General features: G+C 40.6%; 1 protein-coding gene across 3 annotated transcripts; it reads right to left on the reverse strand.

The window, feature by feature from the left end:
• Nucleotides 1–32725: 32725 nt before the first annotated feature.
• tspan7 (tetraspanin 7) lies at nt 32726–59662 on the reverse strand. Of its 3 annotated transcripts, none has more exons than XM_088353246.1 (8): nt 59494–59662; nt 38329–38517; nt 37331–37405; nt 37153–37248; nt 34475–34630; nt 34310–34393; nt 33110–33191; nt 32726–33026 (listed from the first exon to the last, which is right to left on the reverse strand). In XM_088353246.1, the coding sequence occupies exons 1-7, from the start codon at nt 59557–59559 to the stop codon at nt 33123–33125; spliced, it is 735 nt and encodes a 244-aa protein (XP_088209372.1). In that variant the 5' UTR covers nt 59560–59662; the 3' UTR covers nt 32726–33026; nt 33110–33122. The 3 variants fall into 3 exon arrangements, with proteins under 3 accessions (XP_088209372.1, XP_088209373.1, XP_088209371.1); XM_088353247.1 differs by having other exon boundaries at nt 33106–33191; XM_088353245.1 differs by having other exon boundaries at nt 32726–33191.
• Nucleotides 59663–63547: the final 3885 nt, after the last annotated feature.

Consider the following 63547-nt stretch of genomic DNA (forward strand, 5'->3'; position numbering starts at 1 on the left):
TTGATTACTTTTACATTTCAAGACAACATATGCATACAGTAGTAGAGTGTGGTATAGAGAATATTACTATAAGTGACCATTCTCCAATTACTTTGAAATTAAGTTTAGACAATGAACCCCATTTTAGGTATTGGAGGGTGAATGTATCTCTCCTCTCAGATAAAAACGTAGTACAGGAAATAAAACGGTGTATAAAAGAATATTTCCAAATCAATGACAACAATGAGGTTTCTCCAACAATATTATGGGAAGGAGGGAAAGCTGTAATAAGGGGGAAATTAATAGAAATATCGTCCCGGCTGAAACGAATACGCTTAAAGAATCAGAAGGAATTGGAGGATAAGATTAAGGAACTAGAAGAAGAACATAAAAAAACACCAAATGAATCCAGATTACAGGTATTAAAAACAACCAGAAGCAAATTAGATGAACTTTTGACAAATAAAGCAGAAGGGGCTCTGCGCGTTGTGAACCAGAGATACTATGAAATGGGCAATAGAGCCAGTCGACTGCTAGCCTTCCAACTTAAAAAGGCCCAAACAGATAGAATTATATCACAAATAAAACATCCTATCTCTAAACAATGTTTAGTAAAACCCAAAGGTATAGCAGAAGCATTTGCAGATTATTATAAAGAATTATACAAGGACTCAGAAAATGACTTAGATAACTACACGGCACAAAACTTTTTAGGAAAACTACATTTACCAACACTAACAGGGGGGGATACATTAGAAATTATTCGCCCCATTACAAAACAGGAAATACAAGATACAATAAATAACTTAAAAATAAATAAATCACCAGGAACGGATGGATTCCCGGGGGTGTTCTACAAAAGCTTTAAGGAAGAATTAACACCAGTACTGCAGAAAGTATTTAACTATGCTCTAACAAAAGGAGATCCCCCCAAATCATGGTCGGAAGCCATCATAACAGTCCTGCACAAAGAAGGAAAAGACCCAATATTGTGTGAAAGCTATAGACCAGTTAGTTTACTTTGTAATGATCTAAAAATTCTTACAAGCATACTGGCAAAAAGAATGCAGAAATTTATAGCGAAATTAATTAGAAATGATCAAACAGGGTTTATTCCGGGAAGGCAGGGTGCAAACAATATTAGGAGGATACTAAACATAATTACGAGCACAAAATCTAAGACCCAACCCTCGATGTTACTGAGCTTGGATGCACAAAAAGCTTTCGATAGGGTGAAATGGAGCTTCTTACATCAATCACTTATAGCTTTTGGCTTCCCTCCAATATTTGTTGAATGGGTGAAAATAATCTATAAAAATCCGAAATCTCGTCTTAGAGTAAATGGTCACTGTTCAGATTTCTTTGAAATCAAAAGAGGAGTCCGGCAAGGGGATTGCTTAAGCCCACTCTTGTTTGCAATAAGCATAGAACCACTCGCAGAATCAATTAGACAAAATGAGCAAATAAGGGGGATATTGGATGAAGGAGGAACAGAACATAAAATATCATTGTTTGCAGACGACCTGTTGGTAATGCTGAAGGAACCTTCGTTATCAATACCACCACTGTTGGAGAGCCTTAAAATATATGGAGAAGTAGCTGGATATTCAAATAATGAGAGCAAATCAATAGCAATGATGATATCAGGAAAATGTCCAACAGATGTGATTGAAAGGTTTGATTTTAAATGGACAAATAAAGGGTTTAAATATTTGGGGGTGACCATTACACCACATTCCACACAGCTGTTTGATGCAAATTATGGAATGTTGATAAAAGAAATAAGGAAAGATTTGGAAAAATGGGAAATTTTGCCCTTAAGTCTTATCGGCAGGATAGAAACAATCAGAATGAACATATTACCAAGACTATTATTTCTGTTTCAATCCCTTCCAATTCTGATCCCGGCATCCACATTTAAAATGTTAAATAAGTTAATAGCAAAATTCCTTTGGCAAAACAAGAAACCTAGAATAAAATACAAAACCCTGTTAGCTCCTAAAGAAAAGGGGGGCCTAGACCTACCCAATATTAAATATTACTATTGGGCAGCTCAAATTAAAGCACTCATCTTGTGGATTACTACAGACAAAGATGCGATATGGGTGGACATGGAGCAACGATCTTGTCCAAATATGCTGGTGGAATCGTTACCATACATATCAGTCACGAGGTGGAAGAAATTAAAAATCCAGAATGAATGGATTAAGGGAACTATTAAAACTTGGTCAACAATACAAAAAAAATTAAAAATATCAAGATCTGTGAATAGGGCTACCAAAATAGCGAAAAATCCAGACTTTAAACCTGGGGGTATGGAGGTAGGGTTTCAAAAATGGGCCCAAAAAGGACTGATGTTGATTACCCAAGTATTGGAAGCACAGGCAATGAAATCATTCGAACAACTCCAACAAGAGTTTGACCTACCCAGAAATGATTTTTACAAATATTTGCAACTAAGGCATTACCTCCAGAAACACGAGGAATGGGGGAAAATATGTAAGGAGCCAACTAAGGTAGAGGAATTATTAATATCGTATACAAAAGGACAATCAACAAAGGGGGTTATATCAAAACTATATAAAGCCCTGAGAATGGATCTCAGTAATGAGGACATGGCAGTTAAGGAAAAATGGGAACAAGAAACTAATGTAGCGATAAAAGACAACGAATGGGAAAAAACATTGAAAGAGGGACACAAAATAACCAACAGCCCGACATGGAGGGAGTTTGAATGGAAAGTAAAAATGCGATTCTTCTATACACCCTCTATCACTTCAAAATATAAAAATACCTCAAATCTATGCTGGCGTAACTGTGGGGGGGTCGGTGACTTTACGCATATTTTCTGGAATTGCCCTGTAATATTAAATTTTTGGAGAAGTATCCAGAGAGAAATAAAATTAATCACGGGCTGGGAGTTGCGGTTGGACCCAAAGGCTTACGTAATAGGAATTTTGCCAGAAGAATTACTATCTGGTCAACAGAAATATATACTAAGGGTAATGCTTCTGGTAGCAAAGAAAATGATCACAGTGTCCTGGCTGAAACCACAACCTCCTGACATAAAACAATGGAGAGACAAATTAAAGCAAATGTACATTATGGAAAAAATCACTGCAAGACTTCAACTGAAACTTGACCAATTTGAGAAAAGATGGAAGCCTATCACACAAATTTTACTTGATGTCTAAACACCTCCCCCTATTTATTATGTGCGTTGTTTTTTTTTTTTTTTTTTTTTTTTTTTTGGGTGTATATTTTGATTTATTATTTTATATATATGTATTTATATATATATATATATATATATATATATATTTCTTTTTGTATGGATGTATTGTATGAACGTTTATTCTTCCTTTCTATTAATAGTATTTTTTTCTTCTTTGTTGTTTCTTCTGTTATTTATGAGTGTGTCAAGTGTATATATTATGTGTTGATGTATGATGGAGGAATCAAACCTCTGTCAAAATTGGTGTGAGAAATAAAAAGTAAAAAAAAAAAAAAAGCAAGTGAGCTGTTTGAGAGCCGGCTCTCTTTAATGAGGTGAGCCGAAAAAGCCGGTTCTCTAAAAGAGACGGACTTACTTTCAATACATCAAACCACTTGCTTCGTTTGCAATGAAAAAAACCATACTGAGATAGAGGCTACCGCGGCGAACTCTAACTTGATTGATTTGCCGTTTCGTGATAGTCGGTGTATACCGGATGGTACCCATAATTGACAAATTCGCGCTTTTCGTACAGATTTTGTCGTACGTCGTACACGTCTTAAAATGCATCATAAACGTACTTTGTTCGGCAAAACTGTACAGGTTGACAGGTATGCTACGGGCACAGAAAGACACTCACTCATTCACACCTAGGGACATTTCGGACCGGCCAATTAATCTGAAATACATATTTTTGGAATGTGTAGTAAACCGGAGTGCCCGGAGAAAACCCAAGCAAGCACGGGGAGAACATGCAGACTCCGCACAGATAAGCCAGTAGCTGGGTTTGAACCATGACCTCAGAACTGTGCCGCAGACACGCTTACCACTCAACTGCCATGCTGCTCACCAACCTTTTTGTTACTGATTAAAAATACCTGTCATCGAAAGGTAAATTTGGCCCTAAAAAATTACTCCTGACCCAGCCCACAGGTGTAGAAGCCCGAAAAAGCCCAAACCCGGCCCAAAGTAAACCCGAAGCTTTACTTCGGCGTCGTGCATTCTTTAGCACCAAAGTGCGTATTTCGGCACCCAAAAGTCCCTCAAATCAAGTGTGCATTTTGGAGTGCAGTGCCGAAACACAGTTTATAACCAGCGTGCGCATTTTGGCAAAAGTGCAGCAAAATGAAACTGTACAAAATGGCACCAAAAAGAAAATCATATAGGGAAATATTTGGCTGAAAAGCACATAGAGAGCTTGTAAAATTTGTAAGCTATTGGCAGGAAGCGGAAATGTAGTCTGACGTAAGCCACGTAAAGTAGAGGTGGTAGGAGGAAGCGGCGCATCTTCCACTGTCCTATATCTACTATGACACAAAGGATGAAAATGTATTTCGATATCATGATTAAACTGATAGTTTGGAAAGCATGTTCTTTATGACAGAGTTATCTGAATAAGTCAGAAGCAGATGCTTATTTTCCCTACCCCTTTATCTTCCCTATTAAATACATTTTACAAATCCTCCTTTCCTCTTTAGTCTAATGAAACAAAATCTCATAGATATACTTATTACATAGGTCGGATATCAATAATTATAATAATTACAATAATCACATATTTTATACACTAATCTTCGTAATACCCATCCCTCAACGTCATAATGCGCCTAGTTACCAAATGTCACTGCGGCACCAGTGATAATAACAACAATAAAAATAAACAAAATATTTATAATAACAGTTCTAATATAATAATAGCAACAATAACAACAAGTTATCCATAGTTTTAAACGCAGTATTTCCAATCTCCCTCATATCCCATTTTCTTCATCCCTGTATTTCGCCAGTAATGCTTTTTTTGTATATAACAATAGCCTTCCCACTAAATGATAGTTCTCATATTGATCAATAAGGCCTTCAAAACTTGTGATATCACGAAGGGATTTACTGGGCCGATTGAGGGTAGGCAACATATGAAGTGTGGACCTGTGCAAGAACCTGGATGGTTCTTTATTTGAAGTGGCTCATGGATGAGAAAACCACAACTCTTTTTACAAGCTCACGTGTATGGCTCGCTTTAAAACACTGACAGTTAATATTTGCAATTTGACTGATTCGCAGGAACGTCAACTCATATTCCTGGTGATGATTGAACCATGAGGTACCTTATAACTAAGTTGATGATAGTGTCTGTGTGCTAATGATACATTTACACACAAAAAAAGCCTTGTATACAAAAAGGGATTTTGTTTTCTTTACCTGAAGTCAACCGCATAAACATTCCCGCAGCTAAACCTGCAGAACTGCTATATAGTGCCAAGCCTATAACTTTTGTCAATGTCTGCTTTTTATCTGAACTATCAACTGAATAGCTCTTCGTAAATGCTATACAGTAAGACCTCGGTTATCGCGGTTAATGGGGACCAAAACCACCTGCGATAAGTAAAAATACGAGAAGTAGAGGCGCCCCTTAAAAAAAAGAAAAAAAAAAAAAAAGAAAAAAAATGTTTTAATTATTTTTTAGACCCGGTTAATGGGAAACAAAACCACCCGCAAAAAGTGAAAATCTGCGAAGTAGCGACGACCCTTCAAAGAGAATAAATAAAAAAATAAATTAAATCTCATCTCATCTCATCTCATTATCTGCACCGCTTATCCTTGTTAGGGTCGCGAGGGGGCTGGAGCCCATCCCAGCCATCTCCGGGCAGTGGGCAGGGGACACCCTGAACTGGTTGCCAGGCAATCGCAGCTGCAAATCACATAAGTTCTCGCAGCGCTGCTGTGTTCTTCATCGACGCACGAGCCGAGTGATCCACCGCTAAGAGTCGTACAGCTGGGCGATTTTACGTCCGTCCGGGACGATCTGAGACAAATTCACGACAGGGTTTATACTTGCGCCGCATCGCAAGTGACGTTCGGTCGCTCCTGCGAGCGAGCCCCTAACCCGCGGCGCGGGTACTTTCGGGCGCGATACGCACGACCGCGACACAGTTACGGGGGTCCCGCGCATGTCCGCCGCCTTTTGCCCGCCGCGCACGGACGGCCACCTGTCTCGCGCCGCGCTACTGGGGTCGTTGGACGAGCGGGCTCCACCCAGTTACGGGGGTAGCCCGATCACGCCCGCCGCCTTTTCTCGCGTCGCGCCGTGTGACGCCGCGTCCGCCGAACTCGCCGAAATTTATTTATTTATTTATTTTTATTTTTTTTAACCATTACAGACCGCGAAGCTCTGAAGCCGCGAACGTCGAACCGCGAAGTAGCGAGGTCCCACTGTAGTACATATTTGGCTTGTAAAAATTAGACAAAAAATATTTGACGTACAGAAGAAAATACTGGATATGTTCGCCGGGTGTGAGCGATGCTATTGGGGTGGGGGATACTAAGTGTCAAGATCAGAATGGAGACAGGACCCACTTCTCACAAGTTTTATTGGAAGAAAGAGAAAGGGTTGCGCCCACGAGCCGGTGATTGCCGGACACGGGAAGCAGGTCGCTCTGAACGCGGAAAAAATCATATAATTTTTTGTAGTAGTCTTCGACTAATTTGGTTATTTCACTACTTTCCTTTGTTATTAGCCCGCCAGGTGCCAGCTTCACCACCACCTCGCCGAAGGGCGTCGCAATGTTTGTCCTTGTGCGTCTAGCCTTCTCCCGTCAGCACTCACAGGAATTCTGTTATCAAAATACGTCTGATGCATTCCAGTCGGCCTAACCTTCTAATGTACCTTGAAGAAAAACAGTCAGTGAATCTCTCTACTGCATCAAACTAAGTACATGTACTTACTTTGTAGTTTTATAGTTTGTTTTAATTGTAATATACAATTGCTAAACTTGGGGATTTTTTATGCAATATAACACAAATTGTGATTTCTAGATACAGTGATACCTTTTCATACAAGATTAATTCGTTCCCAGACCCTGCTCGTATTTAGAATAGCTCTTATATTGAGCGCAATTTCCTCATATGAAATATATGAAAACTAATTAATCCGTTCCTAGCCACCAAAAAGCATGCAAGTTAACCATAAGTAATTATAAAACACATTTTCCTGGGTACTAAAACACTTTCAAATAGTTATTGAACATAACGAAACTTTAAGACGATTTCAATGAATTAAAATGAGCATTCACCATGGAGGCGGTAAACAGTTGCTAACATAACAGAGGTATGGGTGATGAGTGAGGAGTGATGGAGCGCGGGACTATTGATGATATTTAAGCACTTACTGTACACTTAAAATTAAAGTTAGTGTAACCTTTAATGAAAGTACACACAAACATTTATTACATCATAATTTTTAATTTTCTTTTTTCATTTTATGAATCGAAGCTCTGCGTAAACTGTTCCGCGGCTTCGTTATCCGGTTCCTTCACCATGCTGTACAACAGAGAGTGTGCTAGTCCTCTTCTTGATCTTCTCACATCGGCCACTGCTGTCCTTGAAATCCATTCTAGTTGTACCTGACGATGACTCCTCCTCTGTTGGCGCTGCCTTGAGCTGTAGCACCTTCTTGGAGGTGATGCTCTCTACGTAGGTATCTTCCGCTCTCTCCTTGTCACGCATCCATTACAACAGAACTCTATTGATCTAGTCATAAATATCGACTCTCAATTTGTAAAAAATTGTCATGGCCCTGGTCAGTTTTGTTGCTTTGAAGCATCTTTCTGGTTCAGTATCATAGAATACCGATAATGCTGCTTAACTAGCTAAGTCACACAAACATCACACTCTCGGCTATTATTTCCTGCTTCATTTCAATAATCCTCATCCACTTTTTTCTCAGAAAACACCTAACCACTTCCTTTTCCAGAACTCTTGGCGAGGGTCACAAAAACCCATAAAAAAGTCAAGTCAAGTCATGTTTATTTGCCCTCAATCCTAAGAAATTTCAAAGGGCTTTACAGACTACAGATTACTATTATACCTACCACTGATCTAAACCCTACAGGAGAGCAAGGAAAAATCCAAAAACTTCAGCGTGAGGAAATGAAGAAACCTGGAGAAAGGGATGCACATAAGGATGGAATAGAGAATAGAGAGCGCCAAACCACGGCCACAATATTTATGATGTCCATGTATCACACGCAGAGAAAATAGGGCAGCCGGAAAAACAGCAAGCGACTCTTTAGTCACCATTCCTGATAGCAAAGCCGTATTATTTCTTCCTTATTATGCAAACTTATCCCAAAAGACATTAGAAAAGGGTTTCAATTATTATATGCAGAGTTATATTCATAGCATTAAGGTGTCCAAAGATGCTAATAACCTTGTAGTGTTGGTGATCTATGAGGAAGTCATCAGCCTCGTACCAACTTCACATAGAAATTGATTCAGATTTTTCAGCTCTGATGGACTCACTGCGAATGTAAAGCAGGGTATGGACACTTTATTATTTTCCCTTCTAAAAGACCTCAATGAGTTTTGGTTATGTTACCTCACTCTTACTTATTGGTGCATCTAATGTTATAAAAGAAGCAGAGTTTTCTTTAGATTGTCTTTCCAGATAACTATAGATTCATAACCTATGACAGAACGAGCCCGCTCCGGAATTTTTTCTAAGCATTACCAGGTTTTCAATTTTATGATAATATACCAAGGTAACCAAGCAGGGAGGAGTTATACGTCATGCTGAGTGGCTGATAGGGTGCTGTGTTATAACCAACCTAACAGCAGCATACACTTCTATTTAATAAAAATAAAACACTTACTACAGAACAAATACGTTTGTTCCAGTTCCCATCAATCATCTTTACGTTGAGCTGAATGTGAGGGCGCCTGCATACCTTTATCCACTTTAAACACTTCTCAAAATAAGTTTTTGCTTGAGGACAGGGGAAAAGTCTCATCCCTACCAATCTTTCCGGATATCTCTGATCAACGTTACAAGTGCCCCAGACACACCGTCGAACCATTTTTCATGCAAAACACTCTACTTACAAATACTTCAGGTTACAAAGCTACTCCCAAAACAAAATGAATTAGAAATGTTTAGAAATGTTTGGATCACATGTGATGTAAAGATGGCCGACCTGAATCGGTAGCCACCAGCCGTCGTCATCCTCGCGTTATGATTGGCTTAGAACAAGCGCTGTCGGATCTATTAATTCCACCTCCAGGATGACCAGGCTGCAATAAATTATGCAAGGGTATCAACAGACATATACATGAAATATACGTAATAACATAATGTTCGGTTGACGGCTTCCTGAGGTGAACATAGTTCATAAGCTATTGAATATAACTGTGCTTTTAGCCTAAATTTAAACTCTTCCCGAACAGTCACAAAGCTAATAGCAGTATGGATAGCACAAACGCCAATTTCTTCAAGCGAAACATAGCGATATGCACATGCCACACGACGAGATTAAAGGTGGCGTACCTATGATGAGACTGGAATTTATGGACATTCTTGATGACACACGGTTGATGGAGTGACTAATTTTGGTATGCATTTCTGGAACTGTACATTCAGTACTTACAGCACCACCTCTGGCGGTCAGTAGGGACGAAACTGTTTTTCATTAATTTTCTACAGAGCAGAGATCATTATTTGTCGTAAAAGTATCGGTATGTGTTATCAGAATAAATAACTACTCAGCATTTGAGTTTCAGTGTCAGTTTCGGTCTGAAAATATGTAGTATTGAACTTCCCTACTTAACAGGTTATGTTTCAAACAATCAATCAAATTAAATTAACGAATAATTAGTTTTGATGTCATAGCAATTACATGAAATACCATTTGTGGAGTCCCAAGCTCTGGTTTACTGCAACGTGAAAGTAAGAACACTGGATGTTTCCCTTGATACCTAGCCTTAACCAAGGATTTATGAGTTGATACTTATAGTATGAAGTCTTGGCTATTCCAAGATAGAATGACATTTGTGGCAACACATGTCACCTGAAATCTGATTTGACCACCGATAAATATGTATACTCGTCCTGGAAGTAGCGCGTGAGCCAAAACAGAAAAAATATGAGGTTTTAAGTTGCAAATTGTAGCACGGTGTCCCCTTGATTGCCTTGATGGATGTGACGTGTCTGCACTGACTGTACCACAGTTAACTAAAGTAGTTTCTAGCCAGCCAGAGGTTGCTTAACCAGAAACAGGACACAATTAGCAGAAGCACCAAAATCAAAAGCCCATTTGAAATCTGAGCTGTTGGCACGGCACCAAATCATGTATTTTGGCTGTGCGTGAGCGTGAAAGGGGTCTCGGGTAGGACATCTGCTTGTGAATGGAGTCTAAAATAGCAGCGGTTACATAAACGCCAAACGGGGAGGGTCTGACCGGAGCCAAGCAGACGGCGTGGTCGATACGACGATCCCGCCGCAGGGAGATGGGCACAGAGTGTTCCAGATACTCGCGTGTGAATCAGCTCAACAAAATTGTTGCTGAGCGAGAAAAGGGAGTGTGCGAAGACTAAAACTCGCTGGGTGAGTTCCTCCTCGGATTCCAAGTACTTTCTCAGAGGTCTAGTCTCAGGAGTTCTCGCTTATCTCATGTCCCGTCAAAGCAGGCATTTGTTGAAGGTCAAAGAGGTTGCAGTATTGATCGCAGTGTGTTTTGGTTGAGTTTGATATTTTCGAGGCATTTTCGCATCAATTAATAGTCAACCATGAGAAATGGAATGCTTGGAAACCAAGTTAATTGTTTTGTGTGTATTAATAACGTTAATAAGAGTCAACAAGGTTACTGCAACCTGGAAATTGCGAGAAAAATGGCTACGCTCCAAATAGGTGACTAAAACCAAAATCATCTAATGATTGTAATAAAAAGACGTACAGAAGCCAACATTCCCACATAATGGGGGGGAGGGACTCCAAAAGTTTTGAAAAATTCCCCGAAATAAGTAATTCTGGCAACCCTATTTACTTTTAAAAGTTGATTCAATTTTACCATTTAAATAGAAAGTTTTTTTGTGTGTAACAACATCTTAAATAATTATTTGAAAATGTATTCATTTTTTCAATAATGAGAATAATACTTCATAATAGTGTACTTGGGAACACACACGTTTGTTTTGCTTCATTGGGTCATCTCACCGGCATGCATTTCCTAGATTAGTCATTAAAAAAGGTCTGACTCAAGACAATCAAATTTTCCCTACCATGGCATTTAAAAACTGTAGTTGGTCCTTGTAGGAAGCCAGGTAGGTAGGTAGGTAAAAATAAATAGATAAAACACAACAATAATGTAATAACTGAATTAAACATTACTCAATATTTCTTACACATGATTTAAAGTTAGTAGCATTTGACTGGTTGTTGGAAAAGAGCCAAAATGAGCCCGTAATAGCCACTAAAAACAAAATGACAGACTTCCTCTGTTGATTTCTTAGAAGGTTTGGTGAGTCTCTACATGCGTGTAAAATTTCGCATTCTAAAGGTAGCTGGCTTGGTGCTGATATTTTTTTTATTCAATTGATGGTTGAGGATGATCAATCTTCTGCTGTCTGGTCAATAAAAGGACAAAAAGCCCCCCCACCCCATGCCACCTCCCACCCCCAAAAAAAGTTAAATAATGATTCAAAGTAAAAAAACTGTTCTGCTGCCAGATGATTAGGTCATATTAACCATTATTTTTTGTTACACTACAATTTATTTTATAGCCGTCTTTAAATGTTTTTTAAAAAATGAACAGTATTATTTGCTGATAAATGATTCAGCTAGCTTTTCATCAAGAATTCTCTTTGGTAAAATAAGATTTTCAAAAAGACTTATAATGTGACATATCATATACATTTTCTCAGTAGTCGTATAAAAGTTTTTTTTATTCAAACAAAAAAAACAACAATGTACAAAACTTTAGAGGAAAAATGCAATACATATTTTTAGATACCAAAAACAGTACTCGAAAAGGGAAAAATCTGCAAAGTCAGCAGTACTCATTGTCATGATTACTCATTACACTCACCCGTGCCCGCCCGTTTAGGGCCAGCTGCTGCTGCTTACCTGATTGGTTCCCCGTCCTATTTTAAGCTCAGTCCTTTCACTTGCCTGTTGTCAGTCCGTCAGCGAACCTCTGTTAATACAAGGCAAGCATTTTGACTCTGACTCCCGTCGGTCCCGTTTTGTCACGGGTTTTCCACTCGTCTGTTCCTTATTTCCCCGTTTTGTCTCCGGCTACGACCCGTTTTTTGACACCGACCACGTTCTGATCTCCCGTCCCGGCTAAAAATCTGTTTTTACGTCTAACTATGCTACGATATCCCGCATTCGGAACATGCTCCGATCCCGTGGGCGGCTTGCTTCCCACGTCCAGCTAGCACCGGATCCTCTATATCTGAATAAACTTGTTAGTAACATTACGCATCTGGGTCCTACTTCTGTTCTGGTCGTAACACTCATAAGCTTAACATGATAAAATTTGCCCCGAAAGAGAAAAAAAAAATCACAACATAAAAGAGTTGCTCTATGACGTATAGTTACTTCTTACAACATTATCGTGAATAAAAACGTTTACTATGTTGGTGACCAATGCACCCTGTAACATTTTAGAAACAGGCCAAAAATAATATAATTTGATTGGATTGCTCTAACAAATATTGTTTGATAATTGTTATTATCGATCCAGAATTATTGTATGTTTTTGTGCAGAAAAAAATAAAAAAGAGATTAAATGAGTGACACCTTGACGCCAAAACATTCAATCTAAATATATGTGATTGAGCCAAATCCTTCTCAGAATTAGTATATAATCACATTCAAGTCTAGTCACATTTATTTGTATAGCCCTTAATCACACAAGAGGTTATCCCCTTCCAGTGTCACAGTTGCCAGGGCGCCCAATTGGCCCCGCCCGTGTGGCGCCAGCTGCGGCACATTGACAGATTGGCTTTCCGTCTACTTAAGCTCAGTGCTCTCATTTTTCCTTAGTCAGTCCGTCAACGAACCTCACTCCCGCAAGACTTGGGTTTTGACCCGGTCCTGTTTCCTGTTGGTGTTCCCTGTCCGGTATTGTTCCTGTTTATTTTTGTTCTGTTTACTATCAGTTTCCAGTTTTGTTCCCGTCTATTTTTGTCCTGTTTATTATTCTCTTCAGTTTTCGTTCCCGTCTTGTTTGTCCTGTTTATTTTCGATATCCTGTTTCATCATCTATCCTTTCTGTCCCGTCTTGTCCGGTATCGACCCCATTTGTCCGATATCAACTCGGGCAATTGGAATCGATCTCGTCGGCCCCTGGCTTCCTATCATTTCACGCCAGACTGCTGCCTAACGTGCATGACTCCCCATTTTCCATAAAATAAAAGGCTTGTGTGAGAATGTCACGCGTTTGTGTCCTGATCCTGTTCTGGTTCATGACATCCCGAATGACCAGACTGCAATAGATGTTGCAGTGGGTATCAATACACACAATGTTCAACATCAACAATAAAAATATGTAATATTAAAAATTGTTCAAGAAGTCAAGAGAGGGACGATGTGGCTTCCCATCTCAGCCAGGTGGTCGATGCAAATGATGTTATGCTTTAGGTCAGGGGTCGGGAACCTATGGCTCGCGAGCCATATATGGCTCTTTCTACGAGTATCTGTGGCTCAGAGACAGATTTGATTGCATGCAAAATTTCTCCATCTTGTCCAAAACTTGATTCGTCTATCCTATTAAGTTACACGCAAAGCCAAACCGAAACTTACTGACAATTGATTACTTCGCAGTATATATATGGCACGTTTTTCACTACAATTTACAGTCAAGGTGTCACACAAAAAAATGGGGGAAAAAAAACTCGTTTTAGCTGTACAACGCTAAAGAATCCTTTATATAAAAGTTCACTATGTAATCTGTGTTCAGTGTTCAGATACCTTATGATGAATCCACAGAACTGTAAATACGCCAAAACACCGGAAGAGAACTTAGTCATTTGATTGGGTGAGTGGGAGGGATGGGTGGAGCTATGCAAAAAGTACAAGCACTCCTTCCCATCTCTCGCCAAAGGTAAGCACATAAGGCTCCCTATTCTCAGAATGTTGTGACGTTTTTACAAAATAAATGCTTGCATCTGGTTTTGAAACCAATATGTATGATAAAAAAGGGTCAAAAGGAGTTTAACCGATCTTGAGTCATTGCAAGAAAGAGACAAGTTTAAAGTGGTATGTTTGTTGATTTTGGGACAGGGGCTCTGGCATTATTCTCTTTTCATAATTTTTTATCAAATCATCAAAAATAAATGTGCTGAAGACTAAGCTTTTGTCTGGGGCGCGGGTTTAGCAATTTAGTAAATTTGTCTCATAATATATGGTGTGGCTCTTTCCCAAAATAAAATTAATATTTTTTGCTTTTATGGCTCTTTGAGTCAAAAAGGTTCCCGAACCCTGCTTTAGGTCCAGGTGCTGGCAGCTGACTCATCACAACTCGTCTTTCTCCCTTGGTTTGCCACCAGCCAGGCAGCCGGAACGGACAGGAATTGAATGTTATGAGTTCAGCATCAATCATAAGCGATAGAATAGAAGTGTGTCTTAAGTGTAGATATAAACACCTCCGCTGAGGTTGCATATTTTATCTCAGGGGGCAGAGCATCCCACAGCACCGGGGCCCGGATGGAGACTGCTTTCGAGCGTGCAGATTTCTTCTTGGCTTCTTGTTGTCATGAGTCTACCAGCACTTTCTGAGCGGAGGCTCCTAGCAGGAACATTAATCAAATCAGAGAGATAAGATAGGGAAAGTCCATGTAAACCTTTGTATGCTGGTAATTATAATTGTCTTTATTGTCATAGATAACAATGTAGTAAACATAAACAACAGGATTAGACAGGGCACTCCAGGATAAACATGCAATAAAAATGCAAAAGAGAAAAAAAACAATACAAATATTTTCGGAAAAAAATGTTTTCAAGGAATTGCTTTGAGACTGGCTTATGTTGTAACTGTCAGAAAAATAGTGCAAAGACATTTAGCAGCAACACAAATCAAGTCGATAAGTTAAATAGGAATACCCATTTTTTTGTACAATACACATTTTTCAATACAACTGGCAGCGTAAAAAACAAAGGCTCATTGCTTTGTGGATTGTCAGAAGGTTAGAAATCTATACATCATACAGTGTAGTATTATTTCTACTGTAGTGAACAGCAGGGTTGAACAATTAATCCAATTCAAACTGACATGGCAATGCATTATAGAGCAATTTTCAAATTTCCGTCTCAGCTAATGAGCCACATGCTGCTTCACCGGGACACCATTGTCATGACGTGTAGCAGCCCGCTGTGTTAAATTTCCATTACAGCCGGGAAACGTCGTCTAGGTGCGCCGCATTCGATCTGCTGGTCTTGAACTGCACCTGAGCCGAGATCTCATCAACACGCGTGCCGTGCTCTCCTGTCAACACGACTGTCAATCAAAGCCTCACCTCTCTGACATCCTCCCCCTCCTGACCCCGCTGCCCCCTTTTCCCCTAAGCCTTTGCGCTTGTCACAGGGGACGCAGCCGCGGAAGCCACCGTGCACCTTCCCGAAAGCTTTCTGACATGCGCACCGTGATTGCGCGGGGTGTCATCATCATCAAAGGATGGACGGGCGCTGAGGATGAGGTATAGATGGCGCAGATGAGCAACCGAGGAGCTGTGTTCCAGCCAAAGCAGCCATATCTAACATATGGCCCGCGGGCTGGAGCAGGCCCGTTGGATGATTTCATTTGACACACCATGAATTTCTGAGAACATTAATCCATCGCTACTTCGTGCTTTGCTTATCTCTGGTTCACCACTTTGAGAATTTTGAATTGAATTATCTTTATTGTCATTGATTATCGTGCATTGTGTCCTAAGAAGATAGCACACATCAAATGGGTTAGGGAGGGCTTAGTGCAGGGGTCAGGAACCTTTTTGACCCAAAGAGCCATAAAAGCAAAAAATGTTTTAAAAAGAAATTGAGAGAGCCACATCATATATTTTCAGACAAAATTGAAAAAACTGCCAAACACGCTCTCTAGACAAAAGCTAATTCTTTAGCACATTTTATTTCACTTTGTGTCATATCATCTCATCAGCCGTACCGCTTATCCTTATTAGGGTCGCGGGGGGGGCTGGAGCCCATCCCAGCCATCTCCGGGCAGTGGGCAGGGGACACCCTGAACTGGTTGCCAGCCAATCGCAGGGCACACGGGGAAAGACAACTCACTCGCTCAGTCACACCTAGGGACAATTTGGACCGGCCAATTCACCTGAAATGCATGTCTTTGGGATGTGGGAGGAAACCGGAGTGCCCGGAGGAAACCCACGCAAGCACGGGGAGAACATACAAACTCCGCACAGTAAGGCCGGTAGATGGATTTGAACCCACGACCTCAGAACTGTGCCGCATACGCGCTAACCACTGTTCTGCCGTGCTGCCTTCACTGTGTGTCATTTGATGATTTAATGAAATGTATGAAATGATAGTAATTCCAAATCCTGTCTCCCAAATCAATGTAAATATGCCGTTTACAATTTGTCTTCCACCTTAAGTTAAGAGTGTTGAGGCATTTTTTTTCCATAAAATTTGTCCTCAATAACGGTTTCAAAACAATGTGCATGCAAAGTTCTTTTGTAAAAATGTCACATATGACTGCAAATGATAAGCATATCGTCATATTCACTTTCGGTGTAGACTTCACTGAGCGAGAGAGAGAGAAGGAAATGCCTTGCGCTGTGTGCAGGGATCCGCCCACCTGTACTGCTCACCCAATCAAAGACGTTTTCCAGCGTTTTTTATTCATCAGTTTAAATGGTTTCTTATCGAACTTTTGTATTAAGTGGCTTCGGCTTTATATGGACCAAAATCGGGATAAAATCACTTGACCACAGAGAGATGTGCAATAGTTACATTTTATTTCGGAGCCATATGTACTCATGAAAAGAGCCACATATGGCTCCCGAACCATAGGTTCCCTACCCCTGGCTTAGTGTGTTGGGTGGGCGTGACTGTGTGCGTGACTGTGATTGATTGACAGCATGCACCAGCCCAAATGCCGGAGTGGGCTGGCACACAAGTAGATATGTACATTTATAAGAATTTTATCAATTAAACTGGACTCTGGGGAAAGTCAGAAGAGCGCATAAAAATGGTGATCATTAGCGGAGGCTCTATGGATTATTATCGGGTAGGGAAGCAACTGGGGCGGTGTCAGGAGAGAAGGCAATAGCGACGCTGCAGGTGCGGACTCCTGCTACTATGGGTTATGTAATAACTCTCACAAGCTACCTCTGCCGAGCCTGTATCTCACCATTGACAGATCCTTGACAATAAAACAGATGACATCAAGCTACGACTCGCGCGAAACCACTACATTTATGACTCTTGTATTTCCCTATTGCCCCCAATAAGCAGGTAGGGGCCTTGCAGGCTAACTCCCTATTGGTGTGTGAGTGTGTGTGTGAATGGGTAAGTGTGAAACACATGGTAAAGCGCATTGGGAGGTCTTCATTGACTTGAAAAGCGCTATATAAATGCAGACCATTTACCATTCGTCATCGTGGATACCTGACTCAACTTGAAGATACCCGATGCTAGCGTGCAGTGAGCCAGACGCTCCCTAAATAGCTCTCATGCACTGAAAGGAGAAGCCCTCAGATTCCGTTGTACTTTTGTATAATGACAATAAAGACCTTTTATTCAACTGAAATTCTGTCTTCTATGTTTATTCAGGGATCGATAGTTTTTTTTAGATAAATACAAACTAAAGGATTATTTTAGTTTCTAGAGAGCAGTAGAAGTGTAAAAAAACTGATATCTTGCATGGGGACTAAATGAGTTAGTATTATGAAATAAGCGTTTGCAACGTAAAAATATGGTGCGGACCGGGGAAGGTGTTGCATGCTTGGCGACTGGGTTTAGGTTAGGGGCCCAGACCAAAACTGGACATGGTGGCGATAGTGCATTGGTGGTCAACCCCGCATGTCCTGCATGTTTTGTAGGTTTCTCTTCTCTAACTCAGATGATACAAATTTTAAGCTTGTTAGCAAGCTGTGTGGGAGATTGATAATGATCCAAGGGATTGTAATCACCTGTGTTGGAGCAGAGGAACCCCAAACACATGCAGGACATGCGGCTCTTGAGGACTGGGTTGGCCACCCCTGCTAGTGATCAGGGAAGAAACGGGCCAACCTGAGGCGACTCGCGATAAGGACGAGTGGCGGGTTGGACGGACAAAGCCTGAAACGCCGGTTTCGATGGACAAGCTTGACGTGGGGAATGAACTCTCAGCTTTAGTACGGACAGCCCAGTAGTTTGATCTGATGTAGTCTTATCTTAATGTCCATGCACTTGTAAAGCTTTTATTTGGTATTTATTTTTTTATATATTTCAAATAAGTACGAAAATTATTGCAGAAATTATATTTATATTTTTCACTTGAGTTTGTAAAGCGTGGTGAGTTGGTTCAGGTGTAAAATGGAGTTAACTCAACCATATAAATAACAATTGAAATGTAAAGCTGCATTCACTTATGTCATGACCAGAACGGAATCAGGACCCAAATGTGTAACGTTAACAACAAGTTTATTGATATAAAGGGGAAGGGCCGCGCCCGGGATCCGGTGCTCGCTGGACAGAGGAAGCAAGCCGCTCACCCAATCGGATTGTGATCCGATTACGGAAGTGGATCTCCCGAAGCGGGAGATGGCAGTGTCAAGGACGGAACAAACAAGTCGATAGCCGGGACAGGAGAGCAAAAACGTGGTCAGGATCAAAAACAGGTCATAAGCCGGGACGGGAGAGCAAACGTGGTCAGGGTCAAAAACAAGTCGAAACCGGAGACAAACGGGGAGATCAAGAACGGACGGGTGGGTGGAAAAACGGGTGCAAAAAGCGGGACCGACAGGAGTCAGAGTCAAAATGCTTGCCTTGTAGAAACAGAGGTTCGCTGACGGACTGACAACAGGAAAGTGAAAGGACTGGGCTTAAAAAGGACAGGGAAGCAATCGGTTGGCGCCAGACGAGCGGACACAGGTGATCCAAATCAGTCATCATGAGAACTTAATCGTTTAAAGAACATTTAACACATTCAATGCCAAACTTGAAAACATTTTTTTCCCCAATGTTTGTGAATAAATGCCTTGTGCTTATAAAAGGTCCCCTCTCATCCATGATAATGGTCTAGGGTAGACTGTTAATGTTGGAAAAATGATAAAGCATAGAACTGCCAAAAAAGCTGAATATTGTGAGTTCACATACTTTTAATGATCTGCCCCGCCTGAGAACCGAAAGTCTAGATCTAACCCCAGAGCAAAACTGTGTTTGACATCCCTGGTCCAAAGTGTTTCATGAGGAGTGGGGTTGAGGGGAAAGTCAGAGGCGGGAGCGTCAATTAGAGTCAACAACAGCAACATGATTACAAAGAGACGCCAATGCATCACCAAACACCACTAAATAGCATCTAATGGCCGCGTTAAATAACAAAGACGCCGTCTGCACAACAACCTCTTACTTGTAAAACACTTGAGACAAATGGAATTGAATTATCTTTTGTTTAGTTTTGCCGGGCCGCCATTTAATTATAATGTCGTCATTCGTGATTTTAAAATCTTTGAGTGTGCTGTATCGCTAGGGGGCCCTGCTTGTCAATGCCGTGGTCCGGCTCATCTCAAACGCATAATCTTTTACGGGACTAAGTGCTTTTGAGCTTTTAATATGTTACAAAACCCATGGACGAAACGTCATAGCCACAGAGTTTGTTTTCCAAGAAAATTTTGAAAACCTCATGTGATGCAATGAGTATTGTACGATGTGAATAGGAACAAAATACACCTACTCAAAATTTCGAAATGACTTCTCCCGCAATGATATCGGATGTAGTATCGCTACTGTCACACACACGCTGCTTCCCATGAATGCCAAGGTCCGGCTCATCTCTAAATAGCTTTACACCAGAAATTAACGGTGACCAGATGATGAAGGTGCTGTATTAGAGTCCTATCAGGAGTTGGCTCCTGCTACTTGTAACCATGTCAACCAGTATTATCTGTTTCATGTGGGGAGTCAACACCTATCCAAAAATTGGCCATAAGAGGGATGGGCATAGTCGGGCTGTACTTGCCCAGGACACACAACAGAAAGGGGTTCACCGCCGGTACAGGTGGATTTGGATGGATTGTTTTTCGTATAACGTATTCTAGCAGGCGATACGGTTTGAAATAATTTTGTCGTTTTCTCCATCTTGGTTGGCACATGTTGTCGGCAAAGTTTGCAGTGCATGTTGCCACAGTTGTTTTTAAATAAAACTCGTAAGTCGCCTAAATACCTCCAAACAACTGAATATAGGCTGCCTCTACTGTTGACTACGCTTTCAGGCTATTATGAATGGGTATGCTGGGTGTTATCCTTCGTCTCTTTTAAACCGCCTTGTAGTCAGTTTCTTCTGAATGTTGATCCTAATGGCAATAGCGCCCCACCCCTTTTTCTCCAGTGGTCAGGCGGTAATTACAGATTAAATCAGGGGTCTCCAATGGTGTGGGCACGGCACCAAAGAGCCCATAAGGACAGTTGAGGTTCCCGCAGACCTGTTTTGAAAATAGCTCACCAGTGCTGTGTTGGAGTTATATACATATATTTATCCTACAGTTTACATTAATATGTTATAAGTGTTCTCAGCCCTTTTTGTATAGTTTTCAGCCGTAAGCTGTTCCTCAAGGCCATGAGTTGTTTTTTGTTTCTGTCTCTTTCACATTCTAGAGGGGGAACCCTGACCTGTGCATGCCATAACTCAAGTTGTTTTTCTCCAAGAACCTTAATATTAGAAGGGAGGGTTCGGGGACTTGTTCAGAGCGAGCGAGGAGGAGATGTGTAACAGCCTTGTCTCCGCGGCTCTCATGATAATGATTAATAAAATAACCAATTCTAAATGACCGATTCTCTATGTCTTTTTATTTCAGAGCGTTTTATTAAAAATGTAGGGGACTTAAACCTAACATTCTGGGTCATTGTTATTTTGTAATAAAATATATTTTTTAATTGGTTGAATGAGTCTATTTAACCCCATTTTTTAATAATTGGTTGGTTGATTGATTGGTTGGTTGGTTGGTTGGTTGGTTGGTTGGTTGGTTGGTTGTTTGGTTGGTTGGTTGGTTGGTTGGTTGGTTGGTTGGTTGGTTGGTTGGTTGGTTGGTTGGTTGGTTGGTTGTTTGGTTGGTTGATTGGTTGGTTAGTTTGTGGATTCCTTTACAACTAGGGTCATTGGGGCACCATTCACTGTGGTGTGTCTTGGACAAGTACAGCCTCGTGGCGCCCATCCCTGTCCAGACCAACTTTGTAAAATAGTAACAATATGGTAATAACTTGATAAGTTATTTTAGAAATTCAAATAAATAAATTCCAGTTCATGGGCTTCATGGAAAAAAAAATCTATTCAATTATTGATAAATAGAATCTATTCATGTATTAAAAATTAATTTGTCTTTTTATGATTCATTTTACAGGAAATCTAAAAAACTAAATTCCAATTCATGGGTTAAAATTATAATGTGAAGTTATAACTTGAATGAGCAAAATATTTGTAGTTTTTTTCTAGCTAGCTATCTGGCTATTTAGTTAGATTTTAACTTTTTTAGCTAGCTATCTAGTTAGCTATATTTTTAGCTTTCTTTCCAGATGTGTAAATTGATTTTTAGTCTTTTAGCTAGTTATCCCTGTTTTTTTTTACCTTTTATCTTTCTAGCAAACTATCAAGCTACTTTTTTAGCTACTTAGCAAGGCAACCAACTAAATTGCTATTTGAGAAATTCAAATCAAACTGGGGGGCCTTTGAGCTAATTAGTAACAAAAAGTTGCTTGACGCTTAAAAAAGGCTGTAGACTTTAATCAAAGGTTTGATTTTTTATCTTGACAAAATGATATCACGATATCTATCGTTATTGTTCTATCGTCCAGGCCTACTTTAGAGATATTGTTTTGGCAACATTGCATCATAAATCGCTGGTCTTTGCCTCATAGAAAAGTTGCACTCGCCATTTTAAGCCTTTATAACAAAGGTTTGCCCATAATCTTTTAGACTTTTTGGTTTTAGGCTTACCATTATGCGGACATCCTTCTCCATCTAGTCAAGTCATGTTTATTTGTATAGCCCTTAGTCACAACGAGTCTTAAAGCGCTGCACAGACCATAGATCATTGCCCACAACACTACTTTTACACCAACCCCTGATCTAACACCTACACGAGGGCAAGGAAAAACTCTAGATAAAGTTCTCGACAATTCTTATATGACGAGTGTTAAAATAGTATTGGGGACTTGAACATATGGAGTTAAGTTTATTGGATGGACAGAGGAGCAAGAGACTTGTAATAAACAACGAAAGATTATATTTTATTTCAATAACAATAATTCCTGGTAAAATTCTTGCCGAGGATCTTCTTTTGCAATGGGAGATTGTTGATTTTCACAATCTGATGTGATCTAGAGAACGTGTCGACTATCGTTCTGAGGAACGAAAGGTTCTCTATGCCAGTGTTTTCAACCTTTTTTGAGCCAGGGCATGCTTTTTACATTGGATTGAAATTTTGCAGCACACCACTAACCAAAAATGTTATAAAATGACACTGAACAGTATGTTTAATTACAATAGAATTTATAATACCTCCAGTTTTTACAGCACAGACACTTGACAATGACATAATATTTGTAGAAAATGATTCATAAATCTCATCTCCTCTCATTAGCTGCACCGTTTATCCTCAGTAGGGTCGCGGGGGTGCTGGAGCCCATCCCAGCCAGCATCGGGCAGTGGGCAGGGGACACCCTGAACGGGTTGCCAGCCAATCGCAGGTCACACAGGAACAGACAACTCGGGGTGCCCGGAGGAAACCCACGGAAGCACAAGGAGAACATACAAACTTCGCACAGTAAGTCTGGTAGCTGGATTTGAACCCACACAGGAGGTTCCCTAGACCATAGAACTGTGCCGCACACGCGCTAACCACTGCGCCGCCGTGCTGCCCTGATTCATAAATGTTTTATAAAATTTTAAATTTTAAAAAGTGACATTGGATAATTTCTCACAATCACAATCTCTCACGGCACACTAGTGTGTCGCGGCACAGTGGTTGAAAATCACTGCTCAATGCCACCTCTGGTTTTCCTGTTCAAGGTCTTTGTCGAACAGCTGTTTGTCCCCCACGGTTGCAATTACCTGACTGACGATTCTCAAGTTTGTCCATGGCGGAATTGACTAATTTACAAACATCTGTCATTGCACGCAGAGCTACTTCCGTAACTGTGACAGGTAGATAAGTTCCAAACAACATTCTCAATCTTTAGAACAAGCACTATTTGGAATGTTTAGGAAAATTCAGCCCGTTTTTGGAAGAAATGAAATGAAATGATCTGCATTTATATAGCGCTTTTCAAGTCAAGACTTCCCAAAGAGCTTTACAGTGTGCTTCACATATCCCAATAGCGGCCGTGCAGCCATGTAAGGCGCTAACCTGCATATTGGGGGTATTAGGGGTTCAGTGTCTTACCCAAGGACACTTCGACATGTAACACGGAGGAGCCGGGATTCGAACTGCGATCTCTTGATCCCAAGACGAGCCACTGCCGCCCACTGCTGGAAGAGAAATGAAGACAGAAACTCACACCTTTTTCTTATCGATCGCCGTGCTGATCAATATGTTACATAAAACGACGTCACTTCTTATATAGACGGAAACTTCAGAGTCTTTGCCATGTCTATTCTTCCATGTCTATGTACCTCCGCAAAGAGCAGCTAAATACATTTTCTGTGGCCGTCCGAAGCTACTAGTAAGCATATAAAGGTTTTTTTGCCATTATGCATTCAGTTTGTAAGGCGATTCAGCAGTTGCTATGATTCAGACTTTTCTTGTACCGTATTTATTTCCAATTTTCCTGATTTGAAAAACTTAAACTAACTACAAACTAAATGTAAATCACAAAAAATTGGTACATCCATCCATTATCTGCACCACTTATCCTCAGTTTGTCAAAACCAGCACATATGGTAGACCCAACCGCATAGCGTTTACTCATAAGTTTATTGAAATGTAGAGGAAAGGCAGCGCTCGCAACCCGGTGCTCGCTGGACGCGGGAAGAAAGCCGCTCACGGGATCGGAACATGTTCCGGATGCGGAAGTGGATCTTCCGGAGCAGGAGATCATAGCATAGTTAGACGGAAAAATTGGTCGTTAGCCGGGACGGGAGATCAGAACGTGGCGGGGTCAAAAAACGGGTCGTTAGCCGGGACGGGAGATCAAAACGTGGTCGGTGTCAAAAAACGGGTTGTAGAAGGAGACAAACGGGGAAATCAGGAACGGACAAGTGGAAAACAAGTGACAAAACGGGACCGACAGGGGTCAGAGTCAAAAATGCTTGCCTTGTGAAAACAATTTTTCGCTGACGGACTGATAAAGGGCGAGTGAGAGCACTGAGCTTAAATAAGAGGGGGAACCAATCAGGTAACCAGCAGCAGCTGGCGCCAACCGAGCGGGCACAGGTGATTGTAATGAGTAATCATGACACAGTAGGGTCGTGGGGGTGCTGGAGCCCACTCTAGCAGTGGGCAGGGGACACCCTAAACTGGTTGCCAGCCAGGCGCAGGGCACACAGAGACAGACTACTCACTTGCTCATTCACACCTAGGGACAATTTGAACCGGCCAATCAAATAAAATGCATGTTTTCGGAATGTGGGAGGAAACCCACGTAGACACAGGGAGAACATGCAAACTCCACACGCTGCGGTAGTTGGCCTTGAACCCTGAACCTCTGCACTGTGATGGTGCGCACTAATCACCCCTCCACTGTGCCGCCGAAATCGGTTCAAAAAAGCCTAAATTCAACCGAAAAGCGTATGCATGGATTTTTAATATTAAAGACAAGAGCAGGTGGATACTAAAGGAAGAAAGACTTTTTCTTCCACTGTGTGTTCGAATGAAAATCCAGGGCGTAAGGCAAGACGCTTAAAAACAAGCGTTGAAGGAAGAAGTTTGAGATGATTTTCATACAATAAAATCAATAACTAAATAAAACAGAATATTCTGGGCTTGTGAGTACAGAACAACGATGTGATGACTTTTACAAGTGCAACTTCAAAATGAGTGACAATCATTTACACACAAAAGCAGTGGTGGACCATCAGGCCCTGTAAGGCCTTCCCTGTTGGCCTAAAAAATCATGTGGTGTAATTTTAATTTGTCCATGAATGCTTAATTAATATCTCAAATTTCTTTTCATTTGTATTGATTTTCCCTTGGTTGCACTGCTTCCAGATGTGTGCTTACATATTTACCAGCTCAGTAGCCTAGATGGTAGTGTGCCCGCTTTGAGACTGGGAGGTCGCTGGTTCGCGCCTCGACCGAGACATACCTAATTGGTATAATGGCGGCGCCCTCTGGCTGCGGCTGCATCGACTCGCTACAACGGGTCAGGTGTATCGACATTTCGTTCTGTGTACATTGTTACAAAGAATGACAATACAAAGGAAATTATTATTATTATTAATTATTATTATTATTAAGCATTTACACAATCATATTTGAGCCAGTAACTTTTGCCAGTCAGAAATCTACCCAGAAGCCTTCACAAAAACTTCTCAAGGCCATGAGCAACATCATCAGTGTGTGATGAAGCTGTTGGCTCAGCCAATCAGATTTGAGTTAGGAACATTAAGGCCTTCTTGCAGGCTTAAGGAAACATCAGCTAAGGGGCGGAAATGCACCAAACTTTAAAATCTAATATTCTTCAGTATTTTAATAGCACTTTTTTTCACTCCACATTGAGCTTCTAAACTATTTAAAGTTTGAACATTTTTTCTACTTAGCCACTTTAATCTCAAGCAACTCAGAATCTTTGAAATACACAAATCAAAATGCTAATGAATAATATTGACTTTTCAGTGCAACAACAAATAAATAATGAAATGCAAGAATAAACTTTACGGATATAATGTAAAACACATCATCCCTGAAAACACAGGAAACATACATCAACAGATGTACAAAAAAATGATCAAATACTATTTTTTTTACTCAATCCCGGGAAAGAAACATGTATATTGACCAATCACAATCGGGGGAAAATGGCTTTTATTGGTGGGGAGCTGGCTCCTGTCGTTCACTTCAGAGGCTAATAAAGCTGACCTGTTTGCGTAGGGCAAATCATAAAAGGCCATCCATGAAGGCCTAGGTGTGGAATGCACGGCCCCCAATGGACCGAATACAATAAGCTTAGGAGATCCTAGTGACAGTCCGTCGTCAGCAAGATAGCACCACTCATTAGACTCCAGCGTGTTTCGCTGTACTATGTTTTCGCGCGCCATTGATTGAAATTAAACGTACATTTGTTTCATTCTAATAATGCAGCAGCTGATTATGGCTGGCCGCAGCATGCACGAGACATTAAAAGCCGGACTAATGGTGCTTCCCCCGGTGGATGTCTCCCTCAGGCGGGTGGGAGGAGGCGGGGGCCTCGTTCAGTGGTGGGGGCCGGGGGCGGAAGCCAGCGGCACTCACGCTCCATTAGCGGAGCCACTGCCGCGCCGCTCCGCCGGTAATTTGTGTAACGAGGTTGCAGCGAACCCGCGCAGGCCGGCCTTCGCCGAGTAATAGCCTCTCCTTGCCATCATCTCGCCGCTTTGCCGACCTCATTACGGATGCAGACCGCGCTGCGCTGCGTCTCGCTCGCTCGCTCGCTTCCGCTGCGCGTCTCGCCTGCTTTTTCTAGGGTTACGTTTTCTGCCGTATCCACAGCGCCTTCAAGAGGACAAAGGCAGTAATACAAGACCTTCTGTGGCTATCAAGGACAGGCGCCTAATTTCTCTACTCAGTGGCGTTTTCATTATTCGTGTGTATTTTATATCACATACATTCATTAACACGTATTTAATAATCTCGAAGCGTCTTTGCAAATACATTTTCCGAGCGACCAAAATGGCGCTTTTGTGTGACTTTTTTGCCTGTTATAAAACGCCAGTCCATATCCGTAAATGAGTAAAGTACTTTTTTACGAAAGCATGACAATCGTGGCTCACATGACCGGTTCACATTTACAGTAGCTTAGTTAAACTCTAGAACAGGGGTGTCAAACTCATTTTAACTCGGGGGCCACATGATAGAACAAACGTTATCTCGGGGGCCGGACCAGTAGATTAAAGAAAGAAAAAGAGAGAGAAATAAATAAGCGAAGGAGAGAGAGAGAGAGAGAGAGAGAGAGAGAGAGTGGGGAGGGGGGGAGCTACGAAAGAGAGAAAGGGAGAACGACAGAGAGAGAGAGAGGGAGAGAGATAATGTAAGAAACGAAAGAGATAAAAAGAGAAATAGTGAGAGAGGAGGAAATAGAAAGAAAAAAAGAAATCCAAAGAGAAATAGAAAGAGAGAGAAAGAGAGAAAAGAGAAGGAGAGAAAGAAAGAAAAGAGAAGGAGAGAAAGAGAGAAGGGGCGAAGCGAAAGAGAGAAGGGGAAATAAAGAGAGAAAAGAGAGATAAGGGGAAATAGGAAGAGAAAGCAAAAGAAGTTAAAAATACACAGAGAGAGAAAGAGACAAAAAGGAACAAACAGAGGGACAAAGAGATTGAAAGAGAGAGGGAGATAGACAGAAAGAGAAAAAGGGAGGAGGAGAGTGTGTGTGTGAGGTAGAGAGAGAGAAAGAAATACAAGTACTGCATTTGTGAGAGGCACCTGGCTTTGGCAACATCAAGTGAACATATTTCAGCCTGCAGCTCGTTTTTCTCTCGCGCTTCCCTCAGAGTTGTCTCGCAGGCCGTATTCAATCCCTTAGCGGGCCTGATACGGCCCGCGGGCCGCCTGTTTGACACCCCTCCTCGAGAAGCATTGACTTTCCCCTGCTTGCACGCACCTGAAATACTTATTATACTGTTATGATTATTGAACCCATGAACAGTAACAATCAATTATTATTATTATTATTATTATTATTATTAAAAATTTCTGATAAATATTTTGCTTTTATGTATATGGCGTATTGAGAAGTCTTATTTGAGCATTTGTGTGATTGACAAACATATCAACCCCTTTTATTTATGTTAAATATGTGTCTTGGCAATTTTTGGGTGGGAAAGAGGGGGCTGGTTGGGCGCTTGGAGGTGAAAGTGCTTAAATTTTGGGTGAAGTGCTGGAAAATGCTTGAAATTCTCACAATGATCTCGGCAGTCTGACTCGATAGACCACGAATTGAATAAAGAAAAAATAAAAGTCTGTTTTAAAATGACACCGACTCTGCTCTATGTTGGATCTGCTTTGCCATTGCATTTCTTCTTCCTTAGTGATTAATGGCAACTGGCATTAGTTTGTATGGCACTGTCCTATGAAGTGTCATCACCAACTACGGGTCACTCCCAAAAGGACAGGTGCATGCTACACCTAATCCTGGCACTATGAAACGTATGTTAGTGCAACAATCATGGATAAATTATGAACATTAATGGGCCAAACAAAAAAATTAAGGTACGGTTTCCCAGTGGAACATTGTAATGGGAAGAACTTCCTGCAACTGAAAATGTAGTCCACATATTATTGTCATTTTTACCCAACATCTATATGGGGAGAGATTTATCTCAAAAGCATGTATTGTTGTATTCAGATCCACAAATATATTCACATTTTACTCAAGATCTAAAAAGCATATGTCTTGATAAATATACAAGCGAAATTAAAAATTGTATATGTACATCACAGATTTTGTCATGATTAACGATTTGAATCACCTGTGCCCGCTCATTTGGCGCCAGCCGTTGCGGGCTATCTGATTGGCTCCCTCTCCCTATTTAAACCCTGTCCTGTCACTCTCCTGTTGTCAGGCCGTCTGCGAAACTCTGTTTATACAAGGCAAGCCTTTTTTGACCCTGACTCCCGCCTGTACCGTTTGTCTTCTGCTACGCCCTTTTTTGATTCTGACCACGTCTGCTCTCCCGTCCCGGCTTACAACCCATTTTTGATCCCGACTACGTCTACTCTCCCGACCTGGCTTACGACCCGTTTCTGACCCCAACCACGCTTTTGCTTTCCCTGTCCCGGCTACCGACCTGTTTTTCCGTACCTGACACCGCCATTGCTTGCTACGGAAGATCCCCTTCCGTATTCGGATCACAGTGTGAGAACGACTTGCTTCCCGTGTCCAGTGAGCATTGGATCGCGGGGGCTGCCCTCCCCCTTTATTTCAATAAAATTGTGAGAAAACGTTACACGATTGGGTCCACCCTGTGTGCTGGTTGTGACAGATATATTTGTGGATCTGCAAGGTACATGATCCACACCAGATTTCTTCTTTCAATGATACTAAAAACTGCCATTGAAAGTATTTAAATAGAATTTGGTCATGAAAAAGGTGAATGTACCCTGATAATAAGGCTGGGACCTAAAACCATGGTCCTGCAGACCTCAGTTGTTTTGAGAGCCCTGGACTACATGTCAGGACCTGAACGGAGATAGGACCCATTTGCGTTGCGTTTCTCACAAGTTTTACTGGAAGAAAGAGAAAGGGTGGCGCCCACAATCTGGTGTTCGCTGGACGCTGGAAGCAGGTCGCTCTGATACTCGGACTGTGCTCCGAACGCGGAAGTGGATCTTCGGCGGCGAGCGATGGCAGTGTCGGGGATGGAAAAAGTGGGCCGGTAGCCGGGACAGGAGAGCGAAAACGTGGTCGGGGTCGGAAGAGAGTCGTATTCTAGAATAGGAGAGAAGACGTAATTGGGGACAAAAAGAGGTCGAAAGCCGGGACGGGAGAGCAGACGGGGTCAGGATCAAAAAACGGGTCGAAGCCGGGGACAGACGGGAGCAAAAAAACGGACGGGGGGGAGTCAGGGTCGAAAAAGGCTTGCCTAGTGTTTACTGAGGTTTCGCAGAAGGACTGACAAAAGGGAACAGACAGGACTGGGTACAAATACTGATCGGGAGCCAATCAGAACCCGTGGCAGTTGTCGCCAAAGGAGCGGACACAGCTGAGTCACATCAGTAGTTATGACACTACATCATTCCAGCAATGACAAAACGTCAACAAAGGAACGTTCCACTTTGTCAGTTTATTGATAATAATAAGACCACTGATGGTGACATTGTTATTAGACAGAATGGTGTTTTTTAGTGTGTGGGTGTGTATATACAAGATAAAACATACATAGATTTTACTCAAAGCAATGTTCAACAGCAATAAACAAAACAGAAAGGGAAAAAAACACCATTGTTTACTGAACAACGCAGAGAACAGCAAAAGAAGGAATACAATCAAAAAATGTTACTGAGAGAAAGAAATAAACGTTATACAGTCATAGTATAATAAAGAAGGGGGAATTGTTGTAATGTAAATCCTACTACAAGTCTACATCAGAACATCAGTCAATACTAGTTAAAAGTCAGTGCAAACAAATACAGTACGGCTAAACAGCAGATTTAACACGGCCAATTAGCAGATCAGAATGCAACATGACATTATCATTATTATAAATTACATTTACAGTACATATCTACAGATATGATGGAAATGATGACAAAGATGGAAGCGGTGGCTTGGCGATTTGCCACACACGACAATGCCACTCTGAGATTAAAGATTTGATGTATGTCATAAGTTTAAAGAATACAGTGATAGTTGTACGAGAATAAAATGGAATACAAACAACGAAAAGTCAACAATGAAAGAAGAAAGAAAAAATCATGGGACAGTGTGTAATATTTGACCATTTGATGTCGCTGCTTTGTGTAGTGAAACCCAAAACGAGTCCAACAAAGCACATGGAAGAATACAAACTACGGTCACCCATAGTGCGTGAACACATTATTTTTCTTCTCATTTGGTTGCTTAGTCTTCCACAAGAAAAATCCTCTCAGATGATTCTAGATGAGCCTCAATTTAAAATAAATACAAATTTCACAACTTACGATTATTTAAATAATGCACCTTTTTCTGATAGTTCATGCATTTTTCCTGATTATTCAAATCAATATTGTGTGTTTTTTTAATAAAGTTTTTCTTTACCACTAAGATTCGCTAAATAATACATAATCTCCCTTTAAGAACAATATTTAAGAAGATATTTCACACAGAATGCAGTCAAATTAAGAGAAACATTTGATAATGGATACGAAATACTGTACTCAATAATGACTAAAATGTTCTGAATAATTACATCGACAGGACATGTAAATGTATTTGGTAAAAACACATTCACAATTTATGTAAATAAAAGAAAAATGGGAAGCCAGTTTTAGCGGGGATTAGGATTTTAATATAGTAGCAAATTTTCTGGAGTATAAGGCACACTGTTTTCCTTGAAATTCTTAAGTGCACCCTATAGTACGGTGCGCCTTATAGACCGGAAAATATGATACATCAAATTGAAAATGCATAATTACAATGAATCACTATTACACACGGTAACTGTTTATGAAACAATGACTTTTAGTTAACAGAGAGTTCATAATAATGGGGGTTCTGTGAAATAATTTTCTTAACATTTTCTGATTTTTCTTTTTATACAACCCTAGCTCTTAAAGTAGTTTTAATTTAATGTGCCTTAAAGCCCAGTGTGCTTATATTTAAAATAAGATCTACCTTATAGTACTCATAGTCAAGAACAATGTTTCTCAACTGGTGGGTCGCAACCCACTTTTAGGTCTTTTCTCCCCCCAGACCTTTTTGCCTTCATGAAATAGTGCTAAGGGAAAAAAGTGTCAATTATCTTCTTAACACTATAAGGCGATAATGTCCCCCCATGCTCTTTTCTAACGGTTCAGTCAATCGACAGCCTCACAATTGATTTTGAGAGCTCTCATTTTATTGTGATTATCTTCATTTTAAATATTTTTTCTGCCCATTATAGTGGGTTCCAAGAAAGTTAGTGATAAGGGGAAAGAAAAAAGGAAAACAGTGACAACGGTTGAGTCAAAGAAGAAAATGCAAAAATGGCCTAAGGGTGTCAGCAATTGAAGCGGTACTTGAAGGTACAGTAAATGCTTTAAAAAAATTACCAGAATGTTATTCTTTATTATTTACATAATTAAACAAGTATAACCGTGTAAGTACATTTTTATCTATATTTTGAGTATTATTTTTTCTAGTTTGTGGCTTTTTTAAAAGCAGTTTTAGGAGGTCGTTTTTATCCAACATGCAAGTATATACCTGTGCTTTCGTTTTTTTCGGTCATCTTGTTTTTGGAATATATTCCACTAAATCTGCTTTAACCTCCATAATCCTTTCATTTGATACATGTGAGAAGTTAATTTTTTTCTTGAATTGGGTTGAAGCTTGTATTAGGGAGGAATGGTTGGTTCTCAACTCAGCACCACTGTTCTGGAAACCCGAGTAGTTATATTAGGATTAGAAAAATATCCCCCAAATCAATTTTAAAAATGGAAACAAACGGTCATATTAATTTGAAAATAAAAACGCACAATTTGTGTGATGACGTTTTCTGAGAATCAGGCCTTTAAAGATCAGAGAACATAAACATTCCACACTTACTTTAAAAAAAGTCGCAGCATTGAAAAAAAAGGTAATACCAGAAAAACACGATAAATAAAACATGTTCGCCGAGAAGTGTGCCCATTTATTACACCCTTGACCTTTCACTTTCCTTTGTTAAAAAGGGATGCAGTGCAACAGCGCCTCCCACCGTCTTTTATCAGATTGCATGTGTGACCCGTCTTTTTAGTGTCTACTGTCTATCCTTGAACATAAAGTCAGTCTAACGCAAATTCCAAGCATTTATCAAAAACGTCTGTGTCAATATACTTGCAAAAACGAGCCTTTATTGCAGCGTGACAGTGTCTTGTGTGTGGCACACAAAGCAGCGGGTGGAAATGAGATTTACGTGATCTGGCTTGTTGTGCGTGATGATAAAACACATTGCAGGCAGAGAGAAGGGGAGGATGCAAAATGAGCTGTTTGAACATGATTTAAGGAAACAAAGTACGCTCGTGACGTTAGTGAGTCGTTTTTGATCTTCTCCTCACCTCACTGAAACATGAAAGAGATCATGAAGGGCTAAATTGACTAACTCATCAAAGTTGTGTTGGTTTTGAAGGAAAGTCCCCACTTGCCGTGTGACGTCAGCTACACCATCTCATACTGGTTGGCTGTGATGATCCTGGACAGGCAGCAGGCCAGCAACATGCCGATAAGCTGGGCAAAAAAGGGAAAATAAGTGTATTTTGTATTTAAATATACGTATGTAAAGGTACTGTATTTTCTGGACTATAAGGTGTATTGTGGAAGATTTGTGTCTTTACTATTCAATGAAAAAAATGTTTCCTTCAAAAAAAAATATTTTCAATCAAAGAAAAAATAAATAAATGCAAAAATAAAATACAAAATGATAGTCATAGTCATTCAAAGTGTTATTTTTAATGAACTTTTTTTAATAGAGTGAAAAAGGTTCTGAAATCGTTTTTTCCCGAACGAAGCACTTTGACACAAATATTCTGTAGTGGGCGGGTGCTTCTCCATTGGTCACACATGTTTGAGTGACAAGTGTCGTAACCAACGACGTCTTTCTGACAAGCAAGTCACGGTTGCCAGCAAGCAGTGGTGGAGTTGATGGTAAGTACATACAAATGTATTAAAACGATTGGTGTCATGCTAATATTGTAATATGATGTTTCAATTAAACATAAATCTTGCTAACTTAGCTTAGGTTGGTTAATTTGTGTGATGGTGTGACGTCATTGGTCTAGACACTTGTCACTCAAAACATGTCTGACCACTGGGAAACCACCCGCCCACTGCAGGATTTTGACAAAATGTGACCAGTGCATTAATCTTATCTATCTATCTATCTATCTATCTATCTATCTATCTATCTATCTATCTATCTATCTATCTATCTATCTATCTATCTATCTATCTATCTATCTATCTATCTATCTATCTATCTATCTATCTATCTATCTATCTATCTATCTATCTATCTATCTATCTATCTATCTATCTATCTATCTATCTATCTATCTATCTATCTATCTATCTATCTATCTATCTATCTATCTATCTATCTATCTATCTATCTATCTATCTATCTATCTATCTATCTATCTATCTATCTATCTATCTATCTATCTATCTATCTATCTATCTATCTATCTATCTATCTATCTATCTATCTATCTATCTATCTGTCTATCTATCTATCTATCTGTCTGTTTGTCTGTCTGTCTGTCTGTCTATATCTATCCATCCATGCATCCAAAAATACGCAAAAAATACATTGGGCTAAAAATATTTAAAGATCATTTCTAACATACCTGTGAAAATGCAATTCCGAAGGTGACACCTGCGATGATGGCCATGTTGGTTTCCATGAAGGAAGTGACCAGCTCATAGCAACCCTGCACATTTTCATGCACAAAATAGTTTTAAAACTTTTTGAAACGAGCAGCTCGGATGAGATAGCCGAGGGCAACGCTAACCTGGTGATAAACTTTGTTGGGGGCCACAGTGGCGTTGCGGAGATCGTCCGGGTTGCAGTCTGAGGAGTTGATGCAGCAGCTGGCCGGAATGCCGTGCGACGGATAATACACGCTGCCCAACCAACTGGTATAGTTGTACACACCGCAGCAACGCAGCTACAATAATCAAAATCGACAAATACAAATCATTCCAAAGATTTCTCTAGCCCAGAGGTGGGAAAACTATGGCCCGCAGGCCACATGGGTCCCAGCAGGCTTTTCAATCCGTCCTGTCCAACAAAATCGGAAACATTTAATGACAATATATATACAGTACTAATAAATATAGTAATACTAATGGAAAAAAACAGTGAGGTTTTTTTGGTGCCATCTTTGTCTCCATTGTCCATTTGTATGTCTACTACAGAAATACAATTACACAAATTCTACAAAAAAACTAAACAATACTGTATATAAAATTTAGTGCTTAAAAATGGGGACCTTTTAAATTATTTTGCCCAAATTCCAAAAGAAAAAAGAAAAATAAAGGAAGAATACTAAAATACTACTACAGAAGTACTATTAATACTTGTACGGAAATATTACAAAAGAACTATAGAAATACTACAAAAATCTGACTACACAAATAAGTAAATAGATGGATACATTTTCCTTGATTATTTCAAGAAGAATAAGAATAATAATGAAAAATATCATTACATGATTTTCAACTTACATGAAAAAAAAAAACATAAAAATAGTTATTTCATGCTATATTACTATATTTTTACTTTTTATAAAATAAGAAAAATATTTTTCAAATTTCTTTTTCTGTGTAAACATTAATTCAAAGGGGCTTTGTGTATTATTTAGCACCGTCTAGTTGTAAAAAAAAAATTGAAAAAGCAATATTGGTTTGAATAATGGGCAAAAAAACATGAACTATCATATAAAATGCAAAATGTGACGTAAAATGTGAAATACTCATAGGTTAAGGAATGTGTATTTACTTTACATAACTGGAGGCTCACCTAGGGGGAACTGACAAGATAGTTTCCCATCTTGCTGCTATGGCTAATAGAAAGCTGCAATCAAATGTTCGGAGATTAATCGTGTCGTCCATCTTCAGACTTTTCATCAACAAAGCAGGTATGTAATCTAACAGTTACTATGATACTTTCTTTCCAATGATGCTCCATACAATATACTGTATGTATGTTTCCTACAATGACATTTTATATTTTGTATTTCTGTGGTAGAAACTAGAGCTCTTGATAGGAATTAGTGGAAAGGTGTTGTAAAAGGATAGTGGGATGTTTGGATGGGTTTTAAGGGATGGGCACGGCACCCGTATGATGCAGCTGGGGTAAACCAGTGAAAGCTGTCAGGCCCTGCCGTTGAACAGAAGATTGTGTTGTGTCACCCTGACCCAAGTGACATGGCCGCTTTCTTGTGTCCTGTTTCATCTGGAGGGACGAAAGCATGACCAACTTGGGTGCTGAGGTGCTTAACCTGTTTGGGTGGTTGGGCATTTGCGTTGGCCATGGTCAAATCTTTTGGTGTTTTTTGCTACTTTTTTCCTTTCTTGGTTTTTGTGTTTGTCTTGCTGTCGGCCACCCCCCTCGAGGGATATGACCAGGGTAGGTAGGTAGGTAGATAAATATATTTCTGTTGCCACATTAGACTACAAGGCCACGTTACAGGGGTGGCAGACGGCTCCTTTTATCCTCTGAACAGGAGGAATTTCAACAACACTCCAAGTTCATGTTTACATTCATAATTTTGCTTTTGTTTTCTTTCTGTTTGATATTCTGTGCTGTCTTTTGAGTTCTGTATTCCAATGACATGGTCTGTCAATAAATTGTAAAAAACATTTAAGTGTAAACTGAGTAGTGTCCAGTGTTTTGCAATCAATTTCCTACACTGAAGGATGCAATCTACTTGATTTCATCCAAATTTACATAAACCATCTCTAGCATCAAGGCCTTCAAACAGAGTAACTGAGGCATTGAGAACACGACTAACCGTTTTAACTGTACTGTCTGTGCACAATAGAGCAAGGACTTGTCATTCTTACATAACTGACATTTATATCAATACGGAAAATTAATTTTGAGCAATAGTCTTAAGAGTAAGGGCAGCACGGCGGCGCAGTGGTTAGCGCGTGTGCGGCACAGTTCTGAGGTCGTGGGAACCTCCTACGTGGGTTCAAATCCAGCTCCTGGCCTTACTGTGCGGAGTTTGTATGTTCTCCCCGTGCTTGCGTGGGTTTCCTCCGGGCACTCCGGTTTCCTCCCACATTCCAAAAACATGCATTTCAGGTGAATTGGCCGGTCCAAATTGTCCCTAGGTGTGAATGAGCGAGTGAGTTGTCCGTTCCCGTGTGCCCTGCGATTGGCTGGCAACCAGTTCAGGGTGTCCCCTGCCCACTGCCCGATGATTGCTGGGATGGGCTCCAGCACCCTCGCGACCCTACTGAGGATAAGCGGTGCAGCTGATGAGATGAGATGAGATGAGTCTTAAGAGTTTGGAAAAAAAGAAACTAGCTTTTGCAGGTAATCCATAGTGTTTTGCTATATGTTCTATGTGTTTTGAGAAATGATAAACCGATTAGAGAATTTCAAGTCTTGTCTTAGAAACATACTGAAGCAATTGAGAAAAACTTTAACTCTCATTTTATCTGGGTACGCGAGTCTTACTCTGTGCTGCAGGTTGTCAACAGCCCGGCTTGCCTCATCTTCCGAGTTGTAGTTGAGGACAGCATCGGTGTACGTCCTGTGGAAAGTTCCTTTGATCTGCAACACATTTGACGACACGGCGACATGTCTTTGACTGACGCTTCCGGGCTTTGCCGCAAAAATTAACATGTGAACTGACCTCGTGGCGAAAGACAAATCCGCTAATCCCTGCCACCAGTTCGGCGAGGAAGACAAGCGACAGGAACATGGCATACTAGATAGAGGGAGCAAGTACACAACATGACATGCTCAGTTTTGAGAGCTTTCTCACAATTTCCTTTGCTGGTTTAATGACATTGGTTGGTTGATTGGATCCCTTAACTACTGAGGTAGAAAAAGCACAATTTCCTGTGTGTGTCTTGGGCAAGTACAGCATAGTGGCACCCATACCTCTCCAGGCCAACATATGTGTCCACCTGATTTTGAACCGGGAACCTTTGGCGTGTTAGGCGAATGTGATAAAAAAAAATGTTCTCAGAATGGTGTTGAAGATAAAATTGTTAAAATATTCAAATAAATGATTCCTGGGTATTTGTGTTAAAAATAAATTTCGGTGATGCGCAATACGGACGCTCACCTATTTACGAACATTCAAGTTACAAAAAATGGTAGATACGAAAAATTGTTTTCGGGATGTCGAAAAATATCCAGACATTGCTGTAAGTTAGATTTTGTATTGTGCACCTTTTTCCGAGTACAGGACAGTACTGTAGTATGTAATCATACTATACTGTATCTCCAGCTGGTTCATGGATAGCATTATTTACATATTAAAAAAAAAGCTAAATGCATACTTACAAAAAAAGCCGGTTTTCTCTGAATTTTTCTTGGAAAATAGTTTATTCAAGAAACTTAGCGATGGTCAACTGTGGTTAACTAAACAATGGTAAAAGCTGTACACATACATATGTTTCTAATTAAAGATGAGCGTCGAATTTCCTGTGCCTATGTATAAAAGTACATTTTCTGCAGGCCTTCAAAAATGAGACGAAATAGCTTAAATTGGCTGCCACCTGCTTTTCCAATTTTAGAGAAACGTCTGGCATCAAATGAGTTAAGGAATTTCAAGTAAAACAGCATCAAAAGATGGGAACATTTTTTTAATTATACTCAATGGTGATGCAGGTAGGTTCTTACCAGCTTCAGCATCCACGGGCTTCCCCTGCACGTGGCGAAGCATCCGAAAAGGCCGAAAACCACAATGACAGTCCCGGTGCCGATGAGCACGTATGGTGCGTTGGTGGAGTTGTCGGCGATGAGCGAAATGTACGGGCCTAACATCAACTTGCCCCATACTCCCACTGCCAGCAAGATGGCGCCTGTGATCTGCAGGGTGGGACAGGAAGATTTTTATAGTCATAAAATCCAGGCGCCCAACATATGCTAACTAGTACCAATTATGAGTTACTTGTTTTTGTGTGGGTGTGTGTGTTGAATAGTTTGATCATAAAGTACAGTCACAACACAGGTTACGTAATTCAGGGGCAATATTAGGTTCAGAGCTTTGGGGGTTCTGAGCACCCAGAATGGAGGTAAAATATCCAGCCTAACACAACCTGGCCCGAGGTTACAAAACCCTGACAAAGCCTGACAAAAATCTGAATTTTCACATATTATTTGTGGGGATGAAAAGTGCCCGACACCAAAGTGCGCAGAATGCATGCTACCCTGACCTCAGAAGGGTGATTTTTGCCATCCCTGACAACAAACAGCCTGCCGCTGAGTCACCCGGCATTAACGCTACCCTGCCGACCTCGTAAGGTGGATTTTTGCCGTCTCCGGCAACGAACAGCCTGGTGCCGAAGTGTACACTTTAGCTCCGGAGTGCGCAGCATGCACGCTATACTGACTACCTTGAAAACGTGGTATTTGCTGTTTCTGACACCGAACGGCTTGTCGGAGATGGCAAAAATCACTCTTCTGAGGTCAGAAGGGGAGCGGGCATGCTTTGCAGCTCCTCTACAGAGAAAAAGAAACATGGAACACATGACGAGTAGAGAATTGAAAAAAAATCTGCGAGAGAAAGAGAGAGAGAGAGAGAGAAATCTGACCAGGCCCGACTTCATGATTGACATTTTTATGCCCGAACCCGGCCTGAAATTCGAGGCGAGGTCTCAACTCTAACTGGCTGGTTAAAAAAAAAACATTTTTGTTTCAAAATAAGTGATTTAGGATCATTCATCACAGTGTCACTTCCCATTTGTGTGGGAGGGGGTGAACTAGGAATCGAATGGACTGAACCATTTTCAAGGCAGCGGAGTATTCTGATGATACTTGTTCCTATTTTTGTTTTGTTTAACTTTTTTTACTGTATCACATCTATCTTGTCCATTATTAATGTACATAGAGTTTGCTATAAATGCTATAAATTTGGGGGCGCTTGGGGGGCAGTTCATGTCTGTTTGAAAGCAGAATTTTGTCCCCAAACTTGATTGCTCAACACCATGTTTCTTCTTTGAATGATATCGGGGACATTGAAAAATGAGCATTTAAATTTGGGCTGCACGATTAACCAAAATCTAATCGACGTAGTGCAATTGTGTCATCGCATAACGCTGCATTTTTTTTCAAGGATTTGTTGACAGCCAACCCTTAAAAATCTCCCCAGAGGGTGCTGTTTACTTGAATTTCACCTCTTAATGATCCCGTTAAATCCATCTAAAATCTCAATCCAAGAGGTACCCAAAGTAAATTGAATGCTGTTGTTGAACCGTTTGGAGAATCTAGACAAAAATAATCACTGCAAGTGCTACTAACATTGAACAATGGAAGTTGGGAGTTTTTTGCAATTACATGCAAGATGAGTGTGGCATGGGCATCTTGACCCAGGTCAAATTTGATCACAATCCCAAAAAACTATATGGTAGTATTTTGCAGATTTTTATAAGGATATGTCTTGGCGTTCCGAAAAGTGAGCTTTTATGAGACTCCAAAAAGACCAGTGACAGGTGACATCATACAGACACGTCTCTGCTTCTCAACAGTCTGAGTGAGGTGAGTTAAAGCATGTCATTAGATTTAACCCTGGGATGTATAAGTGGGATCAAAAATGACCCCAAAGGTTGTTATTTTTGTTATTCTTCTCTCAAAGCACAGACCACGGGCTATTGCAAACTACAGACTATTATTACACCATCCCCTGATCTAAAACCTACATGAGGGCAAGGAAAAACTCAAAAACCTCAGCATGAGGAAAATGAAGAAACCCTGAGAAGGGACAGCACATGATTCAAGTCAAGTCAAGACATGTTAATTTGTATATCCCTTAATCACAAAGAGTCTCAAAGGGCTGCAGAGATCAAAGACTATTGCAAACTACAGACTATTATGACACCATCCCCTCATCTAAAACCTAGATGAGGGCAAATAATACACTAAGCTACTGAATATAAGTGTGTTTTAAGCCTAGATTTAAAGAGTTCCACTGCGGTTACAGACCGAATCCCAGAGGGCGGAGCATTCCACAGCCCCGGGGCCCAAATCTAGAACGCTGTCGAACCTGCGGATCTGTTCTTGGCTTTTGGGATCACTAGTAGACCAGCACTTTCAGAGCGAAGGCTCCGGACCGGAACATAGGGAGACATTTTATTTGAAAGACATGAAGAAGCAAGTCCGTGTATGATTTTGTATAATACCCTTAGTTCCGCCTCCCTCCCTCCACATTCATGCGCGTCGGTTCGATGAGTAAAATTGATGGCATGTGCAAAAAGGGGAGCGTCTTTTTATCCCAAGTCCCTCTAGACGGGCAACATGGAGACGGATCAAGGACGGAACAAGAAAGGAGACAATTCGAGACGAGGGACGCGGTTTTGAGAGATAGCGATCACCTGCCCGGCAAAAATGGCAGAAAGAGAATGGCGACGCATCAAAGTGGCACTTTGATCACCTGCGAGGCGCTTCCGCCTGTTGCTGCTCTTAGCATTTCAAATGAAGGCAGCAGATAAAGGAACGCCCTTGTGCAAGGCAGCTCAATAAAGCGGCGGCGTGCATGTCCCGGCTGGGAACAGGGAGGGGCCGCCTCCAATGGAGGACCCATTCTGCCATATGTAGAAATATACATCTAGATCAGGGGTCTCCAATGTGGTGGCCACCATTGAGGTGTTCTAGTAAAATTTTCGTTTTTTTTATTGGTCGACTGAGTCTATTTAACCCTATTTTATAAATACCAACGCATATATGCCATATAAATAAATGAACACATGAACAAATCACGTAAGATCTATACGCATGAAATAAATTGAATGTATTCATGTATCGATGCAATTTGTCATTTATTTGTTTTTATTTATTTCGGTATTTATTCATAATGTATTTCGACATGTATTTTGTCATTTGTTTTGTCATGTATTGTGTCGTATATTTTGTTGTGTACAGTATTTTGTAAGTTATTTTGTGGTGTATTCTGTGGTGTATTTTGTCATATAGATAGATAGATATCTATAGATATGTATATGTCCTGAGTTGTAAGTAAACTGAAATAACAGTACCATAAAAAATAGTGCTGGAACAAAATAGCCAAATAGTATAAAAGATAAGATATGAATGCCTATTTTTCTATACAGCGTCCATTTTTCAATACAATATGTCATGTTCAGTCTTTTGTCCTTTTGTTTAGGATGGTGATGGCCCTGGGGAAGCTTGTTAGTGGTTGTTCCTGAGGGACATAGAGGCGGTGGCCAGGGTGAAAGGAATGAACAAGTCTATTAACAATTCATTATTAACTATTTGATAACACAAGACATATTGGGATTTTTTTTTCTCCTGCAACTGCTCGGTATGGTGGATTTGTGTCAATGCTATTGAACGACTGGGGCCCGCCTAGGTCAAAAAGGGGCCGTCACAATTCATTTCCCTTGAACTCGTCTACACAGGTCAACACTCACTGAAAAACTTTAGACTTTTGCCCTACGCGGGCCGTCTAGCGCCCGAGGTTGTTTGAGCGCGAGGGTTTCCGGCCTGCTCTGGTAATCTGGCTGAACCGTCGGCCATGAAAAAGGGATCGTTGAGCTTCAATTTCACGGGGTCAGGGTTGAAAACAACAAGCGTTTGGACAGCTGTGAAACGGCCTCAAATGCATGCTTCGTTATCGACATGCATGCGTAGACAAGGACAATCACTTTCAGATGAGTGTTGACGTGATAAGCTGATGAAAGACACAGAGACACAGACAGACAAAGCACAGTGCAACCCTATTGTTGAAATACAGAAAATCACCAACGATTTATGTACTTATATCTCTTGGTATGTTTCCATAGTGCAGTGGTTAGCATCTTGCTGCCACAGGAACCCAAAAACCAAAAACCGTGTGACAATAAAATAGGGAGAAAGACTGTTTGTTTTGGTCACTTTGAGTCTCTGTAATCTGTATTCTTCCTTGTGCTTTTCAGCACCCTGTTTTTGGTTGCACAACATAATACAGGGGAGAGGTTTGACAGTATTTTATCCACTCTTTAAAATGTATGTGTCTGTAGTCCAGTGGTTAGCATGCTCGCCTAGCGCATTAAATGTCCTCGGTTCGAGTTATGGTGGAAACATGTTGGGCTGGAGATGGATGGGTGCCACCAGGCTGTACTTGCCCGAGACACGTCGCAGGAAAAGGTGCCCCGATGAGCCTAGTGGTTAAGGGGTCCAACTGACCATATTCATAGGTAAATAAAATACTAGGTATGGCCAAGAACCAACACCAGGTATTGGTCCTGATGCCAGCTTTTTTTAGCTTACAGAACTGGTGATAGTAACTGATTTTATTGGCGTTTTTAATCATCAGGAACCTGAATTTAAAGTGATGGTAAATTGGTTTTAATGGACGTTGAGCACAACAAACTATATTGATTCGAATAATAAGGAAAATACATGAAATATTATATGAACATGCATTTAAACATACTCTTATGTCAAGAATTTCCTTTTTTCAACATAATATAATGCTCATATAGAGGAAGCTGATATAATTGTCTGACATCTTGCTGCTAAGGGTACTCCAATAAAACAAAAACCTTGTAAACCTTGGCAAAAAAATGAGAAGAAAAGTGGTCACTTTGAGTCTCTGTAGATTGTATTCTTTCTTGTGCTTTAAAGCACTCATTTTCGGTTGCCCTACACGCTACGGCAGGGGTCAGGAACCTATGGCTCGGGAGCCATATATGGCTCTTTTAAAGACGGCATCTGGCTCTCTGAAGATTTCTGAACGAAACAAATCAATCAATAATTTTACTAATAATGTTACTTTAGCAGAATAAATAATAATAATAGTAAAGTCAGAAAAAAACATGTAAAAAAAAAAATACACACATTTTAATTTATATATATTTTCACCTGCAACTTTTCGTTCAGGCACGCAGCTAAGAGCCAATCTGTTCTCCGGTGAGCGGGAGGGTCCGCTACCCAGAGAGTCTTATTTTAATGGACAATTATAAATAATTGTTAGTTTTGGTTATTAACTTACAATGTTGTTCAAAATAAATTCTGTCTTATTATGCTATAAACTCGTTGATTTTCCTCTTCCATTTAGCTGTTTTTGGTATTAAAATATACATATGGCTCTCCTAGGATTAGATTTTAAAATTTGGGTTTTTTCGGCTCTTTCAGCAAAAAAGGTTCCCGACCCCTGCACTACGGCAACATCGAGTGGTCAAATATTACATAGAGTCCCTCTAATTTAACATGAATTTGATTGGAATTTAAAATTCTTTTAACTCCAGTTTCCCTATTACTAAACGGCTACTCCAAGGCAGCTGATACAAAAACATTAAAAGTAACAAGACCCAAAACTAAATGACTAGCAAGAAAGGAGGCCGAAAATGTAGCCCGATAACTATCAAAAAAGATAGAATGTTAGCTCAATAGCATGCAAAAAATGTAAAAAGCTAAGTAGACAGCTTGCTAAATATCTAAAGATTCAGGAAGACAGCTAGCTACAAAGCTTAGAAAAGTAGTCAGATAGCTAGCTAAAAACCTTCACATTTGCTTTATAAAACCCAATTACGGTGTCGTGATTATCGATCTGAATCACTTGTGCCCACTCATTTGGCGCCAGCCGCTGCGGGGTCTGATTGGCTCCCAGTCCCTATTTATACTCAGTCCTGTCAATCCCCTGTTGTCAGTCCGTCTGCAAACCTCTGTTGATACAAGGCAAGCCTTTTTTGACCCCGACTCTCGTCTGTCCCGTTTTTGCTCCCGTTTGTCTCTGGCTACGAACCGTTTTGATACCGACTACGTCTGCTCTCCCGTCCCGGCTTACGACCCGTTTCTGACCCCGACCACGTTCCTGCTCTCTTGTTCCGGCTATCGACCCTGACATCGCCATCGACCGCTACAGAAGATCCACTTCCGTATTCGGATCACAATAGGATTGCGAAAGCGACTTGCTTCCCGCGTCCAGCGAGTATCGGATCGCGGGCGCTGCCCTTCCTCTTTCTTTCAACAAAATTGTGAAAAAACGTAACGCGATTGGGTCTACCCTGTGTGCTGGTCGTGACATATGGGATGATTTTTGTACCACTAAGAAGAGGCCAATTATGTTTGTTTATTTTTTGTGGATTATAGGACTGATAACTCTGACAAAATTTAGCGTACCGGTAATTATTCATCCGCTAATAATAGAAGGGTCTTTGTGCTAATGGAAAAGTAAAACGGAATAGTTGCAAAATCTCAAGTTATGGCGGCGCTATGGTAAATGTGTTTTCTCGCTTTAACAAGTCATGTGTATAAACGTTGATTCTCCCGAGGGGGTGCGTCGCCTTTCTCTATCGTCCTGACAGCACGTTCGCCATTCTCTTTACGGCTTCGGCGAGATGAATGGTTTTTCCCGTCTGCGCCGCACACAAAGTGGCTTGTTGGCGGCTTTTTGTTTTGGAGACCCGGCGGGAAATCAAGTCCAGGAGGATACGAGGCCTCCTCAACTTGTTATGCTGCCTTGTGAATTCCAAACAGCCCCCATCCCCTTCAATCCCCTTCCTCCCTTTTTGTGTCCGACCCCCACCGCTCTTTTGTTTGAAATTCAACGCCACGCTGGTCATCTGGCTCGGAGAGTTGAAAAGAGGTCAGCTTTCTTCCCTCCTGATAGAAAAAAAAGCGGGAGGAAGAATTAGAAAATTGTGGTGAAAGGGTGGGCGGGTTGATCCAAATATCGATATCATCGATATTGAGCGAGTACTTAGATCGATACTTTTACCCCCTTTCATTTCAACTATCACGATAATACTGTTCTTCGTGAGTCGTAAGATTATGCATACATCAGAACTCGCAAATTCGATCCAATTGTGGTCACGCTTTATTTGCACTACTGATTTTATCTTCAAAATATTGTCCAATAAAAGGAACCATAACTTCCGAGCGGTAAAATGCACGTAATTATATGATGCACCTTCCAAAATACACCCTTGTGAAAGATTTATTTTCATATATAAAACTCATGAGATTAAAACATAAGATTAAAAAATACTAATTTAAAAGAAAATAACTGTCACGATTGCTCATTGCCCTCACTTGGGCCCGCCCGTTTGGCGCCAGCTGCTGCTCATTGCCTGATTGGCTTCCCTCCTATTTAAAATCAGTGCTCTTATTCACTCCTTGTCAGTCTGTCAACGAACCTCTGCACTTGTATACAGTATTGATCCCGCCTGTCTCGTCTTGTCCATTATCTTGCTCCAGTCTCCAGTATCCGGTATCAATCCCATCTGTCCTGCCCTGTCTGGTATCTTGCTCCTGTATCCGGTATCGATTTCGTCTGTCCTGCCCTGGTATTGATCCTGTCATTCCTGTCCTCTCCAGTATCTTGCTGTTATATCCGATATCCAGTATCCGGTATCGATCCCGTCTATCCCGTCCTGTCCGGTATCTTTCTCATGTATCAATCTTGTCTGTTCCATCTTGTCCAGTATCTGCTCGTGTATCCTGTATCTGGTATTGGTCCTGTCTGTCCTGCCCGCTTTCGATCTCGTCTGCCTCTGGCTTCCTGTTTTCCCGCGCCTGGCTTCTCTGTGTCACTTCTTCTGCCCAGTGATCGCCGAATCACTGGCGTTTGTGTTCACGAGCATGACTGCCCCATTCCCATAAAATAAAGCTTGTGTGAAAACGTTATGCGTCTGGGTCCTCCGTCTGTTCGGGTTCTGACATTTCAGGTAGAGTAGTCGTGGAAACGGGCCCGACGGGATGAGAGGCGGCGCGTAGGCAGGTCCGTTGGCATTCGACCTCCCACTCCAGAACCGCCCCTGTACGCCAGTCGAGGTGGGGGTTATGTTGAACCAACCAGGGTTTTCCCAGGACGAGAGGCTGGCTGGTAGAGGGATGTGAGTGGAACCGGGTCCTCTCGCAGTGATTTCCGCACAGCCTCATACCGGACAGGACGGAACAGACGGGATCGATACAGGATACTGGAGCAAGATACCTGACAGGGCAGGACAGACGGAATCGATACCGGATACTCGATACACAAGCAAGATAACGGACAGGGCAGGACAGACGGAATCGATACCGGATACTCGATACACGAGCAAGATACCGGACAGGGCAGGATTATAACCATTTGGGAACTGGGTTTCACAACTAAAATAATTCCATTGGTTAATAAGTGCATATCGTATGAAGAAGCATATCGCTGTAGTTGTGCATTTTCCAATGTATTTACCATATTTCTGGCACTAAAAGACACATTAGAAATATGAGGGTTTTAGGTGTGTGTTATAAGTCCAGAAAATACGCTGTTTTTGTTGACATTGTTATCCAGTACAGTGGTACCCCAGTCCTTAACCACTTCAATGCTCAACCAAATCAGTGTTCATCCAAAAACTATGCGCAAAAGATGTTTTGATGCTCGACACGGAATTTGGTTCCCAACTCAAAATAGCTGAGTCAAAATAGTCGAAAATAGCCAAAAATAGTTGAATCGAATGAGATTTGGCGCAAAACGAGTGGAGGCGAGGTGCACTCAGTGGCGCGAGTTAGCCTAGCTTGAGCAACACTTCTATCCGTACTGTCATTGAGTGAAGGGGTACGTCATTTTTATTTTTTTCTTGGTTTGTGCTTTTGCGTTGCTTTTAAACATGGGTCCCAGGAACAACAGCGATAAAGGGCGGGATAAGAGGAAAACAGTGAGGCAAACTATTGGACTGAAAAAGGTAATATGTATGAAAAAGAAAGTAACCTTCCCACACCCATTCCTGTATGCCATCACACCACTGTTCAAAGGGATGTATACGATACAAAATAGTTTATATTTCTTCTTTTTTATCTTTATTATATATTATGCACACATTTATGGTCTTTAATGTTGTTTATATCACATTGTCTTAATATTTTAATTTTTTTTTGGGTGGAACAGATTAAAATACTTACCATTGTTTCCTATGGGGAAAAGTTTTTCGGCACTCAACCAACAACCAGGAATGCATTATGGTTGAGGACTGAGGTACCACTGTATTTGATTTACATTGGTGCTTTTTTGGTTTGACTCTTTTGACTTTTGTTCTAAAACACTTTTGGTCTTTGAAACATTTGATTTCTGATTATTTTTGACACTATACTCTTGCTGCAACAACGAATCGACAAAAACGATGACTAAAAGCGTTGGCAACTTGTTAGATCATCGATTCGTTGTACCACGTGATTTATGAGCCACCAAGAACGTTAAATCAATGCAAGTAAGAGTGCACACCATTTCATTGTGACGCTAGGATTTGTAGTACCGCTTTAGTCAGGCAGAAGGCGCCCAGACCGTTTTTATAAAAAAAACTATGTTAACTTTTTTATAATAATAATAATAATAATAATAATTTCCTTTGTATTGTCATTCTTTGTAACAATGTACACAGAACGAAATGTCGATACACCTGACCCGTTGTAGCGAGCCGATGCAGCCGCAGCCAACAGAGGGCGCCGCCATTGTATATATGCTTGTCAAGAACTGGAACAAGGGGAGAACCCAAATGTGTGACGTTTCTCACACAAGCTTTTATTTTACGTAAATGGGGCAGTCATGCACGTTGACCCAAACGCCAGTGATTCTGCGATTGTTGGGCGTAAGACGTAGGGCAGCAGTCTGGCGTGGAATGACAGGAAGCCAGAGGCCGACGAGATCGATACCAATTGCATGAGCAGATATCAGACAGATGGGGTCGATACCGTACAGGACGGGACTGAGAGGATTGATATCAAAACTGTATATCGAAATTAAACAGGACAAACCAGACGGGAACAAAACTAGAGATCGATATTAAATAGGACAAAATAGACGGGAACAATACCAGACAGCAAACACAAGCAGGAAACCGGACAGAGTTTAAACCCACGTCTTCGAGTGCAGAGGTTCGTTGACGGACTGACAATGGGAGAGTGAGAGCACTGAGCTTAAATACAAATGCAGCCAATCTGTCAACGAGCTGCAGCTGGCGCCACACGGGCGGTGCCATTTGGGCGCCATGGCAACCGAGACAATTCTACATTTTGAACATTGCATCATTTACAAAAAAAAATTGTCATGAAAGTTTCAACTTTGTCGTGTTTGACTGTTTTATCATGAAACAAAGTTAATTTTCAAGGAAAGAGACAGAAATACAGAGAAAAACAATCAGAAAATAAGCATAAAACAAAAAAGTAAAAAGAAAAATAATAATGACATATTTAACTCTACGAAAGGGGCAAATTCTTGAGCATATATCCTTTTCATATTGGCAATGTTCATTATGTTCCAAAATTTAACCCCCAAACAAATTTGTTGACAACATTTTGAAAAGTGGGTTTGTTTTCATTATTTTTTTGTGGATAAAAAAAAATCTACACAAATTGTACTGTATCACTTTTACTTTTTGTTTTGTATGATAATGCCAAATTTAATATGAGCTGTGGATAAGATAGTAGGAAAAGAGTATATTACATATTTGGTGTATAGCATACATTTCTATGCATGTTTTTAATTATCAAGTTAATTGACAAACACGTATGCTTTTTTTTATTGTATTATATCGTAGAGTATTTGTTTATCCGTCCAAAACCTCAATATTTGAAATTAGAAATCTGATTCACCGATTAATCGAAAAAAATAATAGACAGATTCATCAATTATGAAATTAATGGTTAGTGTAAATAGTATAATGCAGGGCTGAAACTATTTGCACTCACTTCATTTGGTGCAATTATAGTTTTCATGTTGAATTTATTATATATGTATTTTCGTTACATTGCTGTTTTTTTTCTTTTTCGCTTGAATCTTTTCGCGTGTTCCAAAACAGTTTTGATAGAGATTTTAATCTTTATTTTTTAAACTGTTAAAGTTTGCATTGTAGTTATTTGAGGAAAAAAACAGTCAATGTTTAAGCTGTTTTTAATCGTAATTATGAAATAACTCAAGGGGACAAGGGTTCAATTATTCAATGATCGTGAGATTTCCAAGCCAAAAGTCAGGGGAGATATTCAGATGTTCAGATCTTTGGGTGTTCTGAGCACACAGAGCGTCTTGCTGGTTGAAAAAAGATCATTTGTAAGGGAAATTGTAGTTTGATTATAGTTTGAATGTGCCTTTGTATGATTTGTAAGATTGTATCCAGGTGCTGTTTGTATTCTTTGTATCCTCTTGGGGCCTGCTAACTATTAATCAAAATGGCCTTGACTTTGGTGCTGGGAAGTGCCGGGAAGCCTGCTCAAGAGTTTTCCTCCCTACATTTCTTTCTTTTCTTTTCCTTACTGCTCACTTATTATGCTCACACGCCATCTAGCGACTAGCATTATTCACTTCATTTAGACATGTGTTTTCTGTCTACGCTAATCAGATTATTTTCTTGTAAAAATAACACTTTGCTTAAAAGCCAATCAAATGTGTTGTTCTATACCCATGCTTTCCAATAAATGCGTCTCTAGCCATAGGCGGAGCGTGATTCCTTCGTGAGCCGATCTTGGAAGCAGACCTTGGAAACACGCGCCTCCGATTAAAGGGCTATCAAAAACCTAAATCTCCGACTCAGACTGTGTTCCTCTCTTCATCCTAATACAATCTCAAGTTTTAACCTTGACACATTTCATTTAAGCCAGGCTTATCATCATTCGAATCAATGCAGTTATAACCAAGACCAATATCTGTTGATGATAACGAAGAGCACCTTCCACGGCGGGCAAATCCGAGACCTCCGGCCGCCCTTGAACGCCGCACCGGCTCCGCCCACGCCTTCGCATGACACTAGCGGCACACTAAGTGGGTTCAGGTCCTCTCGGACCACCAGCAACCTGCTCATCAAATTCACCTCCAAGTTGACTCGCAGGTGAGCGGAGAAGCCGCGAGCGAAAAAGGCAGAAAAAGAACCGTGACTGTGGACTATCGATGTGGTTGATTATATAGCTCAAGCAAAACGGATATTGTAAAGTGTACTTGATGATATCATACTGTATACTGATGTCAATGACTTCAATTAGTACGTACAGTAAATCATTTAACATATCAGCCTTTATTCTTTTTCAGCGAAGCTTGACTTGTTGTCCGTCTCAGGTTTACACCTTTAGCCTCGTTTCCACAAGGCCAGGCAGTACTCTCTAAATAAGAGACATGGGCTCCTCTCCAATTTGCTTGTATACTACCTAGAAATGTACTTGTTGTCATGAATACTGATGTGACTCAGCTGTGTCCGCTCATTTGGCGCCAACCGCCGCTGGTTCTGATTGGCTCCCAGTCACTATTTGAACCCGGTCCAGTCAATCTCCAGTCCGTCTGCAAACCTCTGTGTATACAAGGCTAGCCTTTTTCGATCCTGACTCCCACCTGTCCTGTTTTTTGCTCTCGTTTGTCTCCGGCTACAACCTGTTTTGATCCCGACCATGCCTGCTCTCCCGTCCCGGCTTACGACCCATTTTTTATCTCGACTACGTCTATTCTCTCGTCCTGGCTTACAAATGTAAATATATGTAAATGCATTTATATAGCGCTTTTCAAGTCAATGAAGACCTCCCAAAGCGCTTTACAACGTGCTTCACACTTTTCCCTTTTACACACTAACTAACCAATGGCAGCGTCAGCCATGCAAGGCAACTACCTGCTACGACTCTTTTCCGATCCTGACCACGTTTTTGCTCTCCTGTCCCGGCTATCGACCTGTTTTTCCGTCCCTGACAACGCCATCGCTCGCTACAGAAGATCCACTTCCGTGTTCGGATCAAAATCCGAGTACGAGAGCGACTTGCTTCCCGCGCCCAGCGAACACCGGATCGTGGGCGCACCCCTTCCTCTTTCCTTCAATAAAACATGTGAGAAACGTAAAACAATTGGGTCCTGTTTCCGTTCTGTTCCTGACACTTGTGTTGTTTGGAACATTACCCAGAGAACACAAAGTAACCATACAATTTTAAAAATACCTCAAGAATGTGAGGTTTTAAAACAGAAAAATGACAGTTTTTATTTATTACAAAGTACTGTGTAAAAATGAACAGGAAATACATTTTGTTCAAGGTGAACAAAACTTTTATTTACTGTATGATTGGAGAAAAAATACATTTTTAGCTGTAATATCTTATAAATACTATGATCCAGTGACACCGTGATATTTTTTGTCATTTCTATTAGAGGTATCACATCGGGGTCACCGTTTTAACAGGGGGACATGTACAGACCTTAGAGACTCCTTGTGATTAAGGGCTACACAAATAAACATGACTTGACTTGAATTAGGTGGTAAAATATTTGTTCAACATGACCACTGTATAACAAACCTTTAGCATAATACACACGGGCCTCCGCAGACTGCCGCTAGGCCGCCATTGACACTAGCCGGGCGAAAGAGGAGCGGGGAAGGTTGCCAGACAATAATAGGAATCAAATGGACTGAACCATTGCAGGGTTATAGAGTATTTCTGACGCTGTGTTGTTCACATTTTGTTTTCTTGTACTTTTCTAGCATTTTTCATCCTATTCAAGCCTACCCTGTCCTTTATTAAGCAAAAGAGTTCTTACAATGCTATAATTTTTTGGGGTGCTTTGGTTGAATTTGGGGTTTTCTTGGGCAACTCCCAAAACACGCTGGTTAAGCCCATGCCAAAAGTATTGGTATCGGCTCCGCATTGTTTGATACCGCACTGTATTTACTTGGGTCAAATCGATACCAAAAATCCCGGTATCGCCCACTCCTAGTGTGGAGGACGTGGCGCACCACCTGCTCCATCTGCGAGCGAGGCTTTTCACGCTTCGACGCATTATTTGCGAGGCCGTGACAGCGAAAAAGCGAGGCCCCGGCGGAGGGACCTGGAAAGCTTTTCGGCCTCGGCAAATATGACAAAGATCTCTGAACGAGCGTGCGAAACCCGAAGCCGGGCATGTCTCGAAGCGCCGATGCCCGACTCGGCTAAATATAAAAGCTGGGTGACAGTCGGACACATTGCTGCGATAGGCAGATATGTGCTTTGAGATTCGTTTCTGCTGAGGCACAGTCAGATTTACGAATAAATGAACCTACAGCGTATTCATTAGTCGATTGGCAGAGCACACTCACAAGATATAAACAATAGCAGGCGGAGAAGAAAAATTTTAAACTCATAAGAAATGTTTTTTTTAACCACAATACACACTGTCCCTTTAAGTATTTAATCATTTAAACAGGAAAAGTAGTTTAATAATACAGTAAAGAAAAATTTCAAATCTTCTAAGGAGTATATTTTGCATATCTACTAAGTAAACGATTGGAAAACGAGGGTAAGATTATTATTTTTTTTAAATCTTTGAGCAAAAAAAGTTAAATCAAATTAAAGTAGGAAGAGAAAACTCATGGGCGGGCCACATCATCTTATGTTGCCCGCAAAACAATGCTGAGTAGCACAAGAGAAAAATAAGGTGCAAGGCACCAACCAATGACTTGCCATTTTAAATATGTCCGCTGAAAAAGCCAGGTGCCACTCGCAAAGCACCCACTGTAGCTGTATTGGCTGACTAGCATTAATCAACCAGAAAACATTGAGGAAACCTAAATTATTTCAATTGACGTTTCTTTTTTTTCCCCACAAATGCATAGTTTATAAATTCCTCCATCCATCCATTATCTGCACCGCTTATCCTCAGTGGGGTCGCGGGGGTGCTGGAGCCCATCTCAGCTATCGTCGGGCAGTGGGCAGGGGACACCCTGAACTGATTGCCAGCCAGTCAAAGGGCACACAGAGACAGACAACGATTTATTCGCTCCATCACACCTGGGGACAATTTGGACCGGCCATTTAGCCTAACATGCATGTTTTTGGAATGTGGGAGGAAACCGGAGTGCCCGGCGGAAATCGATGCAAGCACGGGGAGAACATGCAAACTCCACACAGGAAGGTTTGATCCCATGACCTCAGAACTGTACTGCAAACGCGATAACTACTGTGCTGCGTGCTGCAATGTTAATAAACTCGACAAGAGATTACATTTTAGTGACCCTTAGTGATCTTAGTGACAATTGTGTGACCCTCGAAGGTTTTTGAGTTCTGGTGTCACTACGGAATATTCTCACATTAACTCGAGGATTCCAGGTGACATGATGCCTTGGCAGTCGTTTGGGACACAGAGACCCGTAGTTACGATTGCCCTCTTTGCTTTATCATCTGATAATATTGTAATAGATCTCTTAGGTTTTTATTAGGTTCACTAGACTATATGATGAATAATTCCATCATTCCGGCCCTCGGCTTGTTACCAAATTTTGGATTCAGCCCTCTGTTCATTTGACTTTGACATCCATGCTCTAGGTGATTTTGTTTTTGCCCTTTTTATGAGTAGTTGTTTGTTTGTTTTGCCATTTTGTCAAGCGGAATAATCCAAAAGTCTCTGTTTAGGCTTTTGGTGATCAATGTACAAAGACACCTCCCTACTTCGCTTGGTTCACTGCTTTGCAGATTTTCATTGTGCATTGTGTGCACTCTGAATGGATAAACAGAGGAGGATGCTTTCGATCGCCAACAAAATTGGACCTCTCCACCTGCGAAAGAAGCACAGATGCCACATGTGGGTGTTTGCCGCTCCGTGGTGGCTCCCTGGCGGGTATATTTTTTTAAATGTTTAATTTCCGAGCACACAGTCGGAATGTACTGTAAATGCAGTTTTCCAGAACGGCCACACGATAGTTGCAAAGTGAAAGTGAAGTCAACCGGGTCCTTATTTCAAACAGTTGTGAAATAAAACAGCAAAATAATTTTTAAAATTATAAATGCAGTAGTTATATGTCAAAAAAAACCCAAAAAACATTAATAAAGTGTAGTACTTTCATTTGTAGGATTAAATGCTTGAGCCTGTGCATTGGGTTTTTTCTTAGTAGATAAATAAAGGTTTCTACTTTGTGGATTTTCATGTTTTGCGGGGGTTCTGCCACCTATTAACTGCAATAGCTGAGGGATTACTGTAATCGCTCCATACCTTAAAAAAAAACACACAAGAGCGAAATAATCCAAAATAAGTGTTTTAGCAGTGAACAGACAATACCATCAGCTCAAACTACTAGGTTGGGCCTACTCAAGCTGAGAAACTATTTTGCAATATTGTCTTTTAACATAAAACCAGATTTGATGTCAGCTCTTTTACATCTTCACTGCCCTCTAGTGGCAAGAAGATGCATTTGGTTTGCACCAAGAACAAAAAAAAATCAACCAATTCCTCCATTCTGTCTTCCGATTTTAAGATTGTTTGAATCCATTGTAGGATTGCAGATTTTCATTGTGCATTGTGTGCACTCTGAATGGATAAACAGAGGAGGATGCTTTCGATCGCCAACAAAATTGGACCTCTCTCTTTTCCACCCCTTTTCTCCCACTCTGTCTCTGTCTCTTTTCATTCATTTACGTTTTCCATGTAGCTGATATTTGGTTGAGCTTTTTTAGGGAGGAAAAACAAACATAACACAAAGTAATATCACGAACAGTGAAGAAAGGAAATTCTCAGAGTACGTGTAAGAAGTGCGACTTCCCATGAGACTCTGGTGGTTTATTCCTGTCTCATACAATGAGGGGGTTTTGGGGTTTTTAAGGGTTATTGATCTATCTTCGTTATTCATTATCCATTATCCGTTATCGGTCAGTTCATAATACGCTACAAAGCCTAGGAGCCGGGACACTTACTCTCAGCCAAAAGGCCAAGCTAAGGTCCTAGCCCTAAAGCCTTGCTGCGATCATTGCGAATGCACCGTTCCCGGAGGTACTGCAATACCGGGCCGATGAATGTGAAAGCATTTTTTGACCTGCCTGGTGTGTTCCTCGTTTTTCATGATGCTCTCTGTGCTTTAAACAGACCTCTGAGACTATCACAGTACAGGTGCATTTATACAGAGACATGATTACGCACAGGTGGATTCCATTTATCATCGTTAGTCATTTATATCAACATTGAATCATTCAGAGATCCTGCACTGAAAGTAAAGTGGCTGAATAATTTTGCACACTGACTTTTTTGTTTTTTATTTGTTAAAAAAGTTTAAAATATCCAATAAAGTGTGTCCCACTTAATGGTCATGCTTCACAAGAAATTACATCTTAATATCTTTATGTTTGAAATCTAAAATGTGGTAAAAGGTCACAAAGTTCAAGGAGGCCAAATAGTTTCGCAAGTCACTGTATATATATTTCTTTCAAACAGTTATCATTATTCTCACAATTATCATTATCTTAAGTATTATTTTTCACAAGAGTGAATCAAAATCTGTCTAGTTGTTCTAGTGCACAGGTGTCAAACAGGCGGCCCGCGGGCCAGATCAGGCCCGCTAAGGGATTGAATCCGGCCCGCGAGACAACACTCAGAGAAGCGCAAGAGAAAAACAAGCTGCAGGTTGAAATATGTCCACTTGATGTTGCCAAAGCAAGGTGCCTCTCACAAAGACACTGTACTTGTATTTATTTCTCTCTCTCTCTTTTCCACCCCTTTTCTCCCACTCTGTCTCTGTCTCTTTCATTCTATGTGTCTCTCTTTTTCTCTTGCTTTGTTGCTCTTTGTCTCTTTCTCTGTCTGTGTCTTTTAACCTCTTTTGCTCTAACTTCCTTTTTTCCTTTTCTCCCGTTTCTCTTTCTCTCTTCATACCCTTCGCGCTTTCTTTTCTCTTCTCTCTCCTTCTGTCTTTCCATTTCTCTTTGGATTTTCTTCCTCTCCCTTTCTTTTCCCCCTCTCTCACGACTTTTTTTTTTTCTCACGTCCTCCACCTCTCTCTTTTTCTTTCTTTGTCCCGCCCTCTCTCCTTTTCCCTCCCTCCTTCTCTTATTTCTTTATCTCTCTTTTTCTTTCCCTTTAATCTACTAGTCCGGCCCCCGACAGAACGTTTGTTCTATCGTGTGGCCCCCGAGTTCAAATGAGTTTGACACCCCTGTTCTAGTGGGTTATTTTTTCAAAGATTTTTCCCGATGTCAGCAAGTTGTCGCACACAACACACTGAATCATCAAGTACAGAAAATAGAACACTATTAGTGACGGGACCAAGAATAGTCCACACAAGAAACTGTAAGAATTTGTGGTCAGTGCTGTTGCCAAATGGACAAGAGTCACATTGAACATTCTGAATTTCCAGCCATTTATTGCATGACCATGTAAATCTTTCATCTACAGTAGGTCAGAAGGGTGTCAAATTCATTTGCGCTAGGGGGCCATATGATAGAAAAAATTATCTCGAGAGAGAATAATAGGAATAAAAAAGAGAGTGAGAGAGAAAGAGAGAAAAACGCAAGAAAAAGAAAAATGAAAAGAAAAAGGACACAGACAGACAGACAGACAAAGAAATAAAGAGCAAGGGAAAGAGACAGAATGGGAGAGTAAGCAAGAAAGAGAAAGCAAGAGAAAGAGATAGAAAAAGAGAGAAAGAAAGAAACAAGGTAAAGGAGAAAAAAGAATAAAATACGGCTACAGTAGTTGCTTTGTGAGTGGCTTGGCCTGGCTTTGGCGACATCCGGAGAACATATTTAAAACTGCAGCTCATTTTTCCCTTGAACTTCTCTCAAGAGTTGTCCCGCTAGCTAGATTAAAATCTTTGACGGGCATGTCCCGGCCCATGGGCCGCATGTTTGATATGACTGCTTTAGGTCTAATCTCAGCAACAGGGTGCTGCATAGCGTGTGAACACTTGAAATCGAATCAAATTCAGGAGTGCGAGACACAAAAACTGAACATTTTGGCAATGATGACAACAGTTTGGACAACAAAGATAAAAGGACTATTTTTCCTGAGCGGTTTTCCTTTGCTAGTCAGGGGTCATTGGGTTCTAATGTTTAGACATTTTTACCTTTGGAACAACAACAAAAATCTACTGCAAAGAAAGGCCTGTAACATCCATTTTCCACCAGTCACACATGCAGGGTTTTGCACACCTATTTTAATGGCCAAATTCAAACACTTTTCAAGGACTTTAGACTTCACTTTTCCAATGATTCCAGTTTCATTGAAAGAAATCCGGGTGCAAATTATGTATATTGTAGATCCACGAATGTATCAGTGAATAACAAATGTGATTTTTAACCTTGTGTGTGCGTTTACGGAGACATCATGATTTTGGAGCGACATTAGCTCAGAAGGTGGAGCGCTCATCTTGGGATCAAGAGGTCACAGGTTCGATTCCCGGCTCCTCAGTGTTATATGTCGGAGTGTCCTTGGGCAAGACACTGAACCCCTAATGCCCCCGATAGCAGGTAGTCAGTCGCCTTGCATGGCTGACGCTGCTATCTGTTAGTGTGTGTAAAAGGGAAAGTGTGAAGCACATGGTAAAGCACTTTGGGAGGTCTTCGTTGACTTGAAAAGCGCTATATAAATGCAAACCATTTTCATTTTTAGATCTTGAGTAAAATGCGAATATATTTGTGGATCTGAACAATGCATGAGTACATATTTTTGAGACAAATCCTTCCCCATATAGGTAATGGCAGTAATATGCAACTTCCGTATTCATTTGCAGGAAGTTCTTCCCATTACCACTGGCAAACGCTACCTTAATGTTTTGCATTGCCCATAATTGATGCGTAACACTTGGGCCCACGCCCTGAATCTGGCCCGAGATAAGTGCGCTGTGGCAATGATGCTTAATGGGACAATGCCGTACTAACTAATGCCAGCTGCCGTTAGAAGGAAGAAAAATGCAATGGCAAAGGGATACCACTACAGAGCAAAGTCAGCCTAATTTTTAAGCAGACTTGTTTCTTTTTTTTCTGTGGTTAATGCGTGCTCGATTGAATGCGACTGCTGAAAAACATGGCAAGAATTCCAAGCATTTACAAGCACATCACCCAAAATTGAAGCACTTTTAAAACTTTGAACACACATTAAACACATTAAATTTCAATGATTTCAAGCACCTGTAGAAAGTTTGTTCAGATTACCCTGATTTTAGCTAAAGTGCATTGGCTCCCTGTTAGCTTAAGATATGATTTAAAGGTTCTCCCTCATGTCCTTCAGATTTAATCCCCCCCTATGTCCTGATCCGGAGCCTTCGCTCTGAAAAAGCTCGTCTACTAGTGATCCCAAGAACCAAGAAGAGATCCGCAGGTTCAAGAGCGTTCTCCATTTGGGCCCGGGTGCTGTGAAATGCTCTTCCTGCTGAGATTCGATCCGCAACCTCTGTGGAAATGTTTAAATCTAGGCTAAACACTTCTATTCTATAGTTTATGAATTATCTATATTTCGTGTTGACGATATCTGCGTTTTATTTGTTATTGCAACATCCGTTGTATGCAATTTGAACAAATTTATTGACACAAATAACAGCAAACAAACAATGTGAGGTTTTCTGAATATCCCGTCGAGACTCCCTTGTGATAAAGGGCTATACAAATAAACATGACTTGCATATGCATCTCTTGCTCTACTGCGTGTTCACCCTTTCGTGCATGTACATCATGTGTGCCATCAAGTCATGCAGATGCGTGAACGGTGACAATCGCTTACAGCTCCCTACACGTATCCATGGCAACACTACTTTCACTCATTGCTTAGACTGACGCACATTATGCGCATTGTATGTCAAAATAACATCATCACATTCGAGCATAAGCCATTTTGGCTGTTAAATTACCCAAAAATGCAGTTAACGCAACACGCACCAGGCCCTTCATTTGTTGATATGGAGACCTTTGCGGTAAGGACGTTTGCCGTGTGCATGACCATTGCAACTCGGCCCAAAATCAAAAGACATTTCTAACAAACGTACGACTCCGTTCCAACGTCGAGCAAACGACAGTCGATTGTTTGGAAAATCGGATCTGCGATGCCGCAGCTATTAGCCGCCCCGTCATCATCATCGTCATCATCACCGCCACCATCGCAAGCGGCGAAATACGCACAAACACGATATATCCAACAAAAGTCACACCGACGGTTGTTTGGAGTGACGATAATCGACTTACCCAAAAGACAAAGGAATAGACGATGAGGAGGGTCTTGAGGCAGGTGATAACTGGTTTGGTCTCCATGATGTCTCTACTGACCGCCGGGGAAACAAACACTCTACTGCAGCAGGCGGGCACAGCGTCACGAGTGCGCTTCGTCGTGGTGGACGCCAGGGGGAGCCCGCAGACACACCACTAATCTCTGGAAGTGGCTGCGTAAAACTAAGAGTCATCACCTTCTTTATTTATGCTCTTTTGGGTTGGGGTTTTAATGTATTTTAAAACAAATGTAGTAAATGTCAAAATTAACTCAATCGTACAGAAACAAAATAAAAAACAAATGACCCCAATCTAGCAGAGGTGGGTTTTTATCATGAGTTCTTCTTTAAACTTAAGAGAATATTGTGTATCATTTCAAATCAAATCAAATTTGTAAAAATAAATTGCCACTCAAAATGCTGTATAAAATATTCAGTGTATAATAAGACAATTAAACCCCCTCCCAACAACCCAAAACACCTAACACACACAGAGTAATCAACACAGTTTAAAAGATCAGCAGCTGCTCTTTGGCCAGCCTAAAAGACATTGCCCGCTAGAGATACTGTAGCAGAGCTATTACCATGGTAGAAGACAATTCCCACCATGACCACCACCCCTTTGACCTTTTGCCATCCCTTAGGCGCTACAGGTCCCTCAAAACTTAGACGGCTCCTTCCCTCGGGCCTTCACCACCCTAAACAAACACACATAAATGTGAAAAAATATCTTGCGACTTGTTTTATTATTTTGTTCCTTTTTTGTTGCTTATGGAAACTGTGAAAAAAAATATATTATTGTACAAAACTTTAAACACATTGTGAATAATTGATTTTTTTAAACATATATATATATATATATATATATATATATACCACAGCCATATCGCCCTAGTGGGAGGTGGCTAGAGTCATTTCTGACTCTTTTTGACTCTTTAGAGGAGGGGATTCCCAGCCCCCTCGCTCAACCCAACTGAGGTGTTGGGAGTCATTAGGTGACCAAACCCCCCAATTCCAACCCCTAATGCTGAACGCCAAGAAGGAAGGTAACGGATACCAATGTTTAAGTCTTAGGTATGACTCGGCCAAGGCCTGAACCACAACCTCCCAGTCTCGGGGCGGGCACCATACCCACAAGGCCACCGAGCTGGTGTTTTTAAATGCTCCTGCTAAATGCTAGTGCATTAATTTTCACTGCACTATTGTTCTAGTGCACCTTTCTTCTTAATTGCATTATTAAAATAACTTTATAATAACAAAGTTAGTTTTAGCTCAATATTGTAGTTACCCTTTTGGGCCTATCTATCTGGATAGTCTTTTATCTTTCCTTCTCTTTCAAGTCTTTATTACACGTTTGACCCTGGAGTTCCATGTTTAATCTAGTCGCATACAAGATTTCACAACATTGATATCAATGACAATATAGACTATTCTATTCTACTTTTATGGTTAAAACACTATAAAATAAAATAAATAGGAATAGAAATAAAATGTGATTATGGCAACACACAGACTAACCATGTGGGGAAAGGGACCTGAAGGATCTTCAGCCATTGAATCACACCGGACCAGTGTTCATTTATTAAAAAAAATGTTGATTTGAATAAAAAGCAAAAATAAATGAACCAAGGCCTTATGTTTTGCCTTGGCATCGATGGGGACAAAGCTCACATAACATTAGTGGGGACAAAACAGTGTTTGCTCAATGTTGATGAAGTCCATGCCAAAACAGCGTACACCCTTGACCTAAACTATTACATTACCATGCAAAATTTTAAATACTCGTAGGGTGAGAAATTTGTATTCATTTTACCTTATCATTACCAATCTATTTACAAGCAAAATTGTCCAGGATTGCTGAGCCAATAAAGATTGGATTTGGCTGCTTGGAGTGGTTGGTGGTCAAGAGTTGCAGTATCCTAACCCGAACTCTAACCCACAAAAGTAAACGTTTTTTGACGTTCTTTATCGAGGTACCATGAAACCAAACCTAGTTAAAGACACTCCCAGGGGCCTCAAGTATAACAATGTCAAATTTCATGAAGGTCTGACATGCACAAATCAGTATTATAAAGTAGTTTAGATTTGATATATCAGATTTAGATTAGACAGTCTTTTGGAGTATTCATGTATTTCTAACCATGTTAAAACTTAAGATAAATGTAATTATACAAAAACTAAAAAAAAACCAAGACAAATATAGAAGAGGTGAGTTGCATCATAAGCTAATAGTTTAAGATAAAGGGAAATTGTTTTTTATTAAGCGCCTTCTAGTGTTAGAAAATACTTTAAAATATATTTTTAATTATATAACATAAAACATTTACTATTATATAAATGTGCATTTTTTAAATCCTCATAGATTGAGTAATTTTTATCTATTGTATTTTAAAATCCTTGCCCTAGTTGTTTGAAGTCTTTTTGGGTTGGATTCCTATGTAATTATTTAAATGCATTTAATTTCTTAGTCGAATTTGTGCGTCTCTCAACCAAGAAAAGGGAGTAGGAGTTTTTACAATCCAATCTTTTACAGGCACTCAGGTAGATAGATAGATAGATAGATAGATAGATACTTTGTTCATCCCCGAAGGGAAATTCACATTTCCAGCAGCATCCCTGAGCTGAGAACAATCGAGAACAATCGAAAATAACACGGGAGCTGCTGGAGTGGCTGCCATTCGTGACGGCGCCGGAAGAAAAGATTCAATTTGAATCATGTACAAACAAACAAACAATTGAATCATGTACAAACAAACAAACAAAATATTCATGTTTCAATAAGTGGAGTGTTAATAAAATGGGGGGAAAATAATTTCTGATACTGATATAACCAGGTAAAACTAATTTTAAGTTACCTGTCCAAATGAATGTTGTGCCATCTCACCTTTCCCACTCTCTCATCTCACCTTTCCCACTCTCTCTCCTCTCACCTTTCCCACTCTCTCTCCTGCTGCTCGCTCCTGAAACTAATACTTACCTCTTTGTGTATTGTGCAGTCCCTTCTCAAGTTTCTAGACTACCATCCCCTGATCTAAAACCTACATGAGGGCAAGGAAAAACTCAAAAACATCAATATGATTAAAACTAGTTACTTTCTATATTGGGAATAGGATACAGATGGCCAATAAGAGAAAGCTAAAGTTAGCTGCAGATGACACCATTGTCAACATAATAAATTTTTGGAAACTTTAATAATAAATATTATTGACCATTGCAGAGATGACAAGAGGACCTTAGCGAACCCGCCCTGACTCTGCTCGAAGGACTTTCACAAAGGCTACCCTAGATTGGAAAACCGCAAAAGTAAGCGGCCTAAGCACTTTTGGGGTTTGACTCAGCAATTTTTGTTTGTCTGTGTGTCTGTTCACCCAATAAAAGGGGAAAGGAGTTGATATACCAGTCAGTTTACCATAGATGTAAAATATGCCTGAAAAAAAAAATAGTAAGCTGACTCGGCACGTTTGGTTTTGTTGACTCACCATTATTCCCAGAGAGACATTCTAATCCCATGCCAAAATGACATTGGATATTAACACCATTTTTTTACAGGTAGTCATGTAGGTTACCCTAGATGTGAAAAAGTTCCCAACTCACTTTTGGTTTTGTTGACTCAGCAGCTTTTTAAGAAAGACATTCTAATCTCCCAAACCATAACAAGTTTGGCCACGATCACAATCTTTTATAGCCAATCAGGTGGAAAGACGGCAAAAACGGACGCAGCAGTTTTTCCAGAAAGACATATCGTACACAATTTTTTGCGCAAAACTGTAGGGCATACAGCACCACCAGAAGTGCTGTTCTTTACTTCCGCTTTCTTGGATTATTTGGATAGCACGTCGCCCTGTCACACATTCTACTTCAGTCACATTCTTCCTAAAATCATTGACCAATCGTTGTCCAGGAATTAAGCTCTTACTGAAGGCCACTTCATACCTCAATCATGTGAAATGCTAGAACTGAGCAATATGTCAATATGTCAGGTTGAAACTGCAATGTTTTATACTGTGCAATTTGTCTTGGGACCTTTGTTCTTA

The sequence above is a fragment of the Urocampus carinirostris genome, chromosome 14 (assembly GCF_059441175.1).
Source record: "Urocampus carinirostris isolate Australia breed hairy pipefish chromosome 14, RoL_Ucar_1.0, whole genome shotgun sequence".
Lineage (NCBI taxonomy): Eukaryota > Metazoa > Chordata > Actinopteri > Syngnathiformes > Syngnathidae > Urocampus > Urocampus carinirostris.

What these genes read in the sequence shown, in the direction of transcription:
- tspan7 (XM_088353246.1), bottom strand. Translation starts at nt 59,559, where the DNA reads ATGGAGACCAAACCAGTTATCACCTGCCTCAAGACCCTCCTCATCGTC. An exon ending in GCCCGTGGATGCTGAAGCTG is followed by an intron (nt 37,406 to 38,328) that starts GTAAGAACCTAC and finishes CCCTCTATCTAG; the next exon opens with TATGCCATGTTCCTGTCGCT. An exon ending in GATTTGTCTTTCGCCACGAG is followed by an intron (nt 37,249 to 37,330) that starts GTCAGTTCACAT and finishes AATGTGTTGCAG; the next exon opens with ATCAAAGGAACTTTCCACAG.